General features: G+C 44.5%; 1 protein-coding gene across 1 annotated transcript; it reads right to left on the minus strand.

The window, feature by feature from the left end:
• Positions 1–1,479: 1,479 nt before the first annotated feature.
• On the minus strand, positions 1,480–34,226 carry CCNB1 (cyclin B1). The gene is made up of 9 exons (XM_075342445.1): positions 34,187–34,226; positions 13,106–13,234; positions 7,491–7,571; positions 6,558–6,728; positions 5,833–5,991; positions 5,145–5,381; positions 4,904–5,044; positions 4,648–4,758; positions 1,480–1,593 (listed from the first exon to the last, which is right to left on the minus strand). Exons 2-9 carry the CDS (start codon positions 13,229–13,231, stop codon positions 1,495–1,497), a joined length of 1,125 nt encoding a protein of 374 aa, XP_075198560.1. The 5' UTR covers positions 13,232–13,234; positions 34,187–34,226; the 3' UTR covers positions 1,480–1,494.
• Positions 34,227–72,089: the final 37,863 nt, after the last annotated feature.

Here is a 72,089-nt window from a genome sequence, read left to right on the forward strand (position 1 = left end):
CTTTGAGTTCTGACTTTCAATCCCATTGCGCCACAAGTGAGGTGCAGTGATAAAGATCAGATCCCAGTCCATCAATCTGCTGCTTAAGGAAGTGCAATGAGTGTAAGTTCTCCTGGCTGCCAGGAGAAGTGACCAAGCAATGTGCTACTGTTCCTGTTGGGAAGTGCCAGAGACGGGCAGAATGGTGTATGGAGTAAGGGTGGAGGTGGCACCTTTCAGTTGCTGTTGTGTCCCAATCACTTCCATGGGCCTTGTGCCCGGTACAGTCACTAAAGATATGACCAGCAGGTAAAAACTTCATAACTTTACTAATGAACATTTTACAGTAACTTTCATTAAGGCAGATTTGTCATCACCAACATTTGCAGTCATTAGTTTCTGTACCAGGCTCTACAGTGAGCCATTATGCTGAGGGATTGGGTCAGAAAGGGTCCCCCCCCCCCACACACTTCCCCATATGGCAGGTCGTTCAGCTCATAAGTGGATGGATCAAGCTGCCCTCCTGCTGTGACTGCGTTTGGTCGAGAGAGTGATTTTAAACGATTTAGATAGTTCTGCTGGACATGCTGACCATGCAATTATACACCTTCCAGGATTCTAATAGAATCTGTCAACGTGCGATATGACAAAAATGCTACATGCAGCGTTTCCTCCTCCTGACGCTGCATCGTCCAGCAAATGCAACGCAGACACTTACGCAACAGTGCGTCATCAATACAAATCTAAGAATAGCGCAGTGTGTTAACGGACTGCGGTATTCTCCATAGCGGCAGATAGCACTGAACACAAGTGTGAAAGCTGCCTAAGAAAGGAGAAGCTGGGCGCCCCTAACTATGCACCCTGCTCTTACACTTTACTGCAGATGAGCTCCCCTCTGTATTCTCACTTCTCCAGTCTTGCCTCTACCACCTCCACAGAACTCTCTACATCTGACCTCCCTTTGTTTATATTTTTTTCCTGCTACAAGGAAGCTCCCTTTCCCATTTCTCCTATCCTGGGGACCGCTCCTCCCCACTTAACCCCTGCTGCCATGTCACTCCCTATTCATCTCCTCACCAAGAAAACACAGGTATCAGTGATACCTGGCTGTATTACACAGGTGATTTCATACAATACCACAAGTCACCAGATCAAAATGGGATGGTAGGGCACTGGATACCCCATTAGGCTGTAAAGCTCAATCTGAGCCACCAATAGTGAGAACTAAGGTCATTGAGAAGCATGGTGAACAAATTGCCAAACTTAGCCATGATTTGTGGCTTTCAGCATAGTTACCTGGTTAGGAGTCTGAGATATTCCCCCCCCCCTCCCTGGACACCCCCTTTATGAGCTAGAACACATTCATTATAGCTTATGGTAGTCACCAAGAATTGTATATTAAAACATGTAGACATTTAAAGTGCAATGTTTTATTAAAATGCTAAAAGAATAAAAATAAGAATAAAATTAAATTATAGAGATTATAGGTTTGCATACTAAAACAACCTGTTATAGCTATGAGACATTGGCCAAGGTAACTATGAGCTCCCCATTCAGTTGTGGCAGACAGCTGATCCTCATCTGCTGAGTCCTGGAGTATTTGTCCCGGACAGACTGCAAGAAAGAAATCACAGTACAATTGAATTACCTTAGTGTTAGCAGTTTCTGAAAAATACAAGAGTACCAGTGACACGTTATGCTCACACCATTGGTGGATAGATAAAGGTCCTATGAACGAACATGGGCCCTTTGTAGGCCAACAGCTCAACATAGTGTACAATTCCTGCTACTTTGTGATAGAAATGGGCCCCCTAACCTCTTGAGCCCTGGTGCAGCTGAGCCAATGATGTCAGTCCTGGTGCATATGTGACGCCCTGGGCAAGCCAGGGGTCACAGGTCACAACATCACATGCACCCCACATTCCCAGCAGGTACACCTAGGCTAACCTAAAATCATTGTTGCCTTCCTCCAGGGGCTGATGTCCACACCAGGGGGTGGGCCAGGCGGTTGGCTCCGCCCACCGAGGAGTTCACAGCCCTGGAGGCGGGAGAACCAGGCAGTTAAGCTAGGGAAGTGAAGGAGTAAACAGTGAAGTGGTAAAGGAGGACAGTAAGAGTGGTGACAGAAAAGGAACAGTTAAGAAAGTCTTAAGTTGGTCCGGGTGTGTGCCCCGGACTGAGACAGCAAGGTCAGCAGACGGCGGTGATAGTCTGCAGGGGGACTGCTTGGAGGTTGCCGGAAGGACCGCGGACGGGTGGTGACCCGGCGGTACCGGAGCGGTACACGAAGAACAGTCAGCACCAGGGCAGGGGCCTTTCGGATCCCGGCAAGGCTAGGAGTCGCCATAATTTGCCAAATCCGTCAGTGAAGGGGACCTCTGTCTCCTAACAACCAAGTCCCGATTGAAGGCAACAGTCTGACCGTGAAGGGGAGACACCGCCACGGCACCAGTTTCCCAGGGCCAGCGCCTGCGGGCAAAGTAGGGCTCCTTCGGCCCAGATTGAAGCCGAGGAGTGGGTAACCGGTGGGAACTCATAGCTACCAAAAAGACTTTACATAGGTGCAGGGAAGAGACAGTCACCGCTAACTGCAGGGAACATCAGCACCGTAGCCGTCCGAGGGACCCGTCCAACCAGCCATTTGTTTACCGAGAACTGTGGAGTGTTTACTGGCTGAGTGAGTACCTCCGTGCCGTGCGGCACAGCGCTGTCCCTGCGCCCCTGCACCTCCACAGCCCCATACCCGCCTGTCCACCATACCAACCCCATCACTGTGCCCCGGGACCACCAAAAACCCCTACCCACGGGGGGGGGGGGGGGGGGGGGGGGGGGGGCGGCGGCAAAACAACAACTGGCTGCTCCATACCATCACTCCCGGGCTCCCCAGAAAGAGCAGCGGTGGGGTCCACTTAATCACCACAACCGTGGGTGGCGTCACGGACAATAAACTATCCCAAATCCCAATCCCCTTTCACTCACGGGCGAGGAGCGCCGCTCGAGTCTCCGGCCCATCGCTCGAGCCACCGAGCAGCAGCAGCAGGCCGCAGCAGCCGGACCCGAGCAGTGGGAGAGCGCGGCGTCCCCTCCTCCGCCCGCGACACATACCTTTGTATGCAGCTATAGGACCCCCAACACAGAACATAGTAGGTATAACTGGACAATGCACTGCCTTGTTTTTAAATTCATGGTGCCAGTCACAAGAGGGCATGGCAGGAACCAGCAATGGTAATGTTTAATGTTTAGGTAACAAGTACAGAAGATTGCATGTGACACTGAATTCTGTCTTTAAGCCCTACCTCATGCAGCCTTCAGCTTGTCAGATTTCCATTAAAGGCACGCGGTGCCTCGGTGCCTTTGAGTAGCGGCTGACCGGGAGGAAAGGGGGGGGGGGGTCTACCCTAGTCGCCGTGCTTCCCGAAGCACATCCTGTAGCGGCGAACTACAAGAACCATGGGGCCGGCGATGGAACGGAAAATGAGTACCTTCCGTTCTATTGCCGGCCTCATGGTTTTTGTAGTTTGCTGCTACAGTATGTATCTGCAAGCATGATTATGAGGATGGACCTTCCCGTCAGCTGCTGATCAAAGGCAGTGCGCTGGCCAGAGGCAAGCGGCTCCTGCCTTTTACGTCAGCGTGCTGGGAGCGGAAGATCCAGCATCGGTCGCGATGCTTACCTGATACACACCCTGCACAGGCTAACTACAAGATCCAGGAGGCCAGCAAGGGAACGGCAGGTGAGCATAATGTGCGTTTCTGCAGACTGCAAGAGCGGGTTAGAGCGAGGTGGATGTACAGAACCAGAAGTGTGCGGTGAGTATTTCTCGCTTGTTAAGCAAACAACTGCTAACTGGGTTACTCAGAGGTTCCACTGTTTCCCCATTACAAAAAGGGCTCAGGGCATGAACTGGGTAACTGCCACCACTGACATTCCCAATAGAGATACTGCCCAAAACAGTACTCCATATCCCTGGGTGCTACAGGTGCCCTCTGCAAGGCCTGTAACTTTGTCTGGCACATCATAACCAGACCCTTATCTTAAGAGCAAATGCTGTTTAAAACAAATCTAGTTTCTCTGCACACAGAATTTAGTCACTGGAATTCCTGCTTTGAGGCTCTCAAAACTATCAAGCGTTTCCAGCTCTACTACAGACTGCACACCTGGAACCGCAGCCATAGACTGTCTTGATTACCAGCACAGCCGCCCACTATTACTACTCCTCCTCATGATCCTCCCTGGGGCCCACTCCACCTGTGGAGAGTGATACCATCCATAGCTACTACCACCATCTGCCCTGGAGGACAGTGACAGCAGCTAAACCCCTGGCTGCATACCACAGGTTCATCATGACATTCATCCTACTACCTCCATCTCCCCAGCCATTTACTGTATGCCTTCGGGCAAAAGCCGGGCTAGGCTGCCTGTGACGAGTAGGTTAACCGCCTGCCCTGTGGGGTGCTACAGGTGCTTTTTTTATTCTCAGAGTTATGCCCTCAGGCTCCTGAACTTTTAAGGTCCCAACATCCTTGCTGCTGACAAACTCCTGTTAGGAACCAACTTCTGTTGGATGCCATAGGAAGGCTGAAGCTGTCCAAGATCCCACAAGTTTACATTATCCATTTTGCCACCAATGTTGAACGGAGCAACTAATCACATGCAAAGTTACTTACCATGAACTTTGTATGTCCTCGGTTGACTTTCTGAACATTCTTTGCCAAGTGTTCCATGACTGGGACCAGAGAGCTTTCAGTGTAGACCATGTAGTGCTGTAGAATTGGAGTCTGTTAAAGATGGATAAACCAGAGAGCTGATTAGTGCACTCTTGACTGTTATATGAAGAGATTAACTGTTGGATATAAAGACACCTGCATCAATTTCCACCTGTATACCAGAGTCAGTTTATGAACCTACAGCTGGTAGACTCACCCATTCACCACCATCAAGAACCTTCTGGGACAGATGAAAAGCAGCAGCTGCCACTTGTGATGGTGGAAAGTGAACCATGTCATAGTCCAGCATTGCCAGTTCCATTAGGTATTTGGCTAATGTGTGCACTAGTGCTTCCACCTAGAATTTGATTAAAGTTGGTTGTAAAATTATGCAAGGTATTACACCCCTAGTGTGGGATACAGAACACAGTAGGTCATGCATCTACATATTCACTTGCCTTACTAATCTTTGATGCTCTCCTCAAGAAGTGCAGAGGTACCGGTCTTCCAATATCAAATTTGAGTGCCTTGAGGATCTGCATTTCCATGTTTCTGATCTGAGCTGTGGTGTATGTGTGATCAGTCACAAATGAAAAGTCACCAATTGCTGGGCAATATATTTCTTCATATTTACAAGCAACAAACATGGCAGTTACTCCAGCCAGCTGCAAAAGCTTCTTTGGCACAGGATTGTCCTATAATATGGTATACACAAGACAGTTATCAAACCCAAGATTTAACCTTGTTTATGGTCAGAGGCCACAAATTGCATCCTGTTTTGTTGCAACAAGAGATTACAGGTCCCTCAAACACCATTGTGGATGGGTGGATTAGGCTGTGCCCATGTATGCATACAATTATGCTGCATATTGCACTGCGGCTTAACTGCATGCGTCCTGAGCAATCTATCCATAATCCATGCGCATTTTGCATTTTAGAACGCAGTGATTAGCATGCTGCTAGATCATTGCGTTCTAAAAAGAAACATGTCACTTTGAAGTGCACATGTGCTGTTCAAATCACTGCAGAAATTTCTGCAGGGACTCAGCCTAAGCCCTAGCTCCATATACACTCAAATCAGTCTTCGTTACATATGTAGGCATCTTGTGAGATGTCCAGGGATCTCTTTATAAAACCAGTTCTTACCTGCAGGAAACGATCCAGAATAGAAACAGTCATGAACATTGTCTCCTGCAGCAGCTTAAACCGAATGTGCACCTGCACCAGCCAGTCCACCAGGATTGCCCTCATGTTGCCAGTAACTTGCCGTCCCTTAAGGTAGTGCATTTTTATAGCTTGTTTAGCCTGCGGAAAGACACATCGGCTGGAGACAAAACAAAAATGCATGTGCCTTACATGGCAGCATGTTGGGGAGGGGAGGCTGGATTTTGTAGACTTCTGGCCTTTGAAGTGATAGATATACATCATGTACTTCAAAAATTGTGACAATAATGGGCACTTCTAAAACTCAGGGAATATTGCCACCACTACAGTCCTGCTTACCAAGGGGTGCTATGTTATTGGTGCAACTGCAAAGGGGCCCAATTCTACCTCACAAGCAGGAGTGATGAGCTATTGGACTGAAGGGGCCATATTTTTTTGCACAGGGGACCCATTTCTGAGTCCACCAGTGCTGCTTACCAACATCAGATTAGGTATTCGAGAGGTTGTCCAGCCTTAGACTAGAAGTCTGTAGACTTTACAGTATGCACCATGTGAGGTTTGACCAATGCTGGGACCAGAGAGTGCATGACCACAAGTATCCAGCAGTCAGGTCTGAAGCCAACAGGACCTGGTAGTTTGGCTTAACTGCACCAATTATTTTTGAGTACTTAGAAAATTGACTGATCAGGTACAATAGTCTTCCTCACCTCTAGTTCCATCAGATAGCAGTAGATTTCTTTAACATAGTCACTGCAGAGCATGGGGTTGTCAGAGTCCTCTTCATCCACATCTTGGATCTCAAGTAGGGCGTTTGAGAAGGACTGGCTCTGCTCTTCCATAGGAGAGGCCCCAGGTGTTTCCATAGGACTTGGAGAGGCCTAAGAATAATTTCCCCAGATACTGCAACTGAGCAACAATCTAAGATACTACAGATGGCAAGAGTTTACCCTAAACCTATACATTCACAGCTATGCTCACTTTAGTGTCAGGCACCATCAGTTATGTGATGAATCCAGCAATATTCCATGACTTCTGTAGTGAACATATGTCATAATACATGTGTGAACAGCTCACTTTAAGGGCTATATAGTTTAGATTGTGACAGAACAGATTATGATCCATGTAATAAAAATATCTGGTCATGTACTTACTCCTAAAATAAGGATCATAATCCCTGTATAAATGGATCCTCAAGTAGGATTTATGTCTGGTACTAACCTTTAGGAAGGTGTAGGCCACTTTAATCTCCACCCATCCAGCCCAATTGACAGGCATACCACAAACTAAGGTTGGGTAGAGATTTATGCATTTGGACCCCAATGCACCCTTTAGCTGGATGTTCATGTACTTGCATGTCAATCTGTTGCTCCATTATTAATTGGTTATTATGTGCAGAGCTGGAGGACTGGGATTTCACTGTCTGGGGAGTAAAGTTTGTAGGTCATGTAGGAGATTGCCAGCATAAGGGGGTGGTGCTCATGACTTAGATTACATTGTGGGGTAGTATTTAATGCACTAGATTTTAAAATTATAATTTTGTTGAAACAAAAACTGAACTCTTAACCATCAGTACTAGTGCTGCAATTCCCCACAAAAAAACAAAAAAAAAAAAAAACAAAAACACAACACACACACACCACACAACTTGCCATAGTTTCCTCTTCAGGGACTTCGATAACTGGTGCTGGTTTTTCAACATTGCTTCCCAAAGCCTTGACTTCCTACAATGAAGACAGTTCATGCATGGAGAGCTCAGTATGCAGAGAGCAACCACCTCCCAAAAAAAAATTCCTTTGATTATGCATCTTCAGAGATCTATTAGACTTAGAGTGTCCAAGTTAAGTCAGTTTAGGTTTTTTGTTTTTACACACACACACACACACACAGTGTAGTCAGATTTTAAGTCTTCATGTAGCTGAATAAATTTTCTTCAGCAATACATGTCAAGATTAACAAGTCCTCCTATACTTCAGTCCAGTTAGACACTCAATGGTAAGAGCTAATGCCCATGGACAAGTTCATGAGTTTAGGACACCAGTGAGGAATTGTTAACTTCTGTATGTCAGACGTGGTGGCACTGCACCCCCGAGACAAAGCTAGAGGTGAAAACGAAGCTGGGACTGAGCCGTCAGATCAGTCCTCATGAATCCTGGATGGTTAGCAGCTACGGAATTGTTACCAATCAATTCAAAGGCCCTAGCCCACCTGCCATGTCAAATTTATGGCCATTGTACCAGAGCCCAAAAGCTATTCTCCCCTATGGCATCCATAGCTTAAGTCACATGACATTGCACTAGCTAACCAGAAGTAGAGCCACAGATTCAGTCAGAGCTGACAGTTAATGGACCAGGTCCTCTATATCAATTTGCATCAAAACTTGTTTGTGCTGCCCCCGTGCCGGCAGCCTGCTGCTGCTTGGGTCTGGGGATCCTGCGGACACTCTGAATGAAAAGGGTTGGGGGGGGTGGAGGAGATGTAGGACATATGTACGGGCTGGGCCGTACTAGGTTTGTGATGCCACCCACAGTATGTGGTGAGTTTGGACACCACTGCTGCAGTTACGGGGCACCCGGGGGGGGGAGCTTCTGTGCAGCAAGTTGTTAACCCCTCCGTGGGCAGGGATGGTGGCCCCGGGACCCGTTGGTCACAGGTGCGGGTTCCAGTCACTTTATTCACTGGATCAGGTAGTAGCGCACCCTGGGTGCTGGTCCTCGCCATCAGAAACTCTGGTCGCTTCCTGGGCAGGTCAGAGGCTGGATCCGGTTTGGTAATCTGTGGCCTCTCTCCTCCATGCACACCTCTGCTCTTCCCCCGGTCTTGGCCTGGGCCTCCTGTGGGACCTCTATCCCCCTCCCAGGCTTCCTCTCTGCTGCTGAAGCTTGGCCACTCGGACTAGGGCTCTGTACCTCTCTTGTGCCCAGTCCAGTCTCTGGCGACTGCTCCCTTTTAGTCCACGATTACAGGTGCTGGGTCCTGTCTCTCTAGATGTTACGGTATGGATGTGTCGCGGGCGGAGGAGGGGACGCTGCGCTCTCCACTGCTCGGGTCCGGCCGCTGCTGCTCGGTGGTGGCTCGAGCGGTGGGCCGGATCCCGGGGACTCGAGCGGCGTTCCTCGCCCGTGAGTGAAAAGGGAGATTGATTGGATGGTGGGGGGGGAATTTGGTGATTGTCCGTGACGCCACCCACGGTTGTGGTATTGGTGACACCACCGCTGCTCTGGACGGGGATCCCGGGAGCGATGACAGGGAGCAGCCTGGTTGTTAGTTCTCCCCTCCATGGGTAGGGGAGGTTGGTTGTCCCGGGGCCCATTGATGGGGTAGGGATGGATGACAGGTGGGTTACAGGGCCTGGTGAGGTGCAGGGTCAGCACTGTGCCGCACGGCACGGTGGTACTCACTCAGCCAATGATGAGGACACAGTTCTCGGTAAACACACAGCTGGATGGACGGGTCCCACAGACAGCTGCGGTGTTTCTCCCGGCAGGTTGATGGTGACTGCCTTTCCCTGCACCTATGTACGGTAGATGGTTCCAATGGGTTCCCACCGGTAACCTGCTCCCCAGCTTGGATATGGGCTGGAGGAGCCCCTTTTGCTCTGGTCCTGGAAACGGTAGCCTTGGCGGTGGCCGTGTTTCCCTCTCTCGGTTGGACTGTTTCCTTCTGTCAGGTCTTAGCGAAGGGGACCTCCTGGGTTTCCCAGCAGCCAACGAATTTGGCAAATTCACGGCGACTCCTAGCCTTGCAGGGTCCGTAAGCCCCTGCCAGATGGTGCTGACTTCTTTGCGTACCGGTCCGGTACCGCCGGGCCACTGCCCGTCCACGGTTCTTACGTTAGACTCCAATAGGCCACTCCTGCAGACGGTCACCACCGTCTGCCAACCTTGCTGTACCGCCCGGGCCACACACCCGGACGCTGTCAGTTAGTTGCTCCACTACCACTTTCCTTCCTCTCACTTTCACCTCCAAAGCTAAAACTGTTTAACTTTTCCTGCCTCCAGGACTGAACTCCTTGGTGGGTGGGGCCAACCGCCTGGCCCACCCCCTGGTGTGAACATCAGCCCCTGGAGGAAGGCAACAAGGGTTTTGTGTCTGACTTCGGTGTGCCTGACCGGGAGTGTGGGGTGCGTGGGTGTTGTGGCCCCTGGCTTGTCCAGGGCACCACAGATGCAGTACCCTGATGTACTCAAAAAGAACATGTGTGGTTCCCCTAAGTATTCATAAGCTTATAAACTGGGGTCAATTTCTATAAGCATCAGACAGTCTGGGATCTATTGCTTCTGTAACGCCCCGTGGGCTCTGCTGTGACTGCCCAGATCCGTGCTTGTACTGTGGGTGGTGGCTTGAGCCTCTCATGGACCTGGGGGTCACGTTGCTCTACAAGGGGATTGGCGCTACATGCAGGGACTTGACGTGAAGTTCCACGGCTGGGGCCACGGTGGTTTGATTTGGGATGTAAGAGTGATGCCACCCATGGGTTGTGGTGAATAGATGGACACCACCACTGCCGTTAACTAGGTCTCCAGGGACGGTGTTGCGCAGCTTGGTGTTGTCCCCTCTGTGGGTACGGGAGCGATAGTCCTGGGGGCCCAAGGGTGGGGGTGGGGGGGGGGTGCTGAGACATTGGAGCGGGTGCATGCTGAAGCGGTGCGCGGCCCGAAGGCACTGGTGTACTCACTATGTTACAATACACTGGAGTCTCTGGTAAACCAAACGGGATGATGAACGGGGCCCACAGCCGGCTGCAGCTTCTCCCTGAACGGGTTAGTGGTTTCCGCCTTTCTCCTGCACCTTTTAGATGAACGCTTGACGCCTAAGCAAGGGTAGTCCGCTCCCCGGCTTGCTGGCTGTTGGAAGAGCACTGTTTGCCCGCAGACGCTGGCCCTTTGGGTCTCTATGCCTTGGCGGTGGCTTTACCCTGTATGGTTGGGATGTTGTATTCTAACGGGTTGTGTGGGATAGGTCCTAAAGTCCAGTCCGCAATCAGTTGATTTGACTCGGCCCTGTCGGTCGGGGCTTTGTACTGGGTCCGAGTACCCCTACTGGTGCTCTGGTTTCCAATCGGTTCCCTGGTTCAGTACCGGCGGGCCAGCGCCCGACGCCGGTCCCGGTCCCTATGGTTCCACTGGCTGTAATACCAGCTCCTGCAAGCGGCCACAGTCTGCCTCCTTGCCAAAAGGTGACTGGGCTCCGACCCAGCCAACTGAGTACACTGTTGGCAGGCCTGGTCACAGGTCTGCCCTTGAACTCGTCCTCCCTCCTTCACTGTAAGGCTATGTGCGCACTTTGCTTTTTACCTGCTTTTTCAACTGCAGCGTTTAATGCCAAAATGGTTGTGTTCTGCTTTTCAAGCAAAGTCTATGGGAATTTGGTTTTCTTGTCCGCACTATGCAGTTCAAACTGCAGCCTTTTTGTTGCAGAACTTTGGTCAAAAACTCAGCTTTGCAGGGCAAAACCCAAATGGCAAAAACAAAAACATGACAATTGTTTTTGCCATTTGGGTTTTGCCCTGCAAAGCTGAGTTTTTGACCAAAGTTCTGCAACAAAAAGGCTGCAGTTTGAACTGCAAAGTGCGGACAAGAAAACCAAATTCCCATAGACTTTGCTAGAAAAGCAGAACACAACCATTTTGGCATTAAACGCTGCAGTTGAAAAAGCAGGTAAAAAGCAAAGTGCGCACATAGCCTAAAGGCTACTTCTCACACACTGCTCTAGAACTTCCGTCTGAACTTGTATCTTTCCCGCCTCCAGGCCTCTGAACTCCTCGGTGGGCAGAGCCAACCGCCTGGCTCCGCCCCCCGGTGGACATCAAACCTGGAGGGTGGTGACAAGGGTTTCTTGGTTGGCTGCTGTCACTTACTCAGAGGGGGTGATGTGTGTTACTACCTGGGACGACCTGACTAGTCCAGGGCATCACAATTCCATAACTGTCCTGATTTTGCATCCCAAATCTTCGTTGCACCTGGGTTGAGGCCTGCATGATCAGCAGATAAAGTTCTTGGGCAGAGACCTAAGAGGTTAGTGCATAGATATGTGGTGCCCCTGAGGCCTTGAGCGCCACAGGGTACTGCACCTCACTTAAGGTGCAGTGCTTATCTGGGATGCATTAATCGGTAACAGACACCACATAAGGTTGTTCTGTTACTGGAACCGGGCTAGGGTAGGTGCAAGGGTGGCCATCATGAGGTATTGGACCTCATGCCCACTAGTCAGATACCTGGGAGGCGGGGCACCCAGAAGGGAAGTTTGGAGTCATCCTACACAGGCAGTCAGCACCAGACAGTGAGGTCGCACGTAGGAAGAGCAGGCAGACAATGAATAATTTAGGGCCTGTGGTCTGCAGCTGGAGGCTCGACCCGGGTTCTTTAAAGGGGGGATCCCAGGGAGTGCAGCAGGCACATGTGACCCATTCCACAGCCCAAGAGCTGGAATGGAGGGAGCCCATCGAAAGGAAACTGAAGGGACCGCCGGTGACAACCTCCGCAGTATCTCGGATCGGCTGGAGCCCATCGCAGCAGGCATAGACATGGTCCAACAGGAGGGTGCTACGAATGAGTAAAGAGACACACACACGCCTTGCTCTACCTGTGGAGATCTGTACCAAATGAGCCATTTAGTCATCCGCCCCAGCAGAGAAACTATCCCACAGCGACAGCTAACCCTGGCCACACACCCCCAGGTGGTGTCATGAACTAAGAGTCCCATCATCCCTGTCCCCAAATAGTCTTATTGACACCTGGGGTCACAGAACTAGGCAAGCCTACCACGGCAACCCAGCAGAAGCACTGCGGCCTGGCAACGAGCAGCACCCAACCCTGTGGGCGTGTCAGATATGGAATAAAAGGAATTTGTGCTACAGATTCCAGATCAGAGGAATCCATAGGTCTTCATACAGAGACCTTGATACCAGCAAGGTCAACCCATAACCTTAACACTAGAAGTCCTAGAAATTTCGAGCTCCCCTGAAGTCCCGAAAGGCGGTCAAATGACCCTTAGTCCAAACTGAATAGAACTAACTAGAAACTAAATGGCTAAACTCAATGGAAAACAACCTCCTGTGGTGCGACAGTAATGGCCTTACAGAACAAAAGATGGTGATTATAGGATGTTAGCTAAAATCCTTCAGGTCATTCGACCCGTCTCTGGGTTCCAAAATGTAGAAATGTTAAATGACCCCTCTGGAACTTCTAGTGTTAACCAGCACATGTAGCATTAACCCATTTAATCAGCAGAAGACCAGATGATAATGTTCACTTACCTTCTTCAGAGCCACTTTAGGTTTCATGCAGTTTCCAATATCTCCCAGAGCATTTCTTTGCCGCTGTCTGGTAATCACCTTTTTCCCTGCAGCTACAGCATCTGGGTTTTCTGCATCAATACACATGCTCTGGAAGTGACATGACAAACTCAGGTGTCAGACTATTCATTAGTGTTTGCAGAACAAAAAAAAAAAAAAAAAAACCCCACAAGCCCAAGGGGAGGGGGTCTGTCACTGGGATCTCAATGAGAACACCGGTAACTAAGGCTATGTGCGCTCTGCACCGCACCTAAAAGGTGTGCTTCAGAGCGCAGCTGAAAAGCTCCGTTCTGAAGCGCATGGTGCCGGCAGAGAATGTGCGCTCTGCATGCTGCCTCTCCCTATAGACAGCATGCAAACCGCATGGAAGTAGTGACATGTCACTTCTTAGAACGCAGCGATTCGGGCAGCAGCCGAAGCGCTGCGCTCTAAGACGCCACGTGCGCACGGCTCCTGCACAATCTCCATATACTGTGCAGGGGACGCAGGATGCATGCAGTTACGCTGCGCATCGCAGCGTAACTGCATGTAATACGCACACGTGCGCACATAGCCTTAGTCGGCAAAGACACCAAGTTGGATACAGAAGTGTGCATTCTAACAAGTATAACAAACTGGAGCTGCATGTATCAGTCAGTGGTAGGTCTCAGCTATTCATGTACCCTGTTGTGTCCCATGAATGGGAACAACCTGTTGTATATAATTCTTGCATTGCATATTTTTCCTTCTTTCAGGAAATTCCATTGTTACTAGGTAGATTAGACTGTACGACGTTTGCCCCTTTGTACCTCCCTTAGTTGGCTTCTGTATAGAAAGCTCCTCCCTTCTCCAGTTTAGTCTAGAGGAACCATTGCTGAAGAGACATGTCCAAAACCATGTACAGATTATTCCTTTTCACCTGCCTTTACTTTGTACTTAATACAAGATTCTAGAAGAAAACTACAGCGTTTCTCCTTGTCTTCCTACAAGTCATCATTTGGGCTGAGTTAACACTATCTGTGGAAGTCGGTAGAGTGAGTAAAATCATACAGTTATCTAAGGGACTGATAATTAGGAGTGGTTGGATTCATTGCTACCAGGAAGAGACAGAATATACCCAGTTTGTATACTGTCTTTAATTTATAACAGGGAAAAGGGAAAGGGGAAACATAAGATTAGGTGTAGCAAGCATTGAAATTACTTATTTTTTAGTGATGAGCGAGTACTAAAAAGCTCGGGTGCTCGAGGCTCGGGCCGAGCATCCCAAGATACTCGTGTACTCGGCCCGAGCACCGAGCCCAATGTTATCCTATGGGAGACCCGAGTATTTTTCTGAAATGACCCCCGGCAGCATGTAGAAACCCTAAAAAATGTCACAAAAGTCTCAGAAGAGTGCTCAAATGACATGGCAACAGCATGGGGAAGACCCCTTGAAGCATTTATCACTCAAAAGTCACAGCTGTGAACAATTTTGTCCGAGTTTTACGCCATTTTTACGGACTCACCAGAAAACCTTCCAAAATGACACCAAAGTGAATTTTCATGGTGGAAATGTTAAAGGCACATACCCAATAGTGAGATAGAGCTGGTGTATGTTACTTTTTGAGATTAATACATGAAAGATTTTACGTAAAACATTGTGTGGCACTCCGATGTCCATAACGCACGTTTTGTGCTTTTTACTAAGCGATGTCGGTCATTTTTTTTTCTTCATGCTATCTGCCGTCGGTCGGTCTCTCTCTGTCTTGTCTGTCCCCCTCTCACAGTCTGTCGGTTAGTTCCCCCCCCTCTCTTACTTACCTTCCCTGATCACTGCCGCGGCGCTGCACAGCTGTTCACTAAACTCCGGCGGCTTTTCCCCTTTTGAAAAAGCCGGCCGCTCATTAAACAATCTCGTATTCCCTACTTTCCTGCTTTTTGGCACCTATGATTGGGTGCAGTGAGACACCTGTCACTCAGCGTGGGGGATGTCTCACTGCAACCAAACACAGGTGTGTGTGTGTGTGTGTGTGTGTGTGTGTGTGTGTGTGTGTGTGTGTGTGTGTGTGTGTGTGTGTGTGTGTGTGTGTGTGTGGGGTCCCCCCAATTTTAATACCAGCCAGATAAAGCCATACGGCTGAAGGCTGGTATTCTCAGAATGGGGAGCTCCACGTTATGGGGAGCCCCCCAGCCTAACAATATCAGTCAGCAGCCGCCCAGAATTGCCGCATACATTATATGCGACAGTTCTGGGACTGTACCCGGCTCTTCCCGATTTGCCCTGGTGCGTTGGCAAAATCGGGGGTAATAAGGAGTTATTGGCAGCCCATAGCTGCCACTAAATCCTAGATCAATCATGTCAGGCGTCTCCCCGAGATTCCTTCCATGATTAATCTGTAAATTACAGTTAAACACACACACCTGAAAAATCCTTTATTAGAAATAAAAAAAAAAAAAACACTAACAAAGTCCCTCATCACCAATTAACCCCGACAAACCCTCCATGTCCGGCGTAATCCACGGACCTCCAGCGTCGTGTCCAGCTGTGCTGCATGAAGGTGACCGGAGCTGCAGAATACACCACCGCTCCGGTCAGCTTCACACAGCAACTGAGGTGAGTATAGCGATCAGCTGAGCTGTCACTGAGGTTACCTGGATCCAGCAGTGGATGCAGCGGTGGCCGCGGGTAACCTCAGTGACAGCTCAGCTGATCGCGCTACTCACTGCCACTCCGGTCAGCTCCATGCAGCAACTGAGGTGAGTATAGTGATCAGCTGCTGTCACTGAGGTTAATCGCGGCCACCGCTGGATCCAGCGGTGGCCGTGAGTTACCTGACAGCAGCTGATCGCGCTACTCACCTCAGTTGCTGTGTGAATCTGACAAAAGCAGCGGTGTATTCTGCAGCTCCTGTCACCTGAATGTAGCAGAGCTGGACGCGACGCTGGAGGTCCGTGGATTACGCTGGACATGGAGGGTTTGTCAGGGTTAATAAATTGGTGATGAGGGACTTTGTTATTGTTTTTTTTATTTCTAATAAAGGATCTCAGGTGTGTGTTTAACTGTAATTTACAGATTAATCATGGAAGGAATCTCGGAGAGACGCCTGACATGATCTAGGATTTAGTGGCAGCTATGGGCTGCCATTAACTCCTTATTACCCCGATTTGCCAACGCACTAGGGTAAATCGGGAAGAGCCGGGTACAGTCCCAGAACTGTCGCATCTAATGTATGTGGCAATTCTGGGCGGCTGCTGACTGATATTGTTAGGCTGGGGGGCTCCCCATCCTGAGAATACCAGCCTTCAGCTGTATGGCTTTATCTGGCTGGTATTAAAATTGGGGGGACCGCACGCCGTTTTTTTTAATCATTTATTTATTTTACTGCACAGTATAGACACGCCCACCGGGTGCTGTGATTGGGTGCAGTGAGACACCTGTCACTCAGTGTGGGGGCGTGTCTCACTGCAACCAATCATAGGCGCCTGTGGGCGTGGAAAGCAGGGAATATGAGATGGCTGTGTACAGAGCACAGCGCGCCCGCCGGTATAAAGGCTCGGTCACGCTGTGCAGGCCCGCCAATCACTGCAATTCCACAACAGGGCTGTGGCATTGCAGTGGTCTGCCAGCCAATCCCTGCATGAGGGCTGGCTCTCAAAAGAGCGCCAACATGCAGGGATGAAGACCACGAGTATCGCGAAATTACTTGGTACCCGCCGAGTAGCCCGAGTACAGTGATACTCGTGCGAGTACCGAGTAGTAACAAGCATACTCGCTCATCACTATTATTTTTGCCTATTTGTTAAAAATATTATATTATATTATATTATATTATATTATATTATATTATATTATATTATATTATATTATATTATATTATATTATATTATATTATATTATATTATTTATATTATATTATATTATATTATATTATATTATATTATATTATATTATATTATATTATATTATATTATATTATATTATATTATATTATATTATATTATATTATATTATATTATATTATATTATATTATATTATATTATATTATATTATATTATATTATATTATATATATTATATTATATATTATATTATATATTATATTATATTATATTATATTATATATTATATTATATTATATTATATTATATTATATTATTATATTATATTATATATTATATTATATATTATATTATATATTATATATTATATTATATTATATATTATATTATATTATATATTATATTATATTATATATTATATTATATTATATATTATATTATATTATATATTATATTATATTATATATTATATTATATTATATATTATATTATATTATATATTATATTATATTATATTATATATTATATTATATATTATATTATATATTATATTATATATTATATTATATTATATTATATTATATTATATTATATTATATTATATTATATTATATTATATATTATATTATATTATATTATATATTATATTATATTATATATTATATTATATATTATATTATATATTATATATTATATTATATTATATTATATTATATTATATTATATTATATTATATTATATTATATTATATTATATTATATTATATTATATTATATTATATTATATTATATTATATTATATATTATATTATATTATATTATATATTATATTATATATTATATTATATTATATTATATTATATTATATATTATATTGTATTATATTATATTATATATTATATTATATTATATTATATATTATATTATATATTATATTATATATTATATTATATATTATATTATATATTATATTATATTATATTATATTATATATTATATTATATTATATTATATATTATATTATATATTATATTATATTATATATTATATTATATTATATATTATATTATATTATATATTATATTATATTATATATTATATTATATTATATTATATTATATTATATATTATATTATATATTATATTATATATTATATTATATTATATATTATATATTATATTATATATTATATTATATATTATATTATATATTATATTATATATTATATTATATTATATTATATATTATATTATATATTATATTATATATTATATTATATATTATATTATATTATATTATATTATATTATATATTATATTATATATTATATTATATTATATATTATATTATATTATATATTATATTATATTATATATTATATTATATTATATATTATATTATATTATATTATATTATATTATATATTATATTATATTATATTATATTATATTATATATTATATTATATATTATATTATATATTATATTATATTATATATTATATATTATATTATATATTATATTATATATTATATTATATATTATATTATATATTATATTATATTATATTATATATTATATTATATTATATTATATTATATTATATATTATATTATATTATATTATATTATATTATATATTATATTATATTATATTATATATTATATTATATATTATATTATATTATATTATATTATATATTATATTATATATTATATTATATATTATATTATATTATATATTATATTATATTATATTATATATTATATTATATATTATATTATATATTATATTATATATTATATTATATATTATATTATATATTATATTATATATTATATTATATATTATATTATATATTATATATTATATTATATATTATATTATATATTATATTATATTATATATTATATTATTATATTATATTATATATTATATTATATTATATTATATTATATATTATATTATATTATATTATATATTATATTATATTATATTATATTATATATTATATTATATTATATTATATTATATTATATTATATATTATATTATATTATATTATATATTATATTATATATTATATTATATTATATATTATATTATATATTATATTATATATTATATTATATTATATTATATATTATATTATATTATATTATATTATATATTATATTATATATTATATTATATTATATATTATATTATATATTATATTATATTATATATTATATTATTATATTATATTATATATTATATTATATATTATATATTATATTATATATTATATTATATATTATATTATATTATATTATATATTATATTATATATTATATTATATTATATTATATTATATATTATATTATTATATTATATTATATATTATATTATATTATATTATATATTATATTATATTATATATTATATTATATATTATATTATATTATATTATATTATATATTATATTATATATTATATTATATATTATATTATATATTATATATTATATTATATATTATATTATATATTATATTATATATTATATATTATATTATATATTATATTATATTATATTATATTATATTATATTATATTATATATTATATTATATTATATTATATATTATATTATATTATATTATATATTATATTATATTATATTATATTATATATTATATTATATATTATATTATATATTATATTATATTATATATTATATTATTATATTATATTATATATTATATATTATATTATATATTATATTATATTATATTATATATTATATTATATATTATATTATATTATATTATATTATATATTATATATTATATTATATATTATATTATATATTATATTATATATTATATATTATATTATATATTATATTATATATTATATTATATATTATATATTATATTATATATTATATTATATATTATATTATATATTATATATTATATTATATATTATATTATATTATATTATATTATATTATATTATATATTATATTATATTATATTATATTATATATTATATTATATATTATATTATATTATATATTATATTATATATTATATTATATTATATATTATATTATTATATTATATTATATATTATATTATATATTATATATTATATTATATATTATATTATATATTATATTATATTATATTATATATTATATTATATATTATATTATATTATATTATATTATATATTATATTATTATATTATATTATATATTATATTATATTATATTATATATTATATTATATTATATATTATATTATATATTATATTATATTATATTATATTATATATTATATTATATATTATATTATATATTATATTATATATTATATATTATATTATATATTATATTATATATTATATTATATATTATATATTATATTATATATTATATTATATTATATTATATTATATTATATTATATTATATATTATATTATATTATATTATATATTATATTATATTATATTATATATTATATTATATTATATTATATTATATATTATATTATATATTATATTATATATTATATTATATTATATATTATATTATTATATTATATTATATATTATATATTATATTATATATTATATTATATTATATTATATATTATATTATATATTATATTATATTATATTATATTATATATTATATATTATATTATATATTATATTATATATTATATTATATATTATATATTATATTATATATTATATTATATATTATATTATATATTATATATTATATTATATATTATATTATATATTATATTATATATTATATATTATATTATATATTATATTATATTATATTATATTATATTATATTATATATTATATTATATTATATTATATATTATATTATATTATATTATATTATATATTATATTATATATTATATTATATATTATATTATATTATATATTATATTATTATATTATATTATATATTATATATTATATTATATATTATATTATATTATATTATATTATATTATATTATATTATATTATATTATATTATATTATATTATATATTATATTATATTATATTATATATTATATTATATTATATTATATATTATATTATATTATATTATATATTATATTATATTATATTATATATTATATTATATATTATATTATATATATTATATATTATATTATATATTATATTATATTATATTATATTATATTATATTATATATTATTATATTATATTATATATTATATTATATTATATATTATATTATATTATATATTATATTATATATTATATTATATTATATTATATTATATTATATATTATATATTATATTATATTATATTATATTATATTATATTATATTATATTATATATTATATATTATATTATATTATATATTATATTATATTATATATTATATATTATATTATATTATATTATATATTATATTATATTATATTATATATTATATTATATTATATTATATTATATTATATTATATATTATATTATATTATATTATATTATATTATATTATATTATATTATATTATATATTATATATTATATATTATATTATATTATATTATATTATATTATATTATATTATATTATATTATATTATATTATATTATATTATATTATATTATATTAATTATATTATATATTATATATTATATATTATATTATATTATATTATATTATATTATATTATATTATATTATATTATATTATATTATATTATATATATATTTGTTTTAGCTATAATTTGAAAGGCAATATTAACAAAAATATATACACCTCCAGGATTCCTAGCAACTATTACTATGCAAAAGAAACACTGAAAATATAAGGCAAATTTTGCAAACAGTAAGAAAATGCAAACAATACATGTAGAAAAAAAAAAAAAAAACAAACACACAAACAAGAGAATAACAAAGGTCGTATATCTTAAGGGTTGGGTTAAATTTAAGAGACCACAGATACCACCTCAGTGTGGCGCCCTGGACAAGCCAGGGGCCACAGGTAACATCTACACACCCTACACTCCCAGTCAGGCACACCGAAGTCAGGCAAAAACCCTTGTTGCCTTACTCCAGGGGCTGATGTCCACACCAGGGGGTGGGCCAGGCGGTTGGCCCTGCCCACTGAGGAGTTCACTGTCCTGGAGGCGGGAAAAGCAGGCAGATGAGTTGAGGAGTGGAGAGAGATGAGAGTTGGAAGTAAAAGTAGAAGGAGGAAAGTGGCAGTTAAGCAGCCTGAAGTTGGTCCGGACGGATCAGCAAGGTTGGCAGACGGTGGTGACCGTCTGCAGGAGTGGCCTATTGGAGCTAGCCGTAAGGACCGTGGACGGGCGGTGGCCTGGCGGTACCGGACCGGTACGCAAAGAGAAGCCAGCACCATCCGGCAGGGTCTTACGGACCCCGGCAAGGCTAGGAGTTGCCATGAATTTGCCAAATCCGTTAGCGAAGGGAACCTCCTGGGTTTCCCAGCAGCCAAGTCCCGACAGAAGGCAACCGTCCAACCGAGAGAGGGAAACAGTCACCGCAAAGGCTAAAGTTCCCAGGGCCAGAGCCTGCAGGCAAAAGGGGCTCCTTCAGCAACCTTCAAGCTGGGGAGCGGGTTACCAGTGGGAACCCATTGGAACCATTACACTATATAGGTGCAGGGAAAGGCAGTCACCATCAACCTGCCGGGAGAAACACTGCAGCTGTCTGTGGGACCCGTCCATCCAGCCGTGTGTTTACTGAGAACTGTGTCCTCATCATTTGCTGAGTGAGTACCACCGTGCCGTGCGGCACAGTGCTGCCCCCGCGACCCTGCACCTCACCAGGCCCCGTAACCCGCCTGCCATCCATACCCCATCACCCGGGACAACCAAACCCCTACCCACGGAGGGAAGAACTAACATCAAAGCTGCTCCCTGTCACCGCTCCTGGGATCCCCGTCCAGAGCAGCGGTGGTGTCACCAACCTCACCACAACCGTGGGTTGCGTCACGGACAATATCAAAATCCCCACAATCCAATCCCCACCCTTTTCACTCACGGACGTGGAGCGCTGCTCGAGTCCCCGGGATCCGGCCCACTGCTCGAACCACCACCGAGCAGCAGCAGCAGCGGCCGGACCCGAGCAGTGGGAAAGCGCAGCGTCCCCTCCTCCGCCCGCGACAACTTGGCGTCACGAACAGGATCTTACCGCTCTGCCGTCTGGTAGAGGTGCGCCTTGTAACCGCCGGAGGTGTCCGGCCAGAAAATTTGAGAAGCCGCCATCTTGGGCGTGAAGAATTCCCGCTCGAGCGTCTCGAGTAGTGGAGGCGCGAAGGCCAAAACCCCGCCCAAGTAGAGGAGGAGCCGGAAAGAGACTAAGGGGGATGGAAACAAGATGTCTGCGCCCGACGGAGCCGCTGGAGGAGCGGCGGACGCAGTCGTGGGAGCACCCGTAGATGGTAATGGGCCTGCCCAGGTCCCGGCTGCGCTGGCGGGGGGGGGGGGGCGCCGCGGCCCCAGCTCTCGCTCAGGTGATGCCGTTCTCTTTGCCCTATGTGCCCGGAGCTGCCTGGCTACCGCAGTACGATGAAAACCTGCAAGGCATCAGGTTTTCCAGAAAAAACCTAGTCCGCTACTAGAGCTGTACCCCCTGACTGATAAGCAACGTGCAGCGCTAGTGCTGGGGCAGCTAACCGGCGCGGCTGAGCAAGAGGCGGAGACCTGGGCCGAGGGGGACCGGTCCTCTAGCCACCATCTTTGAGAAGCTGCAGACTGCCTTTGAGACCCGTACCGAGGCAGAGTTGCGGATGCAGTTCTATCAATGCCGGCAACGGCCTGCAGATAGCATTCGGGACTATGCCTTGCGCCTGCAAACCGCACTCCGCACACTGAAGCGGGTGGACACCATCAACAGTGCGGACAGTAACAAAATGCTAAGTGAGCAGTTTGTGCAGGGGATGAGGTCCTCAGAGGACCACAAACAACTTTGGCTGTGGGCCCTAGAACACCCTGATGTGGACTTTGCCATATTAAAGAAATGGCCCATCAAAGCTTTGCAACCCCCTGCATCTGAAGCCCCTGAGCTAGCCCCGTGGACGGTTGAGACTGCTCCCGTCGTGGTGGCCCCTACCCCACCAGCACCTCCAAACGGAACGATGGAAGAACTCGCTGCTCAAGTTCGCCACATGGATGGGGACCTCGCTAAGATCCTCACCGCACTCCAGCCTCCGACCAGATCCCAGGCCCCGGTGAAGATGCAGCTCGCCGACAGCCCTGAGGACGTCGCCTGGATGCAGCGGAGAAGGGCCAATGACTCACGGTATGGACCCCCAATCTGTTACAGGTGCAGCACACCCGGCCACTACTCCCGACGGTGTCCGTTAAACGAGCAACCCCTGGGGCCACGGGCCAATCCTCAGGAGTAGAACCCCATGGCCCCCCAGACTGGCGGGACCGGTACATCGGGGCCCAGCCCATCATCCCCGTGGCTGTGGATGGCATACTGGTGATGGCTCTCCTGGAAACTGGATCACAGGTAACCACCATACCATACACTATCAACGGTATTGGGGAAAAGACGAACTGGCTCCCCCAGATGCCAGTATGACACCGATTGCTGCTTATGGACTCCCATTGACCCAAGTGGGGTACAAGCAAGTGGCCATGACTGTGGGACGAGCTGAACTGCAACACCAGGGTATGATTGTGATAATGAATGAACCCAGTGATCATAACCCGAAGGTAGTGCTAGGGACTAACGTGATGGAGCACTATATGAGTGATGCGCTGACCCTACTGCAGCAGCTGGCCGCTATGGTGGTGGGGAGCCGACAGCTGTGCAGCGTGAGATCGAGCCCTGATGTACCGCCAACATGTGAACTCGACAGGAGGAGAGATTGGTGGGGTGAGTGATGGATGTTGCCCCTTTGATTGTGCTTCCCAGGAGCGAGATTATTATTTGGTGTAGGGCAGTGGTAGGGCCCCAGGGGGCGTGACTACACCGCCATGATAGAGCCCATGCCCTCTGAACACTGGCCCACAGTAATGGCCGCCCGAGGGGTGGTAGATGTAAAGGGGAGAGTGCCTGTAAGGGTGCTGAAATGCGGGGAGTAAGAAGTCTGGCTTCCCCGGTACGCTACCCTTGCCAAGTTGTTCACTCTGGATCCCCACACCATCCGCGAGGCTGTTCCCCCAACCTCACCACCTACTGCCAGCACTCACCCATCCCCAGGGGAGTTAGACGAGTGGTGCCGACAGCTACATGTAGGCACTGACGATACCCCTACACATCAAAGAAGGGGTATACCGGTGGTACGGGAGTATGAGCGAGTTTTTAGCAAACATCCCCTAGACTTTGGGCAGATTAAAAAAAAAAAAAGGAGTCCAACACCATATCCCCACCGGTGAACACCCCCCTATCAAGGAGAGGTACAGGCCTATTCCCCCTGCACACTACCAATGTGCCAAGGACATGTTGAGGAACATGGAGGCAGGGGTTATTAGGGACAGCTGTAGTCCCTGGGCCGCCCCGTTGGTACTGGTTAAGAAGGATGGCACCATGCGGATGTGTGTGGATTACCGAAAAATTAACCAGATAACGCATAAGGATGCTTATCCTCTGCCCCACATTGAAGAATCTCTGGCTGCGCTGAGAACCGCTAACTATTTTTCCACCCTTGACCTCACCAGCGGGTACTGGCAGGTGGCTGTGGCGCCAGAAGACCGAGAGAAGACTGCATTTGCCACCCCTATGGGACTCTGCGAATTTAATAGCATGCCGTTCGGGCTGTGCAATGCCCCTGGAACCTTCCAACGGCTGATGGAATGCCATCTGGGGCATCTAAATTTTGAGACCGTCCTGCTGTACTTGGATGATGTGATTGTGTACTCCCAGACATATGAAGCCCACCTGGAGCACCTAGCCGAGGTGTTCGCGTCCCTTGCCAAATATGGGATGAAGTTGAAGCCCTCAAAGTGTCATCTGCTGAAACCCAGAGTGCAGTACCTAGGGCATGTGGTCAGTGCAGAGGGTGTTGCCCCTGACCCTGAGAAAATCTCCGCCATCCAGGACTGACCGAGGCCGACCACGGTGAGAGTGGTGAGGCAGTTACTAGGCCTAGTGGGGTATTACTGTCGCTTCATCAAGGGGTACACGAAGATGGCTGCCCCCATGCAAGACCTCCTCGTGGGACAGACCAAAGGTGGCAGACCCCTAGGAGCCCCATTGGTGTGGGAAGAAAGGCATGAGGAATCCTTCCGTTAGCTGAGATAGGCCCTGACCGGAGAAGAAATCCTAGCATACCCTGATTACAACCACCCTTTCATCCTCTACACCGATGCCATGTAGGCTTGGGGCAGTCCTATCCCAGGTCCAGGACGGAAAAGAAAAAAGTGATTGCTTATGCTAGCTGAAGGCTTCAACCGACTGAGAGGAACCCCGAGAACTACAGCTCTTTCAAGCTTGAACTCCTGGCCCTGGTGTGGGCTATCACCGAGCGGTTCCACCATTACCTGGCAGCGGCTAAGTTTACCGCTTTCACGGATAACCCGCTGACCCACCTGGACACAGCCAAGCTGGGCGCGTTGGAACAGCGGTGGGTGGCTAGGCTAGCCAACTACGATTTCACCATCAAGTACAGGGCCGGCCGTGACAACATTAATGCCGATGCACTCTCTCGGATGCCCCACCTGTTGGAAGAAGGGCCCGAGGATGACAACCTCGAAGAGATTGAGTTGCCCGCATTTCATCAGCCACCGACTGAGAAGGTGCATGACCATCAACAACGGGTAAACCTGGACCCGCTGCCCAGCCAGGAGTGGCATGAAGCTCAGGACCAGGCACCCGCTGTCCGCCTAGTCAAGATCTTGATGGAACAAGGCGCTGCTGGAACAGATCCTGCCGCCCCAGCTGAAGCCCAACGCCTGTGGCGAGAACGGACCCGGCTGTATCTACACAAGGGGAAGTTGTACCGCGAGCTGATTAACCCGAAGACCCATGAGAAGATCCGCCAGTTGGTGATTCCCCCAAGCCAACGTGCCCACCGTCCTGCAAGCATACCATGCTTGTGCTGGACACTTCAGATGGAAGAAACTAGAAATGCTGTTGAGAGAGCGGTTCTATTGGAGTGGAATGTGGGAATCTGTAGAGGCCTGGTGCTGAGAGTGTGGCCCTTGCACGCTGAGTAGGAAGGATGAGGCCAGCCAGAAGGTGCCCCTACACCTGATCGTTACACATCAACCGCTTGAGCTGGTTGCCCTGGACCATGTAAAGCTCACCCCCAGCCGAAGTGGGTACACCTACGCTCTAACCATTGTAGACCACTATTCAAGGTTCATGGTGGTTGTCCCAAAGACCTAACTGGCCGTACCACCGCTAGAGCGTTCCAGGCTTATTTCTGCCGACCACATGGATACCCCGAGAAGGTGCTTACTGACCAAGGCCTGGCCTTTGAAGCGGAGGTATTCCATGAATTTTGCCAGTTGTACGGCTGCAAGAAAATCCAGACCACGCCTTGCCATGCCCAAACCAACGGCATGTGTGAAAAGATGAACCACCTGGTCCTGGCCTCCTCAAGACGTTGCCGCTAGAAGAGCGGAACCTGTGGCCGGAGAAGCTACCTGACTTGGTCGATATGTACAACAATATCCCTTCCAGCTTAACGAAATGCACCCCAGCATACCTGATGAGGGCTCGCCCCGGCCGGCTACCGGTGGATCTAGACATTGGATTGGAAGCCCCAGTAGCACTCCCTTTGACAGCTGAATGGGACACTCGGCGGAGGGTGCAGTATCGACAAATTCAGGAATATGTTGAGAAGAACATGAGTCAGAGTCGGGAACAATAGGAGCAGCGCTTCAACCAAAAGGCATCTGCTGGCCCTTTCCAGCCTGGAGATGTAGTGCTGAAGCGAAAGAGGAGGACCCACAAGCTGGATGACCAATGGGAGCAGACCCCATATGTCATACAGCCCACAGGATGGGAAGATGGGAAGGCCTACCAGATCAGTCGTGACCAAGGGGGCACTCTGGCCACGGTTTCCCGGGACCATCTAAAGAGGTGCCCACCAGCATTGATGGCAGCGGCTGAAGCTCGGGTTCCTAGACCGGCGGAGAAGGCAAAAGAGGTAATCCACACCGTGATGGGTGACTTTCCAGCAGACTGGCCTACACAGAATGGTGCGGTGATTCTTCCAGTGATACTGTTCCCAAAACCCGTGGATGAGGAAGTGATCGACCATGAGCCAGTGCCCAGGGATGAACCTGTACCCAGCTCCCCTATGCCTCCGCCTGCCCCACACGATAGCAGGGAAGAGGAACTGATTGTTCCCTCTGCCCCACTGCCTGTCCCCACTGACACTGGACCCCAGAGGTCCACTCGTCCTAACCTAGGTAGACCCCCACTTTGGTACAGGGAAACTACTCTTTAGAGGGGGGAAATTGTGTCTGTTAAAAGTACCGTTTAAATGTTTTGAAAGAAGAATGAATGATAACCGAAGATTCACCTGATTGACAAACAGTGATTTAAACCGGTCGTTGCCGGCACAGTTGTCCCCATGGGGACTGTTTTCAAGTTTTGCGTAAGGGACTCCTTATGGACAAGCCTGAGAACTTGCAAGACAACCACGAACTTGTGGCTTGTAAATAATTATGTTTGTGGCTTTCACCGTTGCCGCCTCCGGAGAGGCAGATTGGAGGAAGGGCCCGCAGTGGAGCAGGCTGGGGCCCAGCCACCACTGGAACTGGTGGCGATCCTCTGGGGGTTTCAGGGGTTCCCCATGGATGTGGGTCCCCTGAAAAGGACAGAACCCGCTCGGGCAACTTGTGTTGGACTGGGGTCAAGGGGTGCTGCCCATTTGCTTAGGGGCAGCATCAGGGCCAGGTTGCTTGGGTGGGAGAGAGCGAAAGCCAACACAGTTAGTAACGGTTTAAGTAAGAGTACCTCCCGATGTGGGAAGATGTTATTATAATTGTAACTTGTTTTACCGTTTATCTTTCAGTTTGAAAAAATAAAACCGGTGATGGACGGGCAGCCCGCGGATGGTCTGCATTTTACTAAGAGGGAATGTGGCGCCCTGGACAAGCCAGGGGCCACAGGTAACAACATCTACACACCCCACACTCCCTGTCAGGCACACCGAAGTCAGGCACACCGAAGTCAGGCAAAAACCCTTGTTGCCTTCCTCCAGGGGCTGATGTCCACACCAGGGGGTGGGCCAGGCGGTTGGCCCTGCCCACTGAGGAGTTCACTGTCCTGGAGGCGGGAAAAGCAGGCAGATGAGTTGAGGAGTGGAGAGAGATGAGAGTTGGAAGTGAAAGTGGAAGGAGGAAAGTGGCAGTTAAGCAGCCTGAAGTTGGTCCGGGTGTGTGGCCCGGACAGATCAGCAAAGTTGGCAGATGGTGGTGACCGTCTGCAGGAGTGGCCTATTGGAGCTAGCCGTAAGGACCGTGGACGGGCGGTGGCCTGGCGGTACCGGACCGGTACGCAAAGAGAAGCCAGCACCATCCGGCAGGGGCTTACGGACCCCGGCAAGGCTAGGAATCGCCGTGAATTTGCCAAATCCGTTAGCGAAGGGAACCTCCTGGGTTTCCCAGCAGCCAAGTCCCGACAGAAGGCAACAGTCCGAGAGAGGAAAACAGTCACCGCAAAGGCTAAAGTTCCCAGGGCCAGAGCCTGCGGGCAAAAGGGGCTCCTTCAGCACCCATCCAAGCTGGGGAGCGGGTTACTGGTGGGAACCCATTGGAACCGTTACACTATATAGGTGCAGGGAAAGGCAGTCACCATCAACCTGCCGGGAGAAACACCACCACAGCCGTCTATGGGACCCGTCCATCCAGCCGTGTTTTACCGAGAACTGTGTCCTCATCATTTGCTGAGAGTACCACCGTGCTGTGCGGCACAGCACTGCCCCCGCACCTCACCAGGCCCCGTAACCCGCCTGCCATCCATCCCTACTCCATCACCGGGCCCACCAACCCCCTACCCATGGAGGGGAGAACTAACATCAAAGCTGCTCCCTGTCACTGCTCCTGGGATCCCTGTCTAGAGCAGCGGTGGTGTCACCAACCTCACCACAACCGTGGGTGGCGTCACGGACAATATCAAATCCCCACAATCCAATCCCCACCCTTTTCACTCACGGGTGAGGAGCGCCGCTTGAGTCCCCGGGATCTGGCCCACCACCGAGCAGCAGCGGCGGCTAGACCCGAGCAGTGGGAGAGCACAGCATCCCCTCCTCCGCCCGCGACATCAGCATATTTAGAAAAGTTACCCTTCCTTCAGGGCTATGTTGTACTCCTAGATGTTGTGTAAGGAAACCCTATCTATAGCTTCTTGTATTGAGGGGACATCTATTTCCTTCAATTTGGACGCTAGTAAAGATTTAATGACCAAAAGAATGTGGCAAGTAAATTTGTTTACACTGCTTTTTCAACTCCTCCAAACCAATAGATAGGAGAACTAGCTCAGAGGTATACATATACATATACGATGTTCGGTGTTTTTCCATAGGGTACCCAACAAAAGGACAACTCCAAAAAAAATGGGGAAAAAAAAAAAGCCAGTACAGCCACAACCCCTCCAACAAAGACTTGAATTAGAGGATGAGATGACATTCAATCTCTGAGGCATATAATACCATCTACTAAGTAATTTATAGTGTGTTTCCTGCAAATTAGCACAAGCACAATTCGTATGTGTGTGTTTCAAGGAAGTTTGCCATTGTTTGAGCGAGAATGAGCAATCCAGATCTCTTTCCCAAGATTTCATATGTAATTTAGTCAATTGGAGATCATTGAATATTCTGTACTAGTTTTGCAGAAGCTCTCATTAGTCGGATTGTGCAAAAAAAAAAAAAAAAATTTCAGTAATCTCGGAATCTTGAAGGCAGAAGTTGTTGTATCTGCCAAGAATTCACTTATCCTAACCCAATTAATCTTTCTGTATCAGGCAGATGGTATACCTCAGCAAGAGCCTCAAATCCTAAGAAAATTATTTCTTACACATGTTTAAAATTCTTTTTTCCAACTATCTAGTTTAATACGTGGGATTAATAATTCTAATAAATTAAACAAGACCTCTCTAATCTCGCTGAGGGGTTTGCCCTGGTGTAAAAATATCTTGCAGTAATCTCCACGCTCTTATTTCTGCCTTGGTAGTCGGATTATCCACTAAACGTTTGTTTCTTTTTATTAAAAATATGACAAGATCACATCCCGTTTATGATGATTATGGCACAGGCCTTTCTCAATGTACATCCAACTATTGTTGAAATGATCCAGTAATGTGTTTTGGGTTTGCTTGACCAAATTCGTCAAATAGGCTTGGATATTAGGCAAGCCAATACCCCCATTTTTCTTATGCTTAAATAAGGTAAGTTTAGAGATTCTGGGAACCTTCCCTTGCCAAACAAAAGATGAGATCTGTGCTTGTATTTTAATCAATATTTGTTTAGGGATAGTCAAGGGCAGACAACACATTATATACAAAAATTTTGGTAGAATAAGAGCTTTATAAGAGACTATTTTCACTACCCAGGATGTTTCAGTGATTTTTAAGGTATTCAAAGTGGCTTGGCCATGTTTTTTTACATACTGCCACCCCCACCGGAAGTCACGTGTGTTATCACGTGACTATCGGTGGTTGCCATCGTAGCACAGGGTCATGTGATGACGCCTGCAGCTACAAAGTTTCACTTTAGTTTTCCCTCGGCCGAGAGAAAAACAAAGTGACTGAATCTGCTGTTTGCTGATCACAGCAATACAGCTGTAGATCGAAAATAGCGATCGGATTGCTGATCGCTATAGCCCCCTAGGGGGGACTAGTAAAAAAAAAAAAAAAAAAAAAACACCATTTGGTATCGCCGCGTTCAGAAATGCCCGATCAAAATATAAAATCAATTAATGTTATCGGTAAACGGCGTAGTGGCAAAAAATTCCAAACGCCAAAATTACGTTTTTTGGTCGCCGCAAGTTTTACGCAAAATGCAATAACAGGCAATCAAAATGTAGCATCTGCGCAAAAATGGTACCATTATAAACGTCAGCTCGAGACGCAAAAAAAAAAAAAAAAAAAAAAAAAAACCATCACTGAGCCATAGATCCCAAAAAATAAGAACGCTACGTGTTTTGGAAAATGGTGCAAAACGTGCGCCACTTTTATTGGACAAACTTGTGATTTTTTTTTAACCCCTTAGATACATGTAAACCTATACATGTTTGGTGTCTACAAAACTCGCACCGACCTGAGGCATCACATAGATACATCAGTTTTATCATAGAGTGAACACTGAATAAAACATCTCAAACTATTGTGTGATCACACTTTTTTTTGCTGTTTTCCAGTACAATATATTAAATGAAACCATAGGTTTTACCAAAGTACAACTCGTCCCGCAAAAAACAAGCCCTCATATGGCAAGATTGACGGAATAAAAAAAAAAAGTTACGGCTCTCGGAAGAAAAGGAGCAAAAAACGCAAAAACCGAAAGTGCCCGGGGGCTGAAGGGGTTAAAGTCACTATAAATGAAACAGTAAATATCACCATCTTCTTCACCTCTTTTATTCAGATGGAGTTACAAATCCTCGACTGTCAAGGAAAACTCCTATGGGAACAGAGTCAATAGGTCAAAGTCCTGCCATACTCTCTTGGTAATGGTTGAAGGAACTTCTCTTCTACTCCTCTCATGCCTCCATCCTAAGGCTATGTGCGCACGTGTGCGCTCTGCACCTAAAAAGGTGCGCTTCAGAGCGCAGTTGAAAAGCTCCGTTCTGAAGCGCATGGTGCCGGCGAGAACGTGCACTCTACCTGCACCTCCTGCCATAGACAGAGCAGGGGCTGCCGGCAAAGCCACGGAAGAAGTGACATGTCACTTAGACCGCAGTGATTCGGGCAGCAGTCGAATCGCTGCGTTCTAATATGCCACGTGTGCACGGCCCCTGCATAATCTCCATAGACTGCAGGGGGCCGCAGGACGCATGCAGTTACACTGCGCTACAAAGCGCAGCATAACTGCATGAATTACGCACACAGTTTTTCATGTACCTAAAAGGAGGAGGGAAGAGGGGGCAGGGAATGGGAACAAACAAAAAAAAAAAATAAAAAAAAAACCCACACTAGATCCTGTAAGGAAGCTGCATAAACCAGAAACTAGTAAGGGGAAAAAAAAAAAAAAAAAAAAAAGATACTCCATATCAGGCACAGCAAAAATTCAGATAGAATCTCCAAGATAATCTTTTAATCACTTCATGCCCTCTTCTGAAGATGTAATTGGTATTGTCTTGCCATTATGTTGTATAAGAAGCTTAGTAGGGAATCCCCACCTATATAGAATTTTCTGTTGCCGCATGAGTTCAGTGACTTTCGCATATGACTTTTGCTGTTGAAGTGTTTCTCTTGATAGGTCTGCAAAAATTTTTAGTGTCTCGTATGGAGGTGGCATGATGCTATGAAGTCTCAAATAATTAAAGATTTTTTCTTTAACATGGAAGAAATGGATCCGTAAGATAGTATCTCTAGGAAGCTCTGACGAGATATGCCTAGGTTTTGGCAGCCTATAAGCCCTGTCTATGATGATTTCTGACTCAGGCACATCAGGCAAAATCTTAATTATCCGTGAAATATAACCATCAAAAAAAAGAAAAAAAAAAAAAAGTAAACAAGACTCCCCCAAAATTATGAGTGAAAAAAAAAAAAAATTGTTTTATATTTTTAAATAAAGATGGCAAACATGCAGTAAGATCAGCATTAAACTTCTCAAAAAATAACTACAGTTTTTTGACAGGGCACGCCTCAGTACAAAAGAGGAATAGTAAAACTGGTGTAACTATCCTGTCAGTATGATGAATACAGCCGAGGGTCAGAAATTCTTTGAAAAAAGAAAATGCTGGAATTAAGCTCAAACTGTAAAATATTCACAGTTTAGTTAATATCCAGACGAGAGGAAGATATTTAAAATTTATAAGCAGGACATATGATATTAGCATATATGCTCATGAAATATCCAAGATGGCCGCCGTGTCAGTTGCACAGCAACCCCTCACAGAAAATAATTAGTCAGTTAATAAGTCCAAAATCCAATATTTGTCCTCACAAATAGAAATTGTAACGAAACAATACATTTTGAAAAACCACATGCACTTTTTTTTTAACTTATCTTTTTCACACACAAAACAGTCACTAGTGATAAACAGAAAATGGCACTTTTCATCCATTTTCTGCGATTTCTGAAAAGTGCCACAACGTTTGCTATACCACTTCAGAAGATATCCGGCTGTTCCAGTGTAATAAGTAGCGGTTTTTTTTCCAGAATTTTGTTGATTTTGAGAGAAATATGACAGGGGCAGATAAACACGTCCTACATGACTGGCAGTTAGGCCACGCCCCCTCAATATACCCAGTTTGGCAGCAAGGCCGTTTTTCAAATAAAAAGCACATGGCTTGTTTTTGTGCAATTTTATCTGCTTTTTTGACATCACTGGGGCTCCATGCAGCTATTTGTTTATCCCCCAGTCTGCAAGAACACCTGTGACATCACAAGGTGAATCGTTTTCATGCTGGTAGATCAGCAGGGTTTCCTGCAGACCTCAAGGTGAGGAAGGGGCTGCAGGGAACCCCATTGACATAGTTGCCCTGGTCAGAGGAGATCCGTGCCTCAGTAACACAGGGTTACCATAGCAACAGTCAGGTCCCTGTGATCATGTGGCACCTTGGACTAGCCAGGGAACAAAAAAAAAAAAACAAAACAACCCAGCTGCTCCCTACCATTGCTCCCGGGATCCCCGTCACCAGCAGCGGTGGTGACCATCTTCACCACAACCCATGGGTGGCGTCACAGACTAAATCCCCAAACAAACCAACCCCCTTTCACTCACGGGTGAGGAGCGCCACTCGAGTCCCCGGATCCAGCCCACTGAGCAGCCGCAGCAGAGCCGGACCCGAGCATTAGCGAGCGCAACACCCAGTCGCCTGCGACAATCATATTATAGGGACCCAATCAATAGGGAGAGGTAAGCAGGGCTGGATTATAGGCAGTGCAGGCAGGGCTCCAGCCCCAGGGCCCCACCAAAAGAGCTTCTAAGGCCCCCCCCCCCCCACCACGGCCATACTTGCCACTAGGCACCTGTCAGCATTTTTTTTTCTTCACACCCTTTCCCCCTCCATAAAGACAGTCTAATAAATCAGCTGTGTTTTCAGGGGGGGGGGGGGGCGCGCGGTGTTGACACACCGCTATTTGTAGCTGCGTCTTTAAGACGCAAAAACAAACTGCGGGCACAGGATGCTGATTGACCCCGGAAGTAACAGCGCTTGCACTTCCAGGGTCAGTGGTGTGCCAATGCTCCCTGCTATGTGCTGCGGTCGTACCCAGTGAGGGGGGGGGGCACGGTGTAGTGGGCCCCTGTATCAGCTGTCCCCGTTGCGCTCCTCAGCACTGTGTACATGCCAAGCACACTAGCAGGAGCAGGAGGCAGCGCTGGCTCTGATGTGTGCCCGGCATATACACAGTGCAGAGGAACGCAGCAGAGCCGGTGGCAACGACAGCAGCTTCCTCTTTCCGTTCCTATTCAAATGTATTTGCGTCTTTCAGACGTAAATACATTTGAACAGTGCGCTGAGACTGGGCCCCGCCCCCGACATGCAGCAACGTGATGAGATCAGCACCTTGCTGACGTCATCACAGTGCTGCGGGCGCCACACAGGGGACACCAGGAAGCAGTAAGCGCTCCATGAAGGAGCTGAAGAGACAGATTTAATTAATGGGGGATGAGTGGGGAGGGGCTGAGGACACGTAACGGGGAACATTTGTGAAGGAACACAGCTTTGTGACAGGCAGAGGAGGAGCACTGTATTCTGAGGGAGGGGGAGGCAGGAGTGTGTAGTGATGGGGTAGCGTAATTTGTGTGTAGGGGGTGATGAGGGTTGCACTGTATTGTGTGGGGTGAGGAGTAATTGAGGGTGCACTGTTTTGGGGGGGGGGGGGGGGGAGGAGGAGTAATGGAGGGTGTGTACCGCCCTGAGAGGGGCCCGGCCGCTTCCTCCGCTTGCTCGGGCCGAGCTGCTCGAGGTGCAGGCTCAGGTTTGTCGGTGGCACGAGCGCCTCCGGACCGGTGGCCACGTCATTCTTGTAAAAAGGGGAAGTAGGCGGAGGGAGGATGGTGGTCGGGTAACGGGTCATGACGCCACCCACGGGTCGTGGTGACGGGATGCACCACCGCTGCGGCTGGAGTGATGGCGGGCTCGTCTGGGATCAGTGTTGCGGCCGCAGCCGAGATGAAACCCCTCCGTGGGTAGGGGCAGTGTGTCCCGGTGGGGGGACTGTAGGAGTTGTTGATTGTTGTAGTCGGGGTGCAGGGCGCCGTGCCCGGATGGCACTGCTGTACTCACGATTAATGCACACCGAGTCACTGGTAAACCAAAGTTCGGTAGTGGTCGGTCCCCACGGCCGGCTGCTGTTGTCCCCTGTGGGGTTGATGGTGGCCCCTTTTCCCGTGCACCTCTGAATTTTTTTTTTTTGTTTCGGCTCCCCCTGCTTCAGCAGTGGTAGCCCGCTCCCCGGCGTTGAGCTGCCGAAGGAGCCCTCGGTTGCCCGCAGGCGCTGGCCCGTCGGGTGTTTGGCCCTTGGCGGTGGCGCTCACCTGGTCTCGGTGGGCTTTTGCCTTCTTTCGGGACTTGGGTTGTGAATGAACCCCTGAGGTCCAGCCAGCAATCAGTCAATTTGCCTATACTCAGTGGCTTCTAAGCTAGGACGGGGTCTGAGTACCCTTCTGTTTGGTGCTCCGGTACACATTTGGCTCCCTGGTTCGGGACCGGTGGGCTCCAAGCCCAGTCCGTACAGTTCTGCCGGTTGCTGTACTGGTACTCCTGCTGACAGGCCACCACCGCCTGCCTGACGTTTTCCAAGGGGCCCAGGCTCCAACCTGGGTCCCTGACAGTCTCTCCACTTTCACCTCCTGTCACTGTCCACTCAACTCTTTGTCTAACTGCTTGAACTTCCTGCCCCAGGACAGTAGTCTCCTCGGTGGGCGTGTTTTTCTGCCCGAGTCCGCCCACCTGGTGTGCTCCACTCACCCTGGGGGAGGCATCAGGTCTCCCTATCGGGTGACATGTATGTGACCTCACGTGTATGTATGTGTGTGTACTGTATTGAGTGTGGGGGAGGGGGAAGGGTAAGTGTGTGCGCGCATATGCGTGTGTTGTATTGAGTGTGTGGGGGAGGGGGAAGGGTAAGGGTGTGTGGGTGCGTATGTACTGTATTGAGTGTGTGTGGGGGAGGGGGAAGAATAAGGGTGTGTGGTGTGTAAGAAGCAGTACTGTGTGTATTTATGAATTAGAGCAGTCTGTGCGGCCCCCCCAAGAACTATATGGGTCACCAGAGCGCTGTCACCCATCCCAGTAATGATTACACCACCAGAGCTGTTTGCCACTCCAGTAACATCTATGCCCCCTGCCCCTCCTATAATGTATATACTGTAGCCCCCAGCCCCTCCTGTGATGTATATACAGCAGTGCTGTCAGTGTGCAGTCATGTCTGTGACAGCCATCGTGAAACACAGCCACATGTCCTGAAGGAGCTGGACGGAAACAAGCGGGAGAGGCGAGTGAGGCTGCAGGCGACTTCCCCATATTAATACCTGTAAGGGCTCATGCGCACGTAACTGCTGAATATTCTGCAGTGATTTGACAGCACATGTGCAAATCACTGCAGAAACTGCATAATGGATGCAGTTTCTGTACAAAAAAAAAAAAAAAAAAAAAAAAAAAAAAAGCTGATTTCATGCGCTATGGCTGCTGCCCCCACCATAGATAGAGTGGGAGCTGCATCCATAGCACACAGAAAAATTAACATGCTCATTTAATGAACGCACAGATTTGGGTCGACATTTTAGCACCCAAATCACTGCGTTCATAAAAGCAACGTGCGCACGTATCATGCACATTCATAGATTGTACAGGGGACACAGGACGCATGCATTTACACTGCAGTGCTATACGCAGCATAAATGCATGGAATTGCGCAACATGCGCACGAGCCCTAATGTGTCTGCATGTATGTCAGTGTATATGACTGCATATATTTGTTTATATGTATTTTTCTGAATTTGTCTTCAAATATGTACGTATGCCTGTATGTCGCAGGCGCAGGAGGGGACGCTGCGCTCTCCCACTGCTCGGGTCCGGCCGCTGCTCGGTGATGGCTCGAGCGGTGGGCCGGATCCTGGGGACTAGAGCGGCGCTCCTCGCCCGTGAGTGAAAAGGGTGGGGATTTGATATTGTCCGTGACGCCACCCACGGTTGTGGTGAGGTTGGTGACACCACCGCTGCTCTGGACGGGGATCCCGGGAGTGGTGACAGGGAGCAGCTTTGATGTTAGTTCTCCCCTCCGTGGGTAGGTTGTCCCGGGGGCCTGGTGATGGAGTATGGATGGATGGCAGGCGGGTTACGGGGCCTGGTGAGGTGCAGGGTGGCGGGGGCACTCACTCAGCCAATGATGAGGACACAGTTCTCGGTAAAACACACGGCTGGATGTACGGGTCCTACAGACTGCTGCGGTGTTTCTCCCAGCAGGTTGATGGTGACTGCCTTTCCCTGCACCTATGTAGTGTAACGGTTCCAATGGGTTCCCACCGGTAACCCGCTCCCCAGCTTGGATGGGTGCTGAAGGAGCCCCTTTTGCCCGTAGGCTCTGGCCCTGGGAACTTTAGCCTTGGCGGTGACTGTTTCCCTCTCGGTTGGACGGTTGCCTTCTGTCGGGACTTGGCAGCGAAGGGAACCTCCTGGGTTTCCCAGCAAACGGATTTGGCAAATTCACGGTGACTCCTAGCCTTGCCGGGGTACATAAGCCCCTGCCGGATGGTGCTGGCTTCTTTGCCTACCGGTCCGGTACCGCCAGGCCACTGCCCGTCCACGGTCCTTACGGCTAGCTCCAATAGGCCACTCCTGCAGACGGTCACCACCATCTGCCAACCTTGCTGTACCGCCCAGGCCACACACCCGGACGCTGTCAGATAGTTGCTCCACTACCACACTTTCCTTCCTCCAACTTCAAACTCCACAACTAAACTAACTCTTTTTCCCACCTCCAGGCCTGTGAACTCCTCGGTGGGTGGGACCAACCGCCTGGCCCACCCCCTGGTGTGGACATCAGCCCCTGGAGGAAGGCAACAAGGGTTTTTGCCTGACTTCGGTGTGCCTGACTGGGAGTGTGGGGTGTGTAGGTGTTCTGTGACGACCTGGCTTGACCAGGGCACCACATGTGTGGATGGAGGCCACTGAGACTTACCCGGAGGCCACAAAAACCTGGAGCCGGCCCTGGCTGCCTTAACATTGGGATCAATAAAAAAAAAAAAAAAAAAAAAAGTGTAAAGCGGGCTTTACACGCTACAATATATCTAACGATGCGTCGGCGGGGGTCACGTCGTGATGCACATCCGGCATCGTTAGATATATTGTAGTATATAAAAATTATCAAGATCGGGCACTGCAGAGCAAAATCTGCCAAACAGTGGAGCCGTACTCACAGTTGCATGGAATCAATGTTTCTGGACTTTAACTGCTCCTGGATTGAAGATGCCTGGTGGAGCGGTGCTCAGCAACAACACAAGTCCATAACCACAAATCCTAGAACAGAATGCGGCAACTCACTCCATCGCGTGCAAAAAATATCCTTTATTCTGCGTTATTGCAGACAAAATACAGGAGCATGGGGAGAGAGGGGGTGCAGGGGACGATGAACGGACGACAGCCTGTTTCGCGCTGACACGCGCTTTGTCGAGTCCTAGAGAAAACAACCAGCTGGTCGTCTTTAAGAGTCTTCCCAGCTGATGTGAGTGCTAATTAAAAAGCAGCATCAGCCGCTGACATATACACACACAACATCAACAAACTACAATGACATTGGAACAGTATAACAGACCACTATATATGCATGATATCCACCATTGTTAATATTAACCCATTATTACACATTTTCAAAACGGTCAATTTAATTTTTTGCAAGTTATGCATATTTTTTCATAAATGTCTGAGCATACCGGTGGCTAGAGTGGAGCTAAAATATTTTACAGTTATTCATGTTTATTTTCTATCCATGTGCACCCGGGCTTGTATGCAACCGACAATACCCAGAGGAAAGAAAGAGCCTCCTAATTTTGCAGCGGGAATATAGGGGAAGCATCTTTATTTTTTGATTTTTAATTTATCCCCTAAGGTTTTTTTGTACCATCTATTATATACCAAGTAGCTCTTACTTTATGTCCTGGACTGGCAAAGGAGAATAACGAGCGCAGATCATGAACTCCTAGACCTATTTATTTTTTAAAAAAAGGAAAATATTTTTTCCTTCTAATAACAACTGGGGAAAAAGCTTTAACCCTCATTGCTTCCATGGACGATCAGGGGCCACAGAAGTCATAAAAGACAAAAAGGGCTGACAAAAGACGAAAAAAAGGGAGAAAGAAAAAAAAAAAAAAAAAAAATGGAAAAGTAGGAGAAATAGGAAAATAGAGAGACCCGAAATACCGGTAAGGGCCCACTTATGTTCATTGCCACGTAACCACTAGTAATAAGAAAATGAAAGATACCCTGTTTTGGAATATGCACTTTGGCGCTACCTTATATGTAACGTTGTCTGACTCCTAATTTTTAAATAGTTTACTAATTTTATTTTGTTTAATTATAATTTTAAGTTCCACTACTTGTTAACATAACCTCAGGTCATCTCATCAAAGGAATACAGCCATATCGTTGCGATCGTTGAGACCCAAAGGGCCCATCGCCCTTGTTCTTATAATCAATCGCGATTCTTTCTGCAATAGTGTCTTGTGGGTGTCCCCCCCAGAATCGGACGGAGACACCCTCAAGACACCGGCAAATCTCAGGGACTCAGGATTTCCCGCATGGCATTCCCTTATATGTTGGATGAGCCTTGGTGACCCTTTACCAGAGGTAATAGAATTAAAATGCTCCCGAAAACGCACATATAAGCATCGGATGGTTTTACCGATGTAATATCGTAAACATGGGCAGTAGATGACATATACCACATTCTTTGTTTTACACGAGATAAAATCTGTTACATTAAAGGTGACATCACCCATACGTAGTGTTTTTTCTATAAGATGGAAAGGACAGAACCTACAATTTCCACACTTGAAATTTCCCTTCATGGGGGTTTTTTCAAGCCATGTACTACTTCTGTCCCTCCACCTATTGTGTACGAGGACGTCTCCTAAATTCCTACTCCTCTTATACGTGATCAGAGGACCAAGTGCTACTCTATTTTTCAATACAGGATCGTTTTCTAACACGTGCCAGTGTTTCCTAATGCTTGCCTTTCTGATGGTCCATAGGGCCAAATTTGAAAGTGAATGGGAATTTTTTGTCATATACGTTCCTTCCACCTCTGCCCGTACCTATGACCTCCCTACTGGTTCTTTCATTATTACTATCGCCTTCCTCTGTTCTCAGTAGCGTGCGAATCTTTGCAGCCTCAATGACAGAGGACGGATATCCTCTCTCCTTGAGGCGACCAGTAAGCTCCAGGAACTGTTCGTCTCGAATTTTTCTGTCATTATTAATTCTGTTGGTTCGCAAAAATTGACCAAAGGGTAGCGATTTTTTTTACATGCGGGGGATGAAAACTGCCGTAGTGTAATAGTGTGTTTTTAGCCGTGGATTTTCTGAAGACCTCACGGGTGAGGGAACCGTGATTCAAGGATAATTTTACATCCAAAAATTCCAATTTTTTTATCCCCAAACACGTGGGTGAATCTCATGTTGTAAACGTTGACCCTATTCAAGTATGCTACAAAATTTTCAAATTCCTCCTGTGACCCGTCCCAAATGATGAAAATATCATCGACATATCTGAGATGTTTTGATATGTCTCAAAGGATTTTGCATACCATAAACTAATTCAGTTTCTATAGCCGCCAAAAATAGGTTGGCAAAAACACATGCGACGGGGGTACTCCTACTTTTCCATTTTTTATTTTTTTTTCCTTTCTCCCTTTTTTTCGTCTTTTGTCAGCCCTTTTTGTCTTTTATGACTTCTGTGGCCCCTTATCGTCCATGGAAGCAATGAGGGTTAAAGCTTTTTCCCCAGTTGTTATTAGAAGGAAAAAATATTTTCCTTTTTTTAAAAAATAAATAGGTCTAGGAGTTCATGATCTGCGCTCGTTATTCTCCTTTGCCAGTCCAGGACATAAAGTAAGAGCTACTTGGTATATAATAGATGGTACAAAAAAACCTTAGGGGATAAATTAAAAATTAAAAATTAAAATCAAAAAATAAAGATGCTTCCCCTATATTCCCGCTGCAAAATTAGGAGGCTCTTTCTTTCCTCTGGGTATTGTCGGTTGCATACAAGCCCGGGTGCACATGGATAGAAAATAAACATGAATAACTGTAAAATATTTTAGCTCCACTCTAGCCACCGGTATGCTCAGACATTTATGAAAAAATATGCATAACTTGCAAAAAATTAAATTGACCGTTTTGAAAATGTGTAATAATGGGTTAATATTAACAATGGTGGATATCATGCATATATAGTGGTCTGTTATACTGTTCCAATGTCATTGTAGTTTGTTGATGTTGTGTGTGTATATGTCAGCGGCTGATGCTGCTTTTTAATTAGCACTCACATCAGCTGGGAAGACTCTTAAAGACGACCAGCTGGTTGTTTTCTCTAGGACTCGACAAAGCGCGTGTCAGCGCGAAACAGGCTGTCGTCCGTTCATCGTCCCCTGCACCCCCTCTCTCCCCATGCTCCTGTATTTTGTCTGCAATAACGCAGAATAAAGGATATTTTTTGCACGCGATGGAGTGAGTTGCCGCATTCTGTTCTAGGATTTGTGGTTATGGACTTGTGTTGTTGCTGAGCACCGCTCCACCAGGCATCTTCAATCCAGGAGCAGTTAAAGTCCAGAAACATTGATTCCATGCAACTGTGAGTACGGCTCCACTGTTTGGCAGATTTTGCTCTGCAGTGCCCGATCTTGATAATTTTTATATATTACCCTGTGGATTTTTGATCGTAGAGCACGCAGTTCATAGCCAATAAGGAGATTCTGACACAGCATAGTACTGTTTTCATGGAAGCCATGGACTCCATTAGCATGGACCTGGACAATCCTAACATCCTGCAGGGGAGAGAGAATGCGGGGACGTTTTTTTCAAGCTGCAATGACGCATTGGATACCGATGTACTCAGCAGCAAGAGTTTGGAGCATAAAATTAATCAGTTAGCCGAAAGAGAAATAAGTCTGTTTTGGACAATCCATTCATTAAGAGCTTACAAAGATTGTAACAGGGTGCCGAGAGGTCTTAGAGTACAAAAAAATATCTCATTCTATCAGGAAGACTCTACCTTTAAGAAGGCCTGGGAACAAGCCCAGCAGGACTGTTCACTACGATTTTTGGAGGTAGTTCTGGCAAAAAATGAGAGTGAACATGCTTCCATCACTGCAGAACTTATCCGCTTACGGCGGGAATTGGAGAAAAGGTTGTCATCTGAACAATGGACACAATTTTTGGGCAGATTAGACAAAAAACTCATCCCTTTACAGACGATTATTAAAGAGAGCGAAGGAAAAATTTATACGTGATAAAATAGACTATGAAACAGATCAAGTGTTTTCTTGGAGAAAAAATCCTTGAGGAGATGCAGCCAATGTCAGTGGTCAGGGATATAGGAGACCTTATTCTAACAATAAGAGATTCCAAAAAAAGAACCAGCATCAAAAGCGTGGAGCCTGGACAACAGACTCAGACTCAAGTGGAGGGGATGAGCTTCCCCCCCCCCCCCCACAAAAGAAAGATGAGCTTCTCTCTCACAGATGGGGCTTCAGGATCGGCCCCTTTAGAAAGGCAATCAGAAGGGGCAGAAAGAACCGTGGGGGCAAGCAAAGAAAAGCAGGTGTCATGGAGGGATTAGCGACCAATATCCAAGAGAAAGAAACCATCTGGAATTTGTCAACTCATGCCCTCGACAATAATGTGATTTCCCTCCTCAATAAGGGACTGAATTTTTGTATCCCAGAGAAATTCGATTTTTGTGATTTTTCTGTTGAGTTATATAAAGGGTGTCGCAAAATGCATCTTGCTAAGTTCTATGGCAGCACGGAAAAATCCGTTGAACAACACAAAAAGGTATCCATTGATAAGAATCCAATAAGTATTGGACCCTTAGGCTTTTTTCAAATTAATGAAGCCATGGATGCCATTAAGGATGATGCCCTGCTGCTACTGGAACTTACAGAACCAAACATTATTGAGCAGTGTAGTGGTGAAGAAATAGCGGATTTATCCGCCCCCTTTGTGGGGGGGTTAAAATCTAATTTTCATCCCCCAACCACCCCAGGCAACACTATAGATCTTTTCCAAGATCTTGTTAAACGAGATATTGAGGCTCTCATATATCCTGAAGCGCCGCATAACTTGTCATCAGGCGAGAAGAGAGCCTTAAAGGAGCTATCTGCATGGGATGATGTGGTTTTCAGGAGGCCCGATAAGGGTGGGGGGACTGATTTGGCCAAAAACTTTATATTTGGCAGAAGCCAAAAAACAACTGGATGATGCGTCCACGTATTCCAAGCAATTGTTTGACCCTACAAGTCAGTATAAAGAAAAACTGCGCAGCTTTTTGAACCGTAAAGTCACAGAAGGATTCATTTCAAAAAGTAGAGCAGAAAAATTACTCCCTCTGCACCCGTCCTCGCCACATTGGTATTGCATACCAAAAATTCATAAAAACAAAAATATGCCGCCCGGTCGACCAATAGTGTCATGTATCAATTCGATTTTTGAACCACTCTCGCAGTACCTTGACTGGCTGTTAAACCCCTTGTTGGAAAAAATTCCAGCCTTTATAAGGGACACTAAAATGTTCATAGAGGTAATCGATACTATTGAATGGCAGGATAACTTTCACTTAACATCTATAGATATAGAAAGTTTATATACAAGAATCCCTCAGGATCTGGGGATAGAAACAATAAGGGGTTTGCTGGAAAAAGTACATGTCGAGAAAAAAACCATCGACTTCATTGAAGAGGCTTTGAAGTTGGTGCTCAAAAACAATTCTTTCAAATTTGGAGCTCAGTGGTATAAACAATGCGGGGGTACCGCGATGGGTACCCCCGTCGCATGTGTTTTTGCCAACCTATTTTTGGCGGCTATAGAAACTGAATTAGTTTATGGTATGCAAAATCCTTTGAGACATATCAAAACATCTCAGATATGTCGATGATATTTTCATCATTTGGGACGGGTCACAGGAGGAATTTGAAAATTTTGTAGCATACTTGAATAGGGTCAACGTTTACAACATGAGATTCACCCACGTGTTTGGGGATAAAAAAAATTGGAACTTTTGGATGTAAAATTATCCTTGAATCACGGTTCCCTCACCCGTGAGGTCTTCAGAAAATCCACGGCTAAAAACACACTATTACACTACGGCAGTTTTCATCCCCCGCATGTAAAAAAAAATCGCTACCCTTTGGTCAATTTTTGCGAACCAACAGAATTAATAATGACAGAAAAATTCGAGACGAACAGTTCCTGGAGCTTACTGGTCGCCTCAAGGAGAGAGGATATCCGTCCTCTGTCATTGAGGCTGCAAAGATTCGCACGCTACTGAGAACAGAGGAAGGCGATAGTAATAATGAAAGAACCAGTAGGGAGGTCATAGGTACGGGCAGAGGTGGAAGGAACGTATATGACAAAAAATTCCCATTCACTTTCAAATTTGGCCCTATGGACCATCAGAAAGGCAAGCATTAGGAAACACTGGCACGTGTTAGAAAACGATCCTGTATTGAAAAATAGAGTAGCACTTGGTCCTCTGATCACGTATAAGAGGAGTAGGAATTTAGGAGACGTCCTCGTACACAATAGGTGGAGGGACAGAAGTAGTACATGGCTTGAAAAAACCCCCATGAAGGGAAATTTCAAGTGTGGAAATTGTAGGTTCTGTCCTTTCCATCTTATAGAAAAAACACTACGTATGGGTGATGTCACCTTTAATGTAACAGATTTTATCTCGTGTAAAACAAAGAATGTGGTATATGTCATCTACTGCCCATGTTTACGATATTACATCGGTAAAACCATCCGATGCTTATATGTGCGTTTTCGGGAGCATTTTAATTCTATTACCTCTGGTAAAGGGTCACCAAGGCTCATCCAACATATAAGGGAATGCCATGCGGGAAATCCTGAGTCCCTGAGATTTGCCGGTGTCTTGAGGGTGTCTCCGTCCGATTCTGGGGGGGACACCCACAAGACACTATTGCAGAAAGAATCGCGATTGATTATAAGAACAAGGGCGATGGGCCCTTTGGGTCTCAACGATCGCAACGATATGGCTGTATTCCTTTGATGAGATGACCTGAGGTTATGTTAACAAGTAGTGGAACTTAAAATTATAATTAAACAAAATAAAATTAGTAAACTATTTAAAAATTAGGAGTCAGACAACGTTACATATAAGGTAGCGCCAAAGTGCATATTCCAAAACAGGGTATCTTTCATTTTCTTATTACTAGTGGTTACGTGGCAATGAACATAAGTGGGCCCTTACCGGTATTTCGGGTCTCTCTATTTTCCTATTTCTCCTACTTTTCCATTTTTTTTTTTTTTTTTTTTCTTTCTCCCTTTTTTTCGTCTTTTGTCAGCCCTTTTTGTCTTTTATGACTTCTGTGGCCCCTGATCGTCCATGGAAGCAATGAGGGTTAAAGCTTTTTCCCCAGTTGTTATTAGAAGGAAAAAATATTTTCCTTTTTTTAAAAAATAAATAGGTCTAGGAGTTCATGATCTGCGCTCGTTATTCTCCTTTGCCAGTCCAGGACATAAAGTAAGAGCTACTTGGTATATAATAGATGGTACAAAAAAACCTTAGGGGATAAATTAAAAATCAAAAAATAAAGATGCTTCCCCTATATTCCCGCTGCAAAATTAGGAGGCTCTTTCTTTCCTCTGGGTATTGTCGGTTGCATACAAGCCCGGGTGCACATGGATAGAAAATAAACATGAATAACTGTAAAATATTTTAGCTCCACTCTAGCCACCGGTATGCTCAGACATTTATGAAAAAATATGCATAACTTGCAAAAAATTAAATTGACCGTTTTGAAAATGTGTAATAATGGGTTAATATTAACAATGGTGGATATCATGCATATATAGTGGTCTGTTATACTGTTCCAATGTCATTGTAGTTTGTTGATGTTGTGTGTGTATATGTCAGCGGCTGATGCTGCTTTTTAATTAGCACTCACATCAGCTGGGAAGACTCTTAAAGACGACCAGCTGGTTGTTTTCTCTAGGACTCGACAAAGCGCGTGTCAGCGCGAAACAGGCTGTCGTCCGTTCATCGTCCCCTGCACCCCCTCTCTCCCCATGCTCCTGTATTTTGTCTGCAATAACGCAGAATAAAGGATATTTTTTGCACGCGATGGAGTGAGTTGCCGCATTCTGTTCTAGGATTTGTAGATATATTGTAGTGTGACAGCTACGTGCGACCCTGATTGTGCGCTAAAACGGTGATCGCATACACGTCGTCCATTTTCTAATAAGTGAACATCCGGTTGTTCAATGTTCCCGAGGCAGCACAAATCGCACCGTGTGACACCCCGGGAACAATGAACACAGCTTACCTGCGTCCCGCTGGCAATGCGGAAGGAAGGAGGTGGGCGCGATGTTTACGTACCACTCATCTCCGCTTCTATTGGCTGGCTGCTCTGCGATGTCGCTGTGACACTGAACATCCCTCCCACTTCAGAAAGTGAATGTTCACCACCCACAGCGAGGTCGTTTGGAAGGTAAGTACATGTGGCGGGGGTTAATCGTTTGTGCAACACAGGCAACAAGTTGCTGTATTGTAGTACTGAAAATCTGAATGTGGCAGAACAGGATAAGATAAGTGTTCATTGGATTTATATCTAAATGCTACAGTTCATGCGCTACTGTTATGGCTAAAAGTGTTAACGTTATGGCCCCCCACCCCACCAGATTTTCTGCCCAGGGACCCCCACCAACCGTAATCTGGCAGCAAAGCACCTGAACCCCTGTGCATGCATACACATATACATATAAGTTTATCAAAACACAACATGGGCTCATTGCTGAAATTAGCGCATGCAACACCTCAACAAACCAAACAGCAATACAAATCCCATAAACTGCAGCACAAGGGGGGAGGGGAAAAAAAAAAAATACAGAATCTACATATAACCCATTACCCCAGCACCTCCTAAGGCAGCAGACAGAGCCCTTCCACTTACCCTGGTCATCACAGCTGCCATCCTTACTATCCACAGTGTCTCCTCACAGCACACAACATGCTGACTGCTTCCTCTCTGTGCTTTATATCCTAGAGGCTAGCAGGCGACTGGCTGAGACCATCAGTAAGCAGCTGCTGCAGTTTATGTCTGATTACTAGCCCAGGGCTTGGCAATGACTATGGAATGAAAAATTAAAAAATGTTTATGTCAGAAAACCGACATAAAATATTTTGAAAAGTTGAAACATTTTTCACAACGTGAAGTTGTGCAAAACATTTGACATTTTCATGCTCGAAATAGGTGGAGCTGGGGTGGGATGAGGTGAGGCTACACCCGCCTGTGAAATTCATCAAAAGTAACAGCGTCTCCTAGTCTACTTTCACACATCCGGTTTGAGCCGTGCGGCTCAATCCGGCTGTGAAACCTATGCAACGGATGCGGTGAAAACACCGCATCCTTTGCATAAGTTTTTACATGTGGCCGGTCCGTTTTTTTCCAGTTGTGACACGCTACTGAGCATGCGCAGTGGAAGAAACCGCATGCGGCGGCCGGATGCGTTTTTTTTCCGCATCGCACTGCATCCGGCGTCCATAGGCATGCATTGAAAAATGCGCCACAGAGGCCGGATGCGGCGCGATGCGTTTTTTTTGCCGGAGCAAAAAACGTTGCAGGCAACATTCCATCCGGCCGCGGCATCGGCTAAATCTGCCGCATGCGGCAAAAACCGGACCGAACGCAAGCCCATGCGGCACAATACGGCACTAATGTAAGTCTATGCAAAAAAAAAACGCAACCGGCGGTTTTTCTGCAGAGCGCCGTATTGTGCCGCAGAGCAAAAACCGGATGTGTGAAAGTAGCCTTATCCCACCAATGTTACTCCAGTCCCTGATTGTTGAGGAGTGCAGGGGCGCCAACACTGGTAGAGGCCCCTAAGGCTACTTTCACACATCCGGTTTTTGCTGAGCGGCACAATACGGCACTTTGCAGAAAAAACGCAACCGTTTTTTTTTGCCGCCGGTTGCGTTTTTTCCGCATAGACTTGCATTAGCGCCGTATTGTGCCGCATGGCCTTGCGTTGAGTCCGGTTTTTGCCGGATGTGGCATATTTAGCCCATGCGGCAGCCAGATGGAACGTTGCCTGACACATTTTCTTGTGCGGCGAAAAAAAAAAACGCATCGCCTCAGATCTGGCGCGATGCGGCACGATTTACAATGCAAGCCTATGGACGCCGGATGCGGCGTCCTGCGGCAAAAACTGCATCCGGCCGCCGGATGCGGTTTTTTGAACTGCGCATGCTCAGTATCAAGCTGCATCCGTCAAAAAATGGACGGGCCGCATGGAAAAACTTATGCAACGGATACGTTTCTTTCGCCGCATCCGTTGCATAGGTTTTTGAGCCGGATTGTGCCTGATGCAAAAAAATTAGCCTAAGGCTAGTTTCATACATCCGGCTTTTCGTCGGTTTGCCGGATTTGGCGCACTCCAGTACAGTGTACACAGTACAATGGCAGCGCAACAAGCTCCGGAAGTTGCCGCGCTGCCATTGTACTGTATCACACTGTTCTGGAGTCCACCGAATCCGGCAAACCGGCGAAAAGAAGGATGTGTGAAACTAGCCTTATTCATTAATGAATTTGACACATCGTATATTATCTGCACGGCCCCTCATTACATGTTTGGCCCGTTCATCCTCAATGTTTCTCCTGTTTTCTGGTGTGATTGGATTGTTATTAGTGTCTTTAGTCCATGCGCCTATGGCCGGCTTCACATCACTTTTTTGCCACACATCAGTTGCATCCGGATTTCTGATTTAGATGTATCCGCTGACGGGTCCATTGAGTTTAATGAGGCAGATGGAGTCAGTAAATACTACAAAACAAAAAAGAACAGTGACTTAAAAGAAGCACAAATGATGAATCAAGACCACAGTTCACACCATATTTTTGCTACACGTTAGTCACATTGTGCTCTGTCTCACCTTATTTTGGTCAGTATCTGTCTTTATTTGGCAGGCACAAAAACATTCTCGACTGCGTTATTGCACCTACTGGAAAAAGTTAGATACTGACGAAAATAAGGTGAGACAGGGCACAAAGTGACGACGGGTGGCAAAAAAATGGTGTGAACTGTGGCCCCAATTCATCATTTGTGCTTTTTTGAAGTAACTTTTCTTTCTTTGTCTTGTAGCATTTGCTGACAGTTTATGTGCCAAATTCTTCAAAATCTTTTTTTGTCTTTAATCAATTTTTGCAACTTGTTTACAGCAAATAAACATTACTAATTCTTTAAAAAGTCACATTATTGCTTTACAAGGCACCAAATTAAAAAAATACATTTGGTAAATGTCATATTTCAAGAATCTGTCCAAAACATCAAAACATGCTTAAAGAGGATCAACCACAAGGATTTCGCTATATAAAGTAAAGACAGGGCCATACTGGCACTAAGATGCTGAATCCAGACATATGCTATGTGCGCATGTTGCGTCGTGTCACTGCAGAAATTTCTGCAGTGATTTGACAGCTCATGTGCGCTTCAAATCTCTGCAGAAACACTGCATAGTGGATGCAGTGTTTTTGCAAAAAAAATGGCGATTTCATGCGCTAGGGATGCAGCCTCTCCCATTGATAGAGTTGGAGCAGCATCCAAAGTGCAAGAAATAATTGACATGTTGCTTTTTTGAACGCACGATTTGGAACCAAATTTTGGCATCCAAATCGCTGCGCTCTCAAACGTAACGTGTGCATAGATTATGCACAATCTTCATAGATTGTGCTGGAGACGCAGGACGCATGCATGAAATTTGGCAACGTGCGCACGAGCCCATACTTGTTAGGCTGCAGTCACATTAACGTATGGCATCCCATGCGAGAGCAATGGATGTGATATGCTAATGACCCCTGGATCAGGCTTTGCTGCGAGCGTGAGCCGAGTGTCATGCAACTGTGACCAGATGTTGCGATCTGGTCACAGTTGTGAAGCTGAGGGCGGGCGCTGCGGAGGAGAGGGAGGGGTCAATCTCCTATCTCCTCCATTATCAGCCTGTGCGTATATCGCACTGCACTGGGATAACATCTGAGTGCAGTCCGATATTTCTCTCGCACCCATTCCCTTGAATGGGTGCGAGTGATACGGCTCTCGCAGAAAATCACAGCATGTTGCGATTTTTTTTGCAGCCCGTCTAGGAATGAGGAAAAACACGCAGATCTGAGCTGCAGCATTGTTAAACATGGGGCCGAGTGCAATGCGAGGTTTTCTCGCATTGCACTCGTCCGATATATACGCTCGTGTGAGCGCACTCTTATAGAAAGATCTGATGCTTGGTTGATGAAATATCTTTAATTAAAGTTGCAGAAATGCACTGTACTATGATTGATGTGTGCATCGGGGTGGACCTTTGAGGGTCGGGTCCTCAGCGTTTATTCTTCCTCCAGCTTCCTCTATGATGTGTCCCTTTTTCTTTATTTGAATATCGCATTGCGCCATCATTGCTGTTGTTGGCAGCACGTGCGCATTGTCACACAAATCAGGTCTTCATTAAAATGGCGCCAGAGACCGTGCATTCACATACTGTAAAATGTGCTCTCTGGCGCCATTTTATTGAAGACACTACGGTGAAGACTATGAGCAGAAGGGGCGCATGCGCAGATATAAGAAAAAAAAAATGTGCACATACCAATGCCGCTCATAGTCTTCACCGCAGCGTCTTCAATACAATGGCGCCGGAGATCACAGTACGCGCATGCGTGGACTCCGGAGCTATTTAAATTAAGACATAATTCCTGTGGCAAGCCACATGCGCCAACAACAACAAAAATAGCAGTGCAGCACGATATTCAAATAAAGAAAAGGAGGCAAGCCAGGAGGACGCTGGAGGCGCAGTACACACCGAGGAACTGACCCACAAAGGTCCACCCCCCTTACACACATCAATCAAAGTGCAGTGAATTTCTGCAACTTTGATTAACCCCATTTTTCGTTTTTGTTTTTCGATCCTATTCTTCCGAGAGCCGTAACTTTTTATTTTTCTGTCAAATTTGTCATGTGAGGGTTTGTTTTTTGAGGGATGAGTTGTACTGTTAAATGAAACCATGAGTTTTACCATATAGTGTACTGGAAAATGTAAAAAATGATCCAAGTGCGGAGAAATTGCAAAACAAGTGCAAATTCACGATTGTTTTGGGGGTATTTTATTTATCATGATCACTAAATGGTAAAACTGATGTGTCGTTGTGATGCCTCAGGTCGGTATAAGTTCGTAGATACTGTATAGGTTTACTTTTATCTAAGGGGTTAATAGAAATTCCGAAATTTGTATAAAAAAAGTGGCACACTTTTTGCGCCATTTTCTGCAACCCGTAATATTCTAATTTTTTACGCTATGGGGCGCAGTGATGGCTTGTTATTTGTTTCTCTAGCTGATGTTTTTAATAGTACCATTTTGGCGCAAATGCTACATTTTAATCGCCTGTTATTGCATTTTGCGCCAAATTAATGACGACCAAAGAAATTAATTTTGGTGTTTGGAATTTTTTACAGCTACACCGTTAACCAATCAGATTAATTGATTTTATATTTTGATAGATCGGGCATTTCTGAATGTGACAATGCCAATTGTGTGTATATTTATTATTTTTTTAACCCTTTAATTTTCAATGGGGCGATAGGGGTGTAATTTGAACTTTTAGTTTTTGTTTGTTTTATATTTTTTTTTTTACTATTTTTTATTGTACTACTCCTCCTAGGGGACTATAAGGATCAGCACTCTGATGGCTAATTCATTCGTTTGTTGATCACAGCTACACAGCTCAGATCAGCAGCAATGCTTGTCTCTTGTAACAGGCAGCACTCGGCTGGCTGTTACAGGAAGTGAGTTATGATACCTACAGGAGGCATCACATGATCCTGTGCTACCATGCCAACTATCGGCTCCATATGATCATGTCACGTGACTTCCGATGGGTGTGGGTGAATGCGTATTTACTGCGGTAGGGATTTAAATCGCGCTGTCACATTTTGACAGCGTAATTTAAGTGGTTAACAAGTGCGGGTGGATTGTGGATCCACCTGCGTCTGCGAGGCACACATGTCAGATGTTCAAATCAGCTGACGTGCAGGAATCACCTTCGGCTGTCCACAGCAGACGCAGGTGATTACACCTTGATCATTTAGGACATGCCAGTACGGCCCGCGGTCGTTAAGAGGTTAAAACAATTTAGGGCCTGATTTGTGAAGACTAGCATTGTTCATGCCAATCTTGATAAGGGGACGCTCCTGATTAATGAAGAGCATTCTACATGACAAATCTCACTCTACTCAGATAAGGGGTGAGATTTGTGGCATAGGGAACGCCATATGTTGTCATAAATTAGATGAGCTCCGGTGTTCTGTCCCCCTTCTCACCATAGCTTTGCCCATTTTGCTGGAGCTGGTAGAAAATGGAGTGAAAATGTGGCGTAACTCCAAGTTTTTAAAGCTTTTACACCAGAATTCGGCATGAAAACTTTGATGAATGGGGCAATTAGGCTTCAATTCATCATATGCGATTTATTGAGGTTACATTTCTTTTTTGTCTTGCAATATTTGCTGATGTTTCTTGCACCAAATTCTTCAAAATGGCACATTCGGGACATCAATTTGGCCCCAAAAAATTGCTTTGTTTTTAGCATTTTCTTGCAACTTTTTAGGTTGAAAAGACTAAAAATCCTTTAAAAAGGTCACATCTACCACAAATTAAAAAAGACGCCAGAAACCTTACTGAAAGCAGGACCCGGAGTTAGATGTGCTAATTAAAATTCAACAATTGAAAAAATTGCATTTTATTAATTTATCAAAAAACATCTAGATAAGCAAAGTTGTGGAAGAAATATGAAATAAAGTAGGTAACTTTTAAAATGGAGCAAAAAAAAACAAACAACACTTTCTTTTTGTCTTTGGGTATTCGTTGCCATTTTTGCACCAAATTATTAAAAATTGTCTAAGTGTTTTTTTTAATTTTGCACAAAATGGTATTTATTTTGTCTTTAACCATATTAGCATTTTTGTTTAGGGCAAAACGGTGCATATTTTGCAAAAATAGCACTAAAATAACTGTCATAGATTACTCCAAGGGGAGTTGAGTTTGCCCATGGCAGCGAATGAAAGCAAAATAAAAACCAGGAGAACGTAGGAAAACTGTTTTGTGCCTTTTTTGTTTGCAATATATTCATTTATAATTTCATTTGGGTCTTTTTTTATAGTTACTTTTTTATATGTTTGTCTGTTGTTTTTTTTTAGTTCGCCACTGTGGCTGGAGTTTAGGGTTTCCAGATATTTTTGCCATTCATAATTTGTGACATTTTGATAGTTTGCAAATTTTGCAAATTTACCCCAATGCACTTCTCGGGAGTGGTTTTATTCAAGCCTAAGGCTATGTGCGCACGTTGCGTCGGAGTACCTGCAGTTTATTCTGCACGTTTTCTTTCCCTTGGTTTTTGACCAAATGGCTTTTGACCATTTTTTAGCGCTAAAAACGCATGCGTATTTACCGCGTTTTTAGTGCGTTTTCAGCTCTTTGTACCTGCGTTTTCACCTGCGTTTCTGCAGATGCGTTTTGTAGATCAAGACACTGAGAAATAAAGTTGAAATAGTCAAAAAGAATGAAAAAAGAGAAAAAAAATATAAAATTAAGTTTTAATAAAACTATATGGAAAATTTACAATTTTAATGAAAAAATAGTGGTTATGCACATTTTATCAGAAAAATAGGTAAAGTTTATTATTTTTTAGCATTTAAATTTTTAGTTATTGTGTGTGTGTAAAGGAACATTAGAACCCATTAATTTTTGGCCAGAAAAGCATGCGTTTTTGGAGCCAAAAACGCAGTGGAAAAGCAGGTAAAAATCATGAAAAATGCAGGAATTGTGCTTTTGGTTGCATTTTGCCATTTCTCATTGACTCCAATGTTAAGGAAACGCTGCAGAAATGGCAAAAACAACTGACATGCTGCTTCTTTTTCAGCATGGTTTTTGACCCAAAATATGCAAATTAAACGCTGCAGAAAAAAAAGGAAAGTGCAGACAGGATTTCTGCATTTCCCATAGACTTTGCTGGAAAACAAAAACGCATGCGTTTTAGCACAAAAACGCTGCTGCTAAAAACGCTGCAGAAACGCGGTAAAAAACGCAACGTGCGAACATAGCCTAAAGGGGGCTTTACACGCAACGACATCGCTAACGAGATGTCGTTGAGGTCACGGAATTCGTGACGCACATCCTCGTTAGCGACGTCGTTGCGTGTGAAACGTACGAACGACCGCTAACGATCAAAAATACTCACCTAATCGTTAATCGTTGACACTTCGTTGAAATCCCAAATATTGTTGATGGTGCTGGACGCAGGTTGTTCGTCGTTCCTAAGGCAGCACACATCGCTATGTGTGACACCCCAGGAACGACGAACAACATCGTACCTGCGTCCTCTGGCAACGAGGTGGGCGTCATTTTCTTTCGGCTGCTCTCCGCCCCTCCGCTTCTAATGGACGCCTGCCGTGTGACGTCGCTGTGACGCCGCACGAACCGCCACCTTAGAAAGGAGGCGGTTCGCCGGCCACAGCGACGTCACTAGGAAGGTAAGTATAGTGTGATGGGGACTAGCGATATTGTGCGCCACGGGCAGCGATTTGCCCGTGACGCACAACCGACGGGGGCGGGTGGGATCACTAGCGTGTAATGCGCCTTTTAGGCTATGTGGCCATGTTCCTTTTTTGTGTCCTTCTTTTCTGCACACAAAAAGCATGTTTTAGCAGGAAAAATGTAGCTAAAAAAAACCAAACACTTTTTTTATTGTATTTGCATGTTTTATCACTTGTGTTTTTCCTGCTTTTTCTGTGCTTTTTTTTTAGTAATGACGATCGCGGGGGTTCAGGCGCTGTACCCCTGTGATCGCTGCTGGGTCTCTTGCTGAGGTTGCTGCTGAGTCTCTGGCGGATGTTACAGCTGGGACCGGTTCTCTCTGCTCTGAGTGGTGCCCGCACCACTCCCGGCAGTTTAATCCCCTGAATGCTGCGATCAATGCGATTGCAGCATTCAGGAAGGAGGGAGAGGAATCGCCTCTGGCGATCAGGTCCCTGTAATGCAATCACAAGGACCCTAATGCTGCCATAGTAACCCAGGGCCATAACCATGACAACTCCGGGTTACTGAGCTACAGAGAGCCTCACACACCCTGTAGTGATAAAGCATTGCAGAGGATTATAAAAATGCAGGAAATAATGCAGAAACAGTTGACATGTTGCTTCTTTTATCAGCCACAAAATATGCAAGGAAAAAAGAATCAGCGTGTGCACAGCAAGGCCCAATTTTTTATAGACTTTGCTGGGGTGTGTTTTTCTGAAGTATTGATTAAAATCTGCAAGGAAAAATGCGAGAAAAATGCCATGTGTGCACATATCCTAAAACTTAAAACATTTTAAAACAGCATTCATCTTTTTGGACTAATACAAGGTTTTTTTTTTCATTTTGCATACAATTCATGAATTTTGTGAAGCATTTTGATATATTTAAAAGTAAAATAAAGTACCGTCATTTTTTTATTTTGCACAAAAGTATTACATTCTTGTGCACTAATCTGCAAACTTTTGAGTACAAAATGGCAATGAATCCAAGAATACAAAAAAGAAAAAGTCACTTAAAAATGCAAATGATGAATTGAGCCTTTCCTTTTTTTTGTCTTTGGGTGTTTGTTGCAGTTTTCTGCTCCAAGTTCTTCAAAATGGTGCATGCCGTTTGTTGACTGCTACACAGAATCTAAGGCTGGAAACACATCTATGCGAGTAAAATCGGTCCGAGTTGGCTGAAAAAAACTCGGCTGATTTTAGTTCACGTTAGGTCAGAGTGCAATGCACTGCGATCCTGAGATTTTTCTCATGATTGCAGTGCATGTGCAATGCGTGTGTGATCCTTTTTTTCTCAGCAGCTGTCATCTGCCATTCAGCTCTGCTACATGGCCGCTGACAGCGGCCACAGACAGCCATGTAGCAGAGCTGAATGGCAGATGACAGCAGACACAGACAGAGCCGCACGATCAAAATGAACTCGGGTGAACTTCACCCGACTTCATTGTCATGCCGCGGCTCTGTCTGTGTTGCGTCCTGATTAGCGGACACCCGTGAAGGACTTACTGGTGACCGCTAATCCCCTGAGTGACTGAATTGTGCAGCGTGATTAGCGCTGCTGTCCCTCAGGTTACCCGCGGCCAGCTGGATCCTCCCCCCGTGACCGCAACTCACCTGTGACTTCATCGCTGTCACTCGGGCGACTTGCTGTCACTGTTGGAGGATCCAGCGGTGGGCACGAGTTACCTGACTGACATCAGCTGATCGCGCTTCTCACCTCAGTTGCTGCGTGGAGGTGACAGGAGCGGCGGTGTCTTCTACAGCTCCTGTCACCTTCATGTAGCAGAGCTGGAAGCGACGTGGATTATGTCAGACAAGGATGGGTTTTTTGCGTACTTAATAAAGTGGTGACCGAGGGTCTTTGTTATTGTTTATTATTTTAAATAAAGGATTTTTTCACTGTGTGTGTTTATTAACTTTAATTTACAGGTTAATCATTGGGGGTGTCTCATAGACGCCTGCAATGATTAATCTAGGATTTAGTGGCAGCTATGGGCTGCCATTAACTCCTTATTACCCCGATTGCCAACGCACCAGGGCAAATCGGGAAGAGGCGGGTACAGTCCCAGAACAGTCGCATCTAATAGAAGCTGCCATTCTGGGCGGCTGCTGGCTGATATTGTTAGGCTGGGGGGGCTCCCCATAACGTGGAGCTCCCCATCCTGAGAATACCAGCCTTCAGCCGTATGGCTTTATCTGGCTGGTATTAAAATTGGGAGGACCGCACGCCGTTTTTTTAAATTATTTATTTATTTTAATGCACAGCATAGACATGCCCACCGGCTGCTGTGATTGGTTGCTGTGAGAAAGCTGTCACTCAGTGTGGGGGCGTGTCTGACTGCAACCAATCAAAGGTGCCGGTGGGCGGGTAAAGCAGGGAATATGAGATTGAATAATGAGCGGCCGGCTTTTTCAAAAGAGGAGAAGCCGCCGGAGCAGCGTGAACGCCGTGCAGCGCCGCGCTGGTGATCGGGGATCGGTGAGTATGAGAGAGGGGGAAGAGGGATAGACCGACATGGACAGAGAGTGAGGGACAGAGATAGTAACTGACCGACAGACCGACCGACAGAGAGAGAATAGAGACCGAGAGGGAGAGACCGACTGACAGAGAATAGTGATTGACAGACATTGTGAGACATCACTCGTTTCCAGTGTTTTAGGAAACATGCAAGAAATGTATTTAGAAAATCGGATGTCACTAGGATGGTGTGAGTGCCGTCCCGTGACATCCGATTTTTTACACGCTCCCATAGACTTGCATTGGAGAGACTCGCAGTAGAAACTCGCAAAAAAGCAGCATGCTGCAATTTTTTTCTCAGTCCGATTTGGAGAAAAAAATCGCAAATGCGAGCTGAATCATTCACTAACGTGTCCGATTCCAATGCGAGATTTTCTCGCATTGCACTACTGCGAGAAACTCGCAAGTGAGAAGCCGGCCTAACATGTACCTTTTTGACTTTCACCTTTTTAGAGCAATCATCCTTTAACTCATTCACCCCCAGGTGATTTTCTGTGAAAAAGCCAAAATAAATGGAATAAAAAGCAATCAAAAGCCAACTTGGTACTAAAAAGAGCAGCTTGGTCTGGATAAAAAAAAGCCTTCATAGAGCTCAAGAAAAATATAATGGTCTCTGAAAATGGCAGCACAAACCAATTTTATTTTACCAAGCTCTGGTTTTCTTAACCCCTTACCAACATATGATGTACTAGCTGTACTACCCGGCTTCGCCCGGGTTAATAACTGCTGTTAACAAAATAGAATGTATTAACAAAAATGTATTCTGCACACAAAAACCACAAAACAAATAGATAGAAATGTAATTATAATGTCTGTCTCCCCATCTGTATATATCTCTCTGTCTCTCTCTCTCTTTTTGTCTGTCTGTCTCTGACTGTCTCTGTCTCTTTCTCCGTCTGTCTCAATCTCTTTCCCTGTCTGTCTATCTATCTCTTTCCCTGTCTATCTCTGTCACTTTCCTTGTCTGTCTCTTTCCCTCTCTTTCCCTGTCTGTCTCTTTCCCTCTGTCTCTGTTGTTAACAAAATAGAATGTATTAACATTCCCGGGATAGAATGTATAAATAGAATGTATTAACGCCCGGGATAGTAACTGTCTCTCTGTTTCTCTCCCATTCTCTGTCTCTCTCCCCCTCTGTATATATCTCTCTGTCTCTCTCTCTCTCTCTCTCTAGTTCTTTGTCTGCCTGTCTGTCTCTTTACCTATCTGTCTCTGACTGTCTCTGTCTCTTTCTTCCTCTGTCTCAATCTCTTTCACTGTCTGTCTGCCTATCTCTGTCACTTTCCCTGTCTGTCTCTTTCCCTGTGTGTCTCTTTCCCTCTCTTTCCCTGTCTGTCTCTTTCCCTCTTTCCCTCTGTCTCTTTCCCTGTGTCTGTCTCTTTGTCTGTCTCTTTCCCTCTCTTATCCTGTCTGTCTCTTTCCCTCTCTTTCCCTGTCTGTTTCCCTGTGTCTGTCTCTGTCTCTTTGTCTGTGTCTGTCTCTTTACCTGTCTGTGTCTGTCTCTTAACCTGTCTCTCTTTCGCTCTCTTTCCTTGTCTGTCTCTTTCCCTGTCAGTCTGTCTCGTTGTCTGTGTATGTCTCTTTGTGTCTGTCTCTTACCCTGTCTATGTCTGTTTCTTACCCTGTCTGTGTCTGCCTCTTTCCCTGTCTATGTCTGTCTCTTTCCCTGGCTGCATTGTGACACGCCAACATTCCATATAAGGGCACGGCTGCGCATTCTTCTGAAGTTCTGGCTGCACTGTGGCTCCCAGCTCCATTCGTTTTAATGGAGGCAGGTTTTCTGGTGAATAACTGTAAAGAGCGGGGTTAAAATTTCCCCTCAAGACATAGCCTATGACGCTCTCGGGGTCCAGAAGTGTGAGTGTGCAAAATTTTGTGGCTGTAGCTGCGACGGTGCAGATGCCAATCCCGGACATACATACACACACACACACACACACACATTCAGCTTTATATATTAGATAGTGATGGACGAATAGTGAAATATTTGGATTCAGATTATTCGTTTCAAATATTTCGTAGTAATCGTATATTCGGCATGAATAACAAATCTAATACAAGTCAATGGGAAACTCAAATAATTTTCTGGTGGACCCTCCCAGGATGTCTGGCTGGGCTGTAAAAATGCTGAAATGGATGGAAAAGTGCTGAAATTGAATGGAAACAGTATGAGGGTATGTGCCCACAATGCGTTTTTACATGCTTTTCAGCAGCGTTTTGAACTGTACCTTTTTAATGCCAAAATGCATGCGTTATGATTTCCAAGCAACGTCTATGAGAAATAGGGATTTCTTGTGCCCACCATGCTGTTCAAAACGCTGCGTTTAATTTGCATAATTTTGGGCAAAAACTCAGCGTTCAAAGAAGCAACATGTCAATTGTTTTTGCCATTTGGGCTGCGTTTTGCTAACATTGAAGTCAATGAGAAGTAGCAAAAAGCAAGAAACATCAAAATTCCAGCGTTTTACATGCTTTTTAGGTGCAGAAAACATGCGTTTTGGACTACATAAACGCATGTGTTTCTGACATCAAAATAATGGAACAATATGTCCCTTTTCACACACACATAGTCCGACAATTAAAATAATTAAAAATATTAATTTAATGTTATTTTAGCCATAAATAGTATAAACCGCTATAATTATATTAAATACTAGCTGTACTACCTGGCTTCGCCCGGGTTAATAGCTGCTGTTAACAAAATAGAATGTATTAACATTCCCGGGATAGAATGTATAAATAGAATATATTAACGCCCGGGATAGTAACTGTCTCTCTGTTTCTCTCCCATTCTCTGTCTGTCTCCCCCTCTGTATATATCTCTCTGTCTCTCTCTCTATCTTTGTCTGTCTGTCTCTTTCCCTGTCTGTCTCTCACAGTCTCTTTCTCCATCTGTCTCAATCTCTTTCCCTGTCTGTCTGTCTATCTCTTTCCTTGTCTGTCTATCTATCTCTGTCACTTTCCCTGTCTGTCTCTTTCCCTGTCTGTCTCTTTCCCTCTCTTTTTCTGTCTGTCTCTTTCCCTCTCTTTCCCTGTCTGTCTGTTTCCCTGTGTCTGTCTGTCTCTTTGTCTGTGGCTGTCTGTTTACCTGTCTGTGTCTGTCTCTTAACCTGTCTCTCTCTTTCCCTCTCTTTCCCTGTCTGTCTCTTTCCCTGTCAGTCTGTCTCTTTGTCTGTGTCTGTCTCTTACCCTGTCTATGTCTGTTTCTTACCCTCTCTGTGTCTGCCTCTTTCCCTGTCTGTGTCTGCCTCTTTCCCTGGCTGCATTGTGACACGCCAACATTCCATATAAGGGCGTGGCTGCGCATTCTTCTGAAGTTCTGGTTGCACTGTGGCTCCCAGCTTCATTCGCTTTAATGGAGGCAGGTTTTTTGGTGAATAACTGTAAAGAGCGGGGTTAAAATTTCCCCTCAAGACATAGCCTATGACGCTCTCGGGGACCAGAAGTGTGAGTGTGCAAAATTTTGTGGCTGTAGCTGCGACGGTGCAGATGCCAATCCCGGACATACATACACACACACATACACACACACACACACACACACACATACACACACATTCAGCTTTATATATTAGATAACTATTTTCGTTTTGATATAAATAATTATATTTGTTTGTTGTTTTTTTTTCCTTTTTTCAAAGTGTTTGTATGTATAAACTTTATTTAGCAGTGTCTTTATGTTCAAAATGCATCTGAGTTTAAGCAATGAAAAAGCATGTAAATCGCGCTAAAAATGCATCTAAAATGCGTTAAAAACGCACGTGTATTTATTGCGTTTTTGTGATCAAAACCAACTTTGGCAAAAAACATTTCTGCCAGAGGATGCATTTAGAACTGCAACTACCTCGACGCAACGTGGGTGAGAGTATTACGCAACTTTGATGTGCTGTCCCCTGCCTATTTGTGCTAGATTTCCTGAGTCTTTTAGGGGTTAAATTGATGAAAGAGGATGTTTTTTTATTTAAAATAAATCATTTTTGTGGGGTTTTTTTTTTTTTTTGTTTTTTTTTGTTATTTGTTTTTTTTTTTTCTTTACTTACAGGGTTGGTAATGGGGTGGGGGGTCTCATAGGCACCTCTACATTACCAACTCAGGGCTTGATGTCAGCTGTGATTTTTGACAAATCACAGCTGACATCAACCCTATATATTACCCTGATTGCCACCGCACACGGGAAATCTAGATGAGCCAGGTAAAGCACCATAATTGGCACATCTAATGGATGTGCCAATTGTGGGGTGGCTGCAGGCTGCTATTTTAGGCTGGGGAGGGCACAATATCCATGGACCTTTCGATAAGACTGACAATACCAGTCTTTAGCTGTCTGCTTTATCTAAGCTGGTTATGACAAATAGGCATTTTTAGGCATTTTTTTCCCACTGTACCAGCTAATCACAGCAAAGATAGCTACAGCATTACTTTAATTGGCAGGCAATCCCCGCATGTTTTGGCTGAAAATCAGGCACCAAATAGGTGGGTAGGGGACTCGATTCTCATGAGAATACCAAAATACTCGATGAGTAATGAATATCCTGAATGCCTTAATATTCATGTGAGTATGGGTAAACACACATCGGGAGAAATACAGAGCAAGTGGAATTCTATAGAAAATCAGATTTCACCTGGACCAATGTTACTCTATGGGGCCGCTCCCATGAGCAATTTTTTTTCTCAGCCCTAATCGGACCGAGAAAACAATTGCAGCATGCTGCGGGTAGAATGCGATCATGTTTCACTTGCACCCATTCAAGTCTATGGGTGCGAGAGAAACAGCGGAGTGCAAAACGATTCTTGTATCAGCCGGCAACGGAGGAGATGGTGAAATAAATCCTTCCCCTCCGCAGCTGTGGTCTGATCGCAGGATTGGACCACAGTCACATGACACTTGGCTCCTGCTGTCCTGCGTGCGTGAGCCGAGTGTCATGCGAGCACTCGCATTAATCCCCATGTGGCCTCAGCCTATCGAATAGTGGTGAATATATTCACTCATCACTAATGACGTACAGTTATGTCATATGTCGGCTCCCTGCCTTGGATGCAGGCAGATAATGGTTGTGTTATTTAGCCATCATCTGCCCCTAAAAGCCTGCCCATGTGGGAAAAATGTTCTGATTGCCCACCGACGTCACTGCAACATGATAGCGGGGCGCTGATGGGTTACCACGACAGCTGGAGGTCTGCTGAAGACTGTCATGACATTACTCACGTGAATGCTAGCTTCTGGCTAGTGTTCATAGGAGACAGTGATTTTTCTCATATATAGCAAATTAGATGGGAAATCATTGGAGGTACTCTATAAAAGTGGGGGTACAATGATGAGCCAGTTGTGAGAGGGGCCATCAGGAAAGTGGGACACCATGGAGTTTTTTTAAAAGAGGGACTAAAAAGAAAATGCGGGATATGGGAAGTGATCTGTGAGAGGGGAGAAACTATGGTTAAAGTGTGGCGACCACAGCGAGTGGTCTGTGTGAGAAGGAACTATTATGGGGAAGTGCATGAACCATGAGGAGTGGTCTGTGTGAAAGAGAAGGACCAGAGGGGATGGTCTGTGAGACAGGGGAGGACTATGGAGAAAGTAGGGTCTAATGGGAAGTGATCTGTGAGATAAGGGTTGTTAGAAAAAAGGGGAGTGTTCTGTCAGACTGAGAAGACTTGTGGGAAAAGTCTGTATCCCAGTATGAACAACATCTGCAAGGCGTTTGTATGTTCTCCCCGTGTTTGCGTGGGTTTCCTCCGGGTTTTCTGGTTGCCTCCCACACTCCAAAGACATAGTGATAGGGGATTTAGATTGAAAGCTCCAATGGGGACAGTGATGCTGATGTATGTAAAGTGCTAAGGAATTAATTGTGCTATATAAGTGAATAAATATATTATTATTATTATTATTATTATTATTATTAATAGTGGGAGACCACAGGGAGCCGCCATTGAATGGGAAATGTGGGGAACCATTGTGAGCGGTCTTGGAGAGGAGGGACCATAGGAAGCAGTTTGTGTGAAAGTAGAGACAATCAGGAGCAGTAACGAAAAGGAGTGGTCTGTGACAGGAGGGACCAAGTGGTGAATACTATGAGAAAGAAGAGGGAGTTACTCACCATGGGCACCATATGGATTAACAGGAGACTATATTTTTGGTGCTATGATGCCATAATAAATATGTGGCTGTTTGCACCATTGCATCAAAGTGGTCTTTATGAGGGTCTGTCTGATAAGTGTGACAGTGAGTCCTGGACCCACTTTTGCACTAGTTGTGTGGGTTTTTTTTCTGGGTTTAGCTCCTTTGGAGGGAAATATGACTCTGTGAGAAGACTTTGCTATAACTTGAGCTTACCAGTATCTGTTAGGAGCAGGATGACGGGTAGGCCCAGGAGGTGGATCCACTGGACTGAGCACCCCACCAAGGGCAAGGTGCCCGGTAGCCGGAGCACTACGGGTAGCAGGACAGTCCGTTCAGAGGAGTGGGTGTAGAAGTCCCTGGGACCACAGAGTCTCTGAAGGTAGTCCGGGTGACGGAGCTCAGGTTCGGAGGCTGAGATGATGTCAGGCAGGGTCCGGAACCAGCGGAGCGGAGAAGTCGGTCACCACACGGATCGGAGACGGTAGGGACTGAAAAGATGGCGGACAGTCACCGTTCGGGGTTCTGGAACCGTCAGGACCGGTTGGCGAGACAGGAGCGGCTCTACAAGAGAGATAGGTAAGTACGGGACAAGACACAGGGAGACCTGACTCCTAGCTTAGCAAACACAAAGAACAGGCCCCGCCCACTTGGAAAGGAACCCCCTATATACCCTGTACCTGAATCTTCAATATCCTGTTGGAGGACGCTGGCCCTTAAAGAGAGGGTCAATGACCGCGCGCGCGCCCTAATGCGCATGCGCGAGGCCCGGGTGCCAGAAGCCAGGGCAGGGAGCGGTGCACAGGAGACAGGAGTGCTCAGCATCGCAGATGGGCGCCGGGACCGGGAACCGGGGTGCCTGGAGGACGCAGGTGAGGGAGTATGGAGGCCGTGGAGCGGGGGACGCCTGGCAGAGGAGCCGGGGAGCGTGGCAGGGGAGCCGGGGAGCGTGGCAGGGGAGCTGGGGAGCGTGACAGTACCCCCTCCCCCACGCCCCCCTCCCCGCAACCGGGACAGGAAGGCACGTATCAGGGGAGTACCCACATTCTCCCGGGGTTCCCAGGACCTATCCTCAGGACCATACCCAGCCCAGTCCACCAGGAAGAACTGTCGGCCCCGCACGGTCTTCATGGCCACGATATCCCTTACAGCATAGATGTCATCGTCAGCAATAGGAGGAGGAGCAGAACTGGAAGCAGCGGAGAAGGGACCAAGGACAACCGGCTTGAGCAGGGAGACGTGGAAGGAGTTGGGTATCCTCATTGTGGCCTGGAGCTGCAGCTTGTAGGAGACCTCATTTATCTTGCCGATGACTTTAAACGGCCCGATGTAGCGAGGACCCAGCTTGTATGATGGTAGCTTCAATCGGACATATTTGGAAGCAAGCCAGACCAGATCTCCTGGAGAGAAACACGGAGGATCCAGGCACCTCTTGTCCGCGTGTTTCTTCATCCGCAGGGAAGCACGTCCAAGGGACGTCTTGACAGAGTCCCAAATTGTTGAAAAGTCACGGACTATGGTATCAGCAGCAGGGACATCCGAGGAAGAAGATACAGATAATGGGACGGAAGGCTGAAGTCCGTAAACGACATGGAAGGGAGAGCTGGAGGAGGACTCACTGACGTGATGGTTATGGGAGAATTCAGCCCAAGGAAGGAGCATGGACCAGTCGTCGTGATGGGTGTTAACGTAGTGACGCAAGAAGGAGGTCAGGATCTGATTGACTCGTTCCACTTGGCCATTCGACTGAGGATGGTAGGCTGAAGAAAAGTTCAGAGCCACTCCCAGATGTTTGCAGAGGGCCCTCCAGAAGCAGGAGGTAAACTGAGTTCCTCTGTCGGACACAATGTGGGAGGGAAAGCCATGCAACCGGAAGATGTGCTGTATGTAGGCGTCAGCGAGTTCCTGGGCAGAGGGGAGTCCAGCCATAGGGACGAAATGAGCCATTTTGGAGAAACGGTCCACCACGACCCATATGACTGTGTGTCCGGAGGACAAGGGCAAGTCCGTAATAAAGTCCATTGCAATGTGTTGCCACGGAACGGAGGGAATTGGCAGCGGCAGAAGGCGACCATATGGCAGGTGTTTGGGCGTCTTGTTCCGGGCACAAGAGGAGCAGGCTGAGACAAAAGACGCGACGTCCGTGCGAAGGGATAGCCACCAGTAGTGACGTACAATTGTACTCCATGTTCTCTTCTGACCAGCATGGCCGGCTATTTTCGAGGCATGGCCCCAGTGCAACACTTTTTGTCTGTCAGTTTCAGAGACATAGGTCTTCCCGGGCGGTATCTGGGCCAGAGTGACAGGAGCCACCGGAATGATTTTACTTGGGCAGATGATGGGCTGGGATGTCTCCTCCTCCTGTTCCATGGGTACGAATGACCTGGACAAGGCATCTGCTCGCACATTCTTATCCGCGGGCCGAAAATGGAGTTGAAAATCCAACCTGGCAAAGAACAAGGACCACCTGGCTTGTCGTGGGTTCAGTCGCTGAGCAGACCGCAGGTATTCCAGGTTCTTGTGGTCCGTGTAAATGATCACGGGGTACACTGCTCCCTCCAGAAGGTAGCGCCATTCCTCCAGAGCCAGTTTGACTGCTAATAGCTCTCGGTCACCGATGGTGTAGTTGCGTTCAGGCGCTGAGAAGCTCTTGGAGAAGAAACCGCAAGTGACCATCTTCCCGGTGGAGGACTTCTGCATGAGCACTGCCCCGGCCCCAGAGGAGGAGGCATCCACCTTCAAGGTGAACTGTCGGTTTAACTCAGGACAGTGGAGCACAGGAGAGGAAGCAAATGCCCGCTTCAGGGAGCCAAACGCGGCGTCGGCCGCAGGTGGCCAGTCCTTCAGATTAGCCCCCTTCTTGGTCAAGGCAGAGAGAGGCGCAGTCAGGGCAGAGAAGTGAGGGATGAACTGACGGTAATAGTTCGCAAAGCCAAGAAAACGTTGAATTGCCTTCAGTCCGGAAGGAGGGGGCCAGTTGAGAATGGAAGAGACCTTCTCCGGATCCATCTGCAGGCCGGTATCGGAGATTACGTAACCCAGGAAGGGAAGAGAAGACTGCTCGAAGACACACTTCTCGTACTTGGCGTACAGGCGATTCTCTCTAAGCCTTTGTAGTACCAGCTGCACGTTCTCTCTGTGGGTCTGGAGGTCCGGAGAGAAGACCAGGATGTCATCCAAATATACCACCACACAGACGTAGAGAAGGTCCCGGAACACATCGTTCACTAGTTCTTGAAAGACTGCCGGTGCGTTACACAGGCCGAAGGGCATCACACAATACTCGTAGTGCCCATCGCGAGTGTTAAATGCGGTCTTCCATTCGTCCCCAGAGCGGATGCGGACCAGGTTGTAGGCACCACGAAGATCCAACATGGTAAACAAACGAGCTCCTCTAAGCCGATCAAACAATTCGGGGATGAGCGGCAGGGGGTATTTACTTTTTACGGTGATTTGATTCAATCCCCGGTAGTCAATGCAGGGGCGCAGGTCGCCCTCTTTCTTCTTAACGAAGAAGAAGCCTGCTCCAGCAGGAGAGGAGGATCTCTGGATGAATTCCCTTGCCAGGTTCTCAGTGATGTAGGCAGACATGGCCCTTGTTTCAGCAGGGGACAAAGGATATATCCGTCCTCGAGGTGGTGTGGTTCCCGGGAGTAGGTCGATGGCACAGTCGTAAGGACGATGTGGCGGTAGTACCTCTGACTCCTTTTTATCAAAGACGTCCACGAAGGACCAATAGGCCGAAGGCAGTCCTGGTAGGGACTCCGGGACCGGAGGTCGTCGGATAAGCTGAATGGACCTCAAGCAGTTCTCGTGGCAAGAGGGACCCCATCGGGTAATTTCGCCAGCACGCCAGCTGACCGACGGTTCGTGTGTCCGTAACCAGGGGAGTCCCAGCAGGATTTGATGAGACATATGCGGGAGGACGTAGAGAGTGATTTTCTCGGTGTGCAGGGCACCGATGCGAAGTACTACAGGCTTGGTGATCCAAGAGATGGTGTCAGAGAGGGGTCTCCCGTCTACAGAGGCAATCACGAGGGGTTTGTCGAGTGGAGTAACAGGCACCTGGTACTTGTCCACTGTGGCCTGCTGGATGAAATTGCCTGCTGCCCCGGAATCGAGGTACGCCTCCGCCGTGAACCGCGTCTCTCCCGCTGTCACTTGAACCGTCCACGTAACCGGGTCTGAGAGAGTCCCAGTACCTAGGGTGGCCTCTCCTACCAACCCTAGGCTTTGGAGTTTCCCGGCCTCTCTGGACAGGAACGTAGCAGGTGTGTGCCCTCTCCGCAGTAGAAGCAGAGGCCCTTGGCGAGCCGTTCTGCTCGGCGTTGTTCGGACTGCCGCAAACGGTCAATCTGCATGGGCTCGTGGACAGAGACACCAGACGACACCGACTGAAGTATGGCGGGCTTCTGCGGAGGAGAGGAATGCCGTATCGGACGTCTCTCGCGGGACACCTCTTTGGATCGTTCCTGAAATCTGAGGTCCACGCGGGTGGTTAGTGCGATCAGGGCATCCAGGGTGGAAGGAACATCGCGGCCGGCCAGCTCGTCCTTAATACGACCAGAGAGTCTTTCCCAGAAGGCGGCGGTTAGGGCCTCATTTGAAGAAAGGAAGAAATTCCAGCAACTTCAGGAGAAAGTAGAATTTTCTTAAAAAACAGTTTCTTTATTGGTAATAAAAATATTAATATTCCATCCAAGCAAGACAAAAAAATAAAGAGGCAAGACAGAGGAGCTGTTTCCTACGCGTTTCAACCTGAATAGGTCTTAATCATGGAATGCGCAGAGGAAATCTCTAAGGCTTGAAACACACATCCGTGAAACACGTGCGTGTTTGGTCCGTTTCCGTGTATACTGGAGACACGGCCAAACGTGCACCAATGTTACTATATCTCTGCGGTTACAATTACGTTTTTGGTTATGTCCGTGAGTCCGTCTCCGTGATGCGTTTTGTGGGCCGTGTCTCACGCCAGCATGTCCGTTTTATTCACGCAACACGCAGCACGGACCCAATGAAAGTCAATGGGTCTGTGCGCACGTCCGAGTGACACGGACGCATCTCTGTTTGTTCCCTGTATGTTTTGTGCTTTTTTCATGTGATGTCAGTCTTTTTTCTTTTTATGTTTCGTTCTCTCCCTCAGTCCGTCGGTCGGTCTCTATGTCTGTCTGTCCCTCTAGCTGTCTGGTGGTCAGTTCCCCCCTCTCTCATACTTACCATTCCCCGATCTCCGGCGCAGCGCTGCACGGCTGTTTTAAAAACTCCGGCGGCTTTTCCTCTTTTGAAAAAGCCGGCCGCCCATTAATCAATCTCGTATTCCCTGCTTTACCCGCCCACCGGCGGCTGTGATTGGTTGCAGTGAGACACGCCCACCACGCTGAGTGACAGCTGTCACATTGCACCCAATCACAGCAGCCGGTGGGCGTGTCTATACTGTGCAGTAAAATAAATAAATAAATAATTAAAAAAACCGGCGTGCGGTCCCCCCCCATTTTAATACCAGCCAGATAAAGCCATACGGCTGAAGGCTGGTATTCTCAGGATGGGGAGCCCCACGTTATGGGGGGCCCCCCACCCTAACAATATCAGTCAGCAGCCGCCCAGAATTGCCGCATACATTATATGCGACAGTTCTGGGGCTGTACCCGGCTCTTCCCGATTTACCCTGGTGCGTTGGCAAATCGGGGTAATAAGGAGTTATTGGCAGCCCATAGCTGCCAATAAGTCCTAGATTAATCATGTCAGGCGTCTATGAGACACCCTCCATGATTAATCTGTAAGTTACAGTAAAAAAACACACACACCCGAAAAAATCCTTTATTAGAAATAAAAAACACAAACAAATTCCCTCATTACCAATTTATTAACCCCGTCAAACCCTCCATGTCCGGCGTACTCCACGGTCCTCCAGCATCGCGTCCAGCTCTGCTGCATGCAGGTGACAGGAGCAGCAGAAGACACCGCCGCTCCGGTCACCTCCACGCAGCTAATGAGATGAGTAGCGCGATCAGCTGCTGTCACTGAGGTTACCCGCGGCCACCGCTGGATCCAGTTACCTGACTGACCGACATGTAGTAACGACATTTTGCATCACACACGTACATTTCACACGGACAACACATACACATGTCAGTTATTTCACTCACGCACACATGGACATTCCACACGCACATACGGCTAGCATACGGGATACACACGCAGGCCACACATACCATAAAAACGGACCTAAAAAACGGAAAACGGACCCGAAAAACGGCCCGTTTTACTCGGACGTGGTTTTCACGTATGTGTGGCGGAGCCCTAAGACAGTATTTAAAGTCTGTGCACAACAAGAACAGGTTGAATTGATTGGATGTGTTACCACCCAGCCCATTTAGTGTGGAGAGCACAGAGAAGAGAAAAAAAAAAAAAAAGTGAAAGAATAGAAACTGAGACACTGCACCAAAAAGTCAGCACAACAACAGAAAATAAAGGAAAAAACACAAAAAAATATATATACATAAACTTATTAAAAACAGAAGCAACCAGAGAGATCACATGATAAGAAATATATATATGCCCGGTATAATCTATAGAGAAGGGGCTCTTTAGAGACAAGAAAGATTTTTTTCTCCTGACAGGGACAAAAAAAGACGGAAAAAAAACCAAAAAAAACAAAAAAACATTTGTTAATGTCCAAATTGCTATATAGTGAAAATTTAAATTCAAATCCTAAAGGAATAACCTTAAACCATCAAATATCCAATAATTACTACAGTATAATATGATATAGTTATTGGTACTGAAAAAGGTATGTCCTATAAAGAACAAATAATTCAGGAATTCAAGTATACTGTATAACAAGATCTCTCCTCATATTCAGACCATGCGGCATTCTCGTGCCCAATTTGAAGATCCAGAAAGATTCTCTATTAAGAATCTTTCTTCTAAGGTCCCCACCCCTTTTAGGTCTGGAAACTCTTTCAATGCCTGTGAAAACAAGATTGTCAAGACATCTATTGTGAACAGAGGCAAAGTGTCTAGAAACAGCAGACACATTTACCGCAGATGTATTTAATGTGTCTGACATGTGTCTGCGTATTCTTTGTTTGAGGGGACAACTCGTGCAGCCAACATATTGAACGTGGCAGGAAATACACTCTATCAAATAAACCACATTTGGGGTATTGCAGTTTATAAAGCTGTTAATGTTATAGGAAAGTCCTGTATAATTAGATGTAAATGATTTGCATTTTTTTGCATGTTTGCACGAGATGCAAAAATTGTGCCCACAGCCAAAAAAACCTGTGCAGGATAACCAATTTTTAGAGATGGCATTGTCCTTTCTGCTTACAACCAAACTAGGGGATAGAATATTGGCAAGATTAGGGGCTCTTCTGGCCACAAAATTAATTTTATTTTTAGTGAAAATCCGATTTAATAAATCATCACTAAGTAAAATAGGCAGATGTTTTTGTACTATTTTTACTATATCATGGAATTGGGGAGAAAAATTCGTTGTAAACGTCACACCATTATTCCTACTAAAATTGTTCTTATTTTTGTTGTTATCTCTAAATAAATCCGATCTATCTATTTCATTAAC

Source organism: Anomaloglossus baeobatrachus, chromosome 1 (genome assembly GCF_048569485.1).
Source record: "Anomaloglossus baeobatrachus isolate aAnoBae1 chromosome 1, aAnoBae1.hap1, whole genome shotgun sequence".
Taxonomy (NCBI): Eukaryota; Metazoa; Chordata; class Amphibia; order Anura; family Aromobatidae; genus Anomaloglossus; species Anomaloglossus baeobatrachus.

What these genes read in the sequence shown, in the direction of transcription:
- CCNB1 (XM_075342445.1), bottom strand. Translation starts at nt 13,231, where the DNA reads ATGTGTATTGATGCAGAAAACCCAGATGCTGTAGCTGCAGGGAAAAAG. An exon ending in CTAAAGTGGCTCTGAAGAAG is followed by an intron (nt 7,572 to 13,105) that starts GTAAGTGAACAT and finishes TCTTCATTGTAG; the next exon opens with GAAGTCAAGGCTTTGGGAAG. An exon ending in GAGGACATACAAAGTTCATG is followed by an intron (nt 1,594 to 4,647) that starts GTAAGTAACTTT and finishes TCTTTCTTGCAG; the next exon opens with TCTGTCCGGGACAAATACTC.